The sequence below is a fragment of the Brassica napus genome, chromosome C2 (genome assembly GCF_020379485.1).
Source record: "Brassica napus cultivar Da-Ae chromosome C2, Da-Ae, whole genome shotgun sequence".
Classification (NCBI taxonomy): domain Eukaryota; kingdom Viridiplantae; phylum Streptophyta; class Magnoliopsida; order Brassicales; family Brassicaceae; genus Brassica; species Brassica napus.
The window spans coordinates 41,995,619-42,067,707 of NC_063445.1; the positions used below are offsets into that span (position 1 = coordinate 41,995,619).

Below are 72,089 nucleotides of genomic sequence, written 5' to 3' on the forward strand. Positions count from 1 at the left end.
TATATCTTAGGTTGGTTCAATAAGTTTAATGGTGATTAACTAGTTAATATTATATACTTCTTCAAACCTTTGATCCATATATACTATTTATAGTTTTCCAATTCTAGTCATTCCATCCCCCTAGTTGAATGGTGGTTAACCAGTTAATAAGTGCTTTTTGTTGACGTGTCGCTCATAGGAGAGCTTTCTAATTAATTGTTATAATTTTATTGGTTGATGGTTTTTAATTTTTTAATTTATTTAATTAAAGTTTTTAAAAGGAAACTAATCCTAGAATTACCTAATCTAATATATATTTCCAAACATACAATTAAACATCTTAAATATAGATGAATTAATATAATTTATTTATACAAACAATTTAGTATCATAAATTAAATTATATAAATTGATAATATACATTTTAATACATATGATACTACAGAAACAATTATAAAAACGGTTTTTAATATATTTATATTAGTAGTGAATACAATAAATCATAGATTCCAGAAAACTAATAAATGTAAACTTAATAATATTAATTAAACTCACTTATTCACTCTCTCTCTCTATGTATATATATATTCTAAAATGTTTCAAATGAATGCAAAATAGTCAAATATATAATTAAAAAAAATTCTCATCATTTTTCAATGACAATATGATATCATAGAGTTATCACTTTTAGAAATGATTAAAATATTTTTATATTTCAAAACATAAAAATTATATGGTAAGTCATCTAAAATTATATTAATCAAGAAATATTATTTAATTCATCTATTAGTATAAAAAGATGAATTAAATTATTATATGGTAAGTCACTTAAAATTATAATATATGGTAATTCATTTAAAATTATTATATAGTAAGTCATTTAAAATTAAATTAATCAAAATATTATTCACATGCTTTTCCTAGAGTTAATAAAATTAGCATGTTTGTTTTGAATAGTAAAAAAATAAAGGAGACATTAATAAAAAACCAGAGGGGAGAATAATAAAATATGTTTGTTACGTTCTTGGTTGTTTTATATTCTTATATATTTTATTTTATTTTTTTGTCGAGATGCATGTATTTTTTGTGTTACTATAAATATGAACTAATTAGTTTTATGTGTTTTTAAAACATTGTGATAAATTGAGTAAGAAAGATCAATAAAAATGACATGTTCTACAATTGTTAAAGTCGAAGATAGAAAATATAATCTAAATTGCACGTCGGATAAATTATTTAAAAGTAATGAGATGTATATTTTACGGTATAATAAATTTTAAAAATGTACGATAATAAAATTTTAACAAACACGCACACAAATAAAAATATTTTATTTTGATATAATATAGGATCTCACATTAATATTAAGTATATATGCCTAAAATAACAACATTTGTTATTTAAAAATTTAAACTTTATATTTTATTAATTAATCAGATTTAATTAAAATGGGTATGTTTTAAAGGAATGAATTGTTTGTTTAACCAATTTAAGTTTTATGTTAAACACTAAATAAAAATGAGTAAGAAAGTGTGATTTTTGATTTGACAAAATTATGAGAGAAATTACTTAGACTACCATTTTCCTAATACATGTTTTCATGTTTACATTAACCAAATTTATCTCTTATTTATCCATGGTTTTAAAGAGATAAATTATACTATATATAAATTGAGAAGTCACTTTAGTGATTTTTTTCTTATGTATTGTTAATAGGTTAAGTTTTAGAAAATGGTTATAATTTGATTGGTTTTTGACGTTTATTAGTTATTTATTTCAATCAGATCCAAAAATAAAAGGTAACTATAGAACTAATTAATATAAATTACCAAATAACACATGTAATATTACAAATAATAGTTTATGATAACCAATTGTAGAATCGGAAAAATAATATATATGTTTTATCAATTTATTTTTCTTTATCAATTATTTATATATAATTAAATAAAATACTTTAATTTTTTTATTGAAAAAAATTAATGGTTATATATTCTTTTATAAAAGAAAGAGCTTTTTATGTTTTCTAAATATCTTCATGATAAAAGCATCCGATCATTGTATTGGTCCTACATAAAAAACACTATTTTTTTATTTCTTGAAAGCTAGAATATTCCCGATTTTTTCATGTGTTAAAATAAAATAAAAAGTAATTTTACTTCCAATTATCTGAATTAATTATAACATTACTTTTCTGTAAGATAAATATTTGTAATGACTAAGGTTTACGTTCTTGAACTAAAATCTCACTGATCTTCTAATAATATATACTGAAATTTTTGATCATCCAACTATTTGAAATTAAAAATTAAAATTTTAAAATTTTAATTATTTTTCAAAAATTATAACAATATAAACATAATATATATTTCTTCATATAATATAATTACCCGCAAAATTGCGGGCAAACACCTAGTCTATATTATTAAAAGAGAAGTACTCATTTGAAAATGTTCTTACTTCATTAATTAAACTTCCTATTTTTTTGCTTGTCTTTTTCAGTTGCATTTATGAAATATCCTAAAACGAAAAAAACTACCTAATTTATTACTTATCTTTTCAGTTAAATTAATGAAATATGCTTAAATGAATTTAAACTTCCTATTTTATTGTTTGTCTTTTTCACTTACCTTAATGAAATATCCTTAAATAAATTTGGACATAATGTCATTTAATCAAGCAAGAAAACTCATGAGTTATCCTTACGTGCATAATTTTAATAATAGAGATTTTAAAAAACGTGCATCATTAAAATGTTACCTAAAACATGCAGCACTAATATATAACATGCAACAATAAAAGTAGAATTTGACTCATACAATTGTACGGATATTATTTTCAGTTGATTAAATTTAAAAATAATTATTTATTCAAAAAATATTCAAGAATGGCTATGCTTTTAAAAATTATATGGTATTATTTGCTCATAACTCATTTGTCATTTGCTAAATTGTTAGAAAGAAAATTTTAGCATAATATAACTCAGTTGTCATTTGCTAAATTTATGGTTTTTATTTATATTTTTTATTAATTAATTATAATATTTTCATTTTATATTTGAAAGATAAATGAATTTTCTTTCAAAAAATATTTTTGTAAATGTATTTTCTTAAAAATAATCAATTTAAATTGTTATTATCATTGAATATAATTATTTTTGACATAATTTGAGTTTTTGTTTACATCAAAACTTATCATATTTTATGATAATTTTAATTTAAAATGTAATTTTCGTATTTTTCAAAAAAATTCTAAAAACATTTTTCAAATATTTTGTTATAATTTTTATAAAAATATTGAGTTGCATTTCAAATAAAAAGGTAAAGATATTAAAAATATTCTAATTAAAATATGTAAAATTTAATATAGTTTTAAGGAAATGGTCAAAATAAAAAAAAGTTACACATATAAAAATCATGGTTTTTGTTAACTGGGCGGATCATTATTTATATGAAATCACACACAAATTTTTTTTTCTGTTTTTACAATTATCTAATTAAATCTATATACTCATTTTTTTATATTTTTATATGATATCACACATTCGTAAAAAAAATAGATAGTTTAAGATGCAAAAAAATATTTACTTAATGAATATAATATGAACGAATATTACGAATACCTCATTTAATAAAATAAATAATTAAAAACTGAAAATTCATATCCGCGCTGGCGCGCGGATCAGAGTCTAGTATATACTAATAGAGAAACATTTAAAAAAATATAACTTTAAGTTTGTAATAATTACAAAAGGATTTTGCTGAGTTGTCAATTAGTTAAGATGACAATTTACCTTATGCGGCAATTTTACAATCAATCGAAAAAAGCTCGGTGCAAAATCGAGTATGGAATCGCTAGGGACATTATATAAATAAACTATAATTATAAGAACCATATATAATAACACGAGCATAAGAAGAATGTATACTCGATATGGTTTATGTTAAATTAACTAAACACGAGCAGAAGAGGCTTGTATACTCGATATGGATTATTGTTATTGTTATCTGAACTATACTTAGAAGAACCGTATGAAATAACAGGTTCGTTCTTCCATTTGTTTAGACTTTTGAAGATTACGAGAAAAAATTTTAAAGTAGAATTTTTGTGTAAGGGACAATCATATGTTAAGAACTATATAGGATTGTCTATGATCACATTGTGAGAAGTTGTATGTTTATGTAACGCGGACGTTGTGGAAATATTGTTTATTGCATAATGTTTGTTTATTGCATATGTTTAGGCTTAATTCTCTACTAAAGTTGCAACAAAACCATCGGAAGCCATAATATATAGGGGATACACTTTTGTCTATTTTGTTTTCGAAAACAGAAGAAGGTGCCCCGGTTTGTGTATTGTTGATGTTGGTTTGATGTAGAAATTGTTTTTTAATTGAACCGAATGAAATCAAAACAAAAATGTGGTCGGAATAAAATATATTAATGAACAATATCGAGTTGGAAGATTGCCTTACTCTTGCGTTTGTTATGTTTTCCTTATTAAAAGAATCAATTAAAGATTATTAACTTAAAACTCTTATGATTAAATATCAAATATAATTGCCTTGATATACAATTCGGTAATATGAAATTAAGGAAAATCCCTATTTAAAATGCAAAAACTTTGTCACCAAGACAGGAATTGATAATATTTATTTGGGAATTAAGAAAAATTATAATAAGTGCAATTCGTAGTAGTTTATAGGGGATATAAACAACCTTAACCTAATATCGAAATCTTTATAAACGATTTTTATCACTACTACGATTTAGTATATTGTTAATCTTTTTTCTTTTCATCTTATGAATCTATAATAACTAATTTATTTAACAATTATTTTAATAGTTAAATATAATAGAAAAAACATTATATTTAAAAGTTCGACTAGTATTTAATAAATTTGATTCAATATCATACAAAATTAAGTTGACAGAATATTATAAAAGATAAATATAGTTTAAGTTTGTTTAGTATAAAATTGAATAAATAAAAAACCAACAGTATAAAACCGAACCAAACCAAAATAAATATGATTTTAATATGGTATCTAATATTTGTAAACGAAAATATTGAACAACCAAACCGATACCAGATCAAAATTCGGATTGAACAACCCTACTCTGAATATATTATTTTTATGCATGTCTTTCTCCACGTAGAGCGTGGATCTCATCCTAGTTAATAATGGCCCTATTCGTTTACCTATCGCGCGATCAGCGCGGGTTGTTGTTCGTTTTGCGATTGGTCTCAAGTCGCAGGTTGTTGTTGTTCGTTTCGATTTCGCGCGACTGATCGCGCGACAAGTCGCAGGTTCCGATTCAAGTCGCCAAAAAAATATCAACGAAAAGTTAAAAAAATTTTGATCGCGCGACTGATCGCATATCGCAGATCGCAGGTCGCACGACACATAACCGAACAGTCACAGGTGGCAGGTGCGACGAAGAACATGACCAATATTACGTTTGAGGTAAATCATCATTTTTAGATAGATTTGAATTGTTGACTTAGAGTACTCAGTGGTATTTATTATTAAGATTGTGAATTTGACAGTGATACATTATTGCTGGTCGTGTTAAGAAAAGATAATAAAAGAAAGAAAAAAAACACTGTTTGGAGAGGGGATAATAGTGGGACTGAGAACGACGTCGTGCAAATGTCTCTCGTTGAACTTACCGACAAAGAACTGCTCGCCTCTCATGACAAAGAAGAAAAACAAAACCATCTTCTCCACATATCACACCAGTTTCTTGATTTTTTTATTTTTTGCTTTTAAAAATATCATCTCAAGCATATAACGGAACAAATATTTCAATCATGTAATATAAATTAATATATTGTCCTATATAACACCATTATTGCTCTCTATTGGCGACTGTGATGGCAATTTTGAGATCCGTATGATCTCACTGTCGTTCCGACTCACCCTGATCTGCGACGGCTGTATATCAGGCACAAGGGAGACTACCGCACACTCCTTGTCTCTCGCTCCCTCCTGCAGAACCGGCGACGTAGTTTGGGTGGCTTGTTCCTCACGAATCTTCACATACCAACGGCGATCGTCTCTGTTTTTGGTTTCTGTGGATCTTACCGACGATCTTGGTTGGATCAATATCATACACTCCTCGGTGTTTTAGAGCTACCTTATACGGCTCGATCAGGTTATCACCATACACTCATCGGTGTGTGTACCTATCCTCGACGGTTTGAACCTTTGCTCAGTCTTCTCTGATCTCATCTCATTGGATGGGATCGTTAACCCATAATCGATCGGCTCACTACACGGATATGAAAGGGAAGGGAATCCTTTATGAGGACGACGATGAACCGATCAAGCTTGTGGATCGCGAGAGCTCTTTCGTCATCAAGGAGTTTCACATGACTCTAATAGGCAAGATCCTTAATCCGAAGAAACAGAATGTGGAGAAGCTGCTACAAAAGATGCCGTCCCAATGGGGACTGTCTGAGCGAATTACAGCAAATGATATTGGAAATGAAAAGTTCTTGTTCAACTTTATGAATGAGGAAGACCTGAACTTTGTCCTTAGACAAGTTCCTTTCCATTTTAACTTATGTATGTTTGTATTGGTTCGTTGGGAACCGATAGTACATGATGATTACCCATGGATTGTGCCTTTTTGGGTTCTGCTCGTTGGCTTCCCATTACATCTATGGACTGATGGCAATCTCCGAAACATTGGAGGACGAATTGGGCACGTTGATACGTTGGAGCTAGCTGAGGGTCGTATGCTCATTGATATTGACTCTCGCAAGCCTCTGAAGTTCTCAAGGAAGGTGGAATACAAAGGAGACGAAGTGACTCTCGAGATCAAATATGATAAGTTGTTTAAACACAGTACAACTTGCGGTATGCTTTCTCATGAGAAGGACTACTGCCCAACTACTGATGTTAGATCACGGATTCAGCCTATGAAACGGCGTGATGTCTTCTCGCGAGTGCAGGCGCCCCAGGAACAAATGGCTTGTCACCATCTGGGCCGTCATGCGCAGGCAACAAGTCATCACTCTTCGCATAATTCGATGGAGAGGGATCGATCTCTTGCTCACAACTCTAACAATCAGACACCGAGGTATAATGATCGTTACCATAATAACGGAAATAATGCGGATGATAGTAGTAATCAACGCGAGTCACGTGGGCTGCAATCACGTACTGATAATCGTTGGCACGGAAACAATGGAAGGAGTGGTCATGCAGACCGAATCATCCGACGCAGGGATGAGCTCTCGAAAGGCTCTCGCTATGGAGGGTCTCGGAGTGGTTTGGGTCCTTATGACCGTCCACCGGCCACAAGATGGAGAGCAAAACCCAGGCCAACGGACAAGGATAAAGGTTGGACTGATAAGGGCAAGGATGATGAAGCTGCTCGGGCGAATGTTTCTTATGGACAATCGTCTCGGGGATTGGCTCTTGTAATACACAATCCCGAGAACAAGGAAAGTAGTGGGCCTCAAGGTACAAAGAAGATAGCAAGTGCTATTGTTACACCCTCGCGACTGGACCGTCCTATGGAGGACAATGTGACTGTCAGGAATAAAGGTGAAACTAGGGCTTTAGCTCTCTCTCCATCAGGTGGACAGGATCCTACTACTGCTGATGATCAGATCATTGGGGCATTAAGTGATATGGAATTGGTGGAACAATCAAATGACGGCATGGAAGAGGAAACAGAAGGAGATGACCTCTTAGGTGTCGAGCTCATGGAAATGGAATGCAATAATTTTCATGATGATACCGCGGCCAAGGGAGCTAGAGAAGACATGAGGGCCACGAGGGCCAAGAAACATGGAAGCAAACGTAATGCCCCTTTGGGCATTAAGAATAGGAAGTTTGAGATCCTTCGTAGGGGGTCTCCAAGTAAGCGCTCGACGTCTTCTCGATCACACGTCGAGGGGGGTGATAAGCAACAAAGTAGACATGCAACAACAGTGGTACCGGCGACTAAACACGATGGTTTGATGAGTTCCAAAAACTCATCCAAACATTATTAATGAGGACAATCAGTTGGAACTTGTAGAGGGATAGGGAATGACCTCACAGTTCGACGCCTTATGGAGATGTGTCAGAAACATCGCCCAGGACTTGTGTTCCTTTCTGAGACGAAGAACAGAAGGCCACTGTTGCAAAACATTCAGGCCGACTTAGGATTTGATCATGTGTTTACTGTTGATCCACTTGGACTCAGCGGAGGTTTAGCTTTATTTTTTATGGATGAATTTCAAGTTAATGTTTTATTTTCAAACAACAGAATGATTGACATTGAGGCAGTCATTGATGGAATAAAAGTGTTTATGACGTTTGTTTATGGTGACCCTGTTTTGGAACGAAGAGATCAAGTTTGGGAACGTCTTACGCGTTTCTCAACAACTAGAACTGGACCTTGGCTCATGATAGGAGATTTTAATGAGATTTTGGGTCATAATGAAAAGGAAGGAGGGAGACAACGTTCTGATAGCTCTTTCCTACCTTTTAAGCAAATGCTTAAAGATTGTGGGATGCTGGAGTTTCCTTTTATAGGGAAGATGCTTTCATGGGTAGGGAAGAGAGCAGGACATGTAACTGTTCGATGTCGTCTAGACAGAGCAGTAGGAAATGCTGATTGGCATGAGAAGTTCCCACATTCTAATGTGAAGTACATGAGACTATGGGGATCAGACCATCGGTCGATTCTCGCAGATATACTCACAAAGCCAACGAGGAGATCAAAAAAATTTAAATTCGACAGAAGATGGCTAGACAATGAAGAATTAAGGCAAGTCATTCTGGAGGGATGGAAATTTCCTGATCTTCCCCCCGATGCGACTATAATGGAACATATCTCCAGCTGCCGAAAAGCCTTAAGTGAGTGGAGGAAGCAACATAATATTAACTCGGTGAATCTAGTGGAGGAGTTAAAGGAGAAAGTTGAGGGCTTATACGCAGACGATGGTGCGACGACTGAGGAAATTGCTGCAGCGCTGAAGGAACTCTCTGATGCTCTTAAAGCATAAGAAATGTTCTGGAAACAGAAGAGTAGAGTGTTTTGGCTAAGAGAGGGTGATAAAAACACAAAATTCTTCCATTCCTTAACGAAGCAAAGAAGAGCAAGGAACAAAATCACGCAGCTTATGGATGTAAATGGTAACATAGTTGAGGATGAGGAAGGACTGGTAGCCATTGCTACCAACTACTTTCAGCAAATCTTCGAGTCTTCTATTCCAGAAGACATTGAAGAGGCGCTATCTGAAGTTCCAGCGACGATCACAGGATCAATGAATGATAGCCTCACAACTCATGTTTCTGAATGGGAGGTTAAATTAGCTCTCTTTGCCATGCATCCAGATAAGGCGCCGGGACCGGATGGGATGACTGCACTTTTTTACCAACAGTTTTGGGATATAGTCAAGGAGGATTTAACTCTTATGGTGAATAAATTCCTTCTTGATGGACATATAGCCAATGGTCTGAATGATACAAACATATGCCTTATCCCAAAAACAACTAAGCCTAATAATATGGCTCAGTTCAGACTCATAAGTTTGTGTAATGTTAGCTACAAGATCGTCTCTAAGGTCTTATGCGAGAGACTAAAGAAAGTCTTGCCAGGATTGATATCAGAAACTCAGTCAGCCTTTGTTGCTGGAAGACAGATTTCAGATAATATCATGATAGCTCAAGAAATGTTTCATGCCCTAAGAACCAAACCAAGTGGACGTAATAAGAGGATGGCCATCAAGACAGATATGAGTAAGGCATATGATAGGATGGAATGGTCGTTTATCGAAGCTATGATGCGAAAGATGGGATTCTCTGAAACATGGATCACTTGGATTATGAGGTGCATTACGTCGGTTAAATATAAAGTTCTTATGAACGGGCAGCCAAGAGGGAATATTCTCCCAGGTAGAGGTTTGCGTCAAGGAGATCCTTTGTCTCCTTTCATTTTTATTCTGTGCACGGAAGCGCTCGTTAGCCTTCTCAATCATGCAGAGAACCAAGGGAAGATAACGGGGATGCGCGTTACACGCGCATGTCCTTCGGTATCCCATCTTCTCTTTGCTGATGATAGCTTTTTCTTCTGTAAGGCGGAACCCCGTGAATGTGAAGAAGTAATGAAAGTAGTCAGGACATATGGTAAAACATCTGGACAGTGCATAAACTTTGACAAGTCTTCTTTACTCTTTGGTAAGAGGATTAATGCAGCCACCCGGCAAGAGATTAAAGACACACTTGGCATACACAATGATGGAGGGATGGGAAAGTACTTGGAAATCCCAGAGGATATTAGTGGCTCTAAATGTAAACTTTTTGCATTTCTAAAGGATTATCTGATGCATCGAGTCAATGGTTGGACTGGTAGATGACTCTCTAAAGGGGGAAAGGAAGTAATGATCAAATCCATTTTACTCGCTCATCCGACATACGTTATGTCGATGTTTCTGCTCCCATTGGAGATCTGTGAAAACCTCGCTAGTGCCATTGCACAATTTTGGTGGAGCTCGAATCCACCAAAAAGAGGAATACACTGGGCGAAATGGGAAAATGTTTGTTTACCAAAAGAAGAGGGCGGGATAGGATTCTGATTGATTCATGAGTTCAATCTAGCACTACTAGCGAAGCAACTATGGAGACTGGTTCAATACCCTGATTCACTGGTTGCCCGGGTCTTAAGGGGGAGATATTATAGGACGACCTCGCCATTAAGAGCGACCTCTAGTAGCAGCCCATCATATGTGTGGACAAGCATCTCCGCCGCAAGGAAGCTTCTACTGCTAGGGATCAGACATAAGATTCATTCTGGTTATGACGTCAGGGTGTGGGAGGATATGTGGATTCCAACGACACCTGCTAGACCAGCTAGACCTGTAGCGCCTGTAATGCACTTAAATATGAGAGTCAGTGACATCATTAACCAGGAATCAAAGGAATGGGATGCAGGATTACTAGATAATTATGTCCATCCTGAGGATATACCACTCATTCGCAGTATGGCCATAAGCTCTACTCATCGCCGTGATACTTTCTGTTGGAACTACACAAGGAATGGCCAATACACAGTCAAATCTGGATATTGGGTTGCTCAAAATCTATTGAAGCAAGAAGAGGAAAAAGAAATATTGGAGCCAAGTATCACTAAACTCCAGGACTTTGCTTGGAAGTTGCAAGCGCCAAGGAAGATGTGCCATCTTGTATGGCAATTGATAACGGGTCAGGTAGCAGTAACGAGGAATCTAGCAAGGCGTAATATGAGGTGCGATAATTATTGCCCAAGGTGTGGGGAAATAGAGGAATCTGTAACCCATGCAATATTTGAATGCCCTCCAGCATTGCAAGTATGGTCTTTATCGGCAACTCTACAAGTCCAGTTATATTCCCAGTGGTAAGCGTCTACACAAACAAGGACTATCTTTTCTGGAGGAAAAATAATATCATTGCACCAGATCGAGACAGGGATCCTTATCCCTGGATAATATGGTATATTTGGAAGGCTCGTAATGATAAGCTTTTCAGGGGTATAAACAGAGATCCTTTGGAACTCGTTCGATCTGCAGAGAGTGAATGCCAAGCCTGGTTTAATGCCAATGAGATGATACCGCCACAAGTACAGGCCAGTAATAATGAGGAAAACCAAGTCTTAAGCTTGGGTAATATCTGTCTACTAGACGGATCCTGGAAAGCTTCTGAACGCTTTAGTGGATGTGGATGGGTCTGGATTGATAGTAGGGAGAACATACAACTTATGGGAACACGGAACTTCACTCGATGTGATACAGCGTTGCATTCGGAGGTAGAAGCGCTGCGATGGGCGATGGAGAATATGCTTCAACACTCGCCGTGCCAGAGCTTTGGAACAGACTGCAAGGAGTTGATTGCAATGCTAAATGACCCCCAGGAGTGGCCAAGCTTTGCGATAGAACTGGAGAAGATAGAGACGTTGAAGATTTGTTTTCCGGACTTCAAAATCAACCATGTGCCAAGAGTGCGCAATCAGCTATCTGATTTTTTAGCTAAGACTGCTAGAAACTTTCGTAGGGAGTTACTTTTCATTGGTTGTTCTATTCCGGTCTGGTTACCCAGACCACCTCAAGCTTGAGTAATAGAATGGCCGTTTTACGTTAAAAAAAAAAATATATATATATATATAACACGATTATTATTTTCTAAAAGAAACAATTCTTACAAGTTTAAGCTGCCGTTAAAAAGCCCTTTTCTAAAAAAGGAAAAAAAATTTACGCTGCCGTCTTACTTTTAAAAGAAAAGATGGTATCTTATATGTAATTTAGGACTTTATTTTAAACATTGAAAAACATATTTTGAAATTTCTCTTCGTGTTGTATAATGCTTATTGAAACAATTATTGTACTTAAAGGGATAATCATAATGTTATATTTCTTATATCGTGGGGATTTATGTTAATCCCGTATTTCCAATTCCTAGATAGCATATGACATTCTTTTTGTATATAAACCCTTTATGGGATGATGAATAAACGATACGTTCTATTCATAAAAAATATTTTATGGTATCAGAGGTAAGATCTCTAAAGCCTAAATTTTCTAAAACCTAATTACTTGTTCTAATATTGATCTTCTACACATACTACTTTAACCATTTCAAACGATGGCTGATAAACATTATACTTCTACATCATCCACTACTACTACACCTACGACCCAAGCAAACACCATGGATGCATCACCTTACTACCTCGCCCCGTCCGATAACCCTGGAGCATTGATCACATCGGTTCTGCTCATTCATGAAAACTACACCGAATGGTCTACGAAACTCCGGAATTCACTACAAGCAAAGAGAAAGACCGGGTTCATAGATGGGACGATCGTCAAACCAGAAACAGAACCAGATCTATTTAGATGGATTGCAGCAAACTCCAAGATTGTCGGGTGGATTCGTACATCGATTGACTCGAAAGTACGATCAACTGTTACTCATGTCCCTGAGGCGAAAAAGCTTTGGGAGATGTTACGCTTCCGCTTCTCCGTCAAGAACGGTACTCGCTTGCATCAACTACAAGATGAGATTACGCACTGTAAGCAAGACGGAAATCAGTTCTTGATTGCGTCTCACGAAGCTGTGGGATGAGTTGCAAAACATGAAAACAGCTAGTCCCTGCACTTGTGATGCCGCCGCAGATATAGAAAAAGAAAGAGAGGATGCAAAGGTTCATAAATTTCTTTCGGACTCGATGACTCGCGCTTTGCTTCGATCTGATCGCGTATTACAGATGAGGAACCATTACCTGACCTCAACATTATTTACTCTAGAGTTATTCGTGAAGAGCAAAACATGGTATCCTCACGTTCCAAGGAACAGCGTACAGATGCGCTCGGGTTCTCAGTCAAAACAGAACAGCTCAAAGAAACTACTACTGTTGAAGTTATGCCTCCATGCTCTAAGGATCTGGCACGTACATGCACTCATTATGGAAGGACATGACATGATATCATAGAATGTTTCCTTGTCCATGGTTATCCAGAATTGTTTCTTGAGCAGCAACGACAACATAATCCATCGTCAGGGTATCGAGGAGGGCGTGGGGGTCGCTCTAGCAACAATCGCAGCCGTGGACGAGGCCGAGCCAATGCTACTCAGAGCTCGCAAACAATCAACTCCGACCAGATAGCTTTGCTGATCTCACTTCTCCAAAATCAACAAAGCAACCTCTCATCGGAACGTTTGTCGGATAAAACTACACTTACTGATGTTATTATTGACACATGAGCGTCACATCATATGTCGAGCGATCTTGCATTATTACATGATGTCTATGACATTGCTTCCTCATCAATAACATTCCCTGATGGGCGTGATTCCCATGCAACAAAACGAGGGTCTTTGCGTATCAGCAAGGATTACGTTCTACATGAAGTTTTATTTGTTCCAGACTTCAATTGCACGCTTATTTCAGTTTCAAAATTATTGAAACAAACTGGATGCATTGTAATATTTACTGATACACTTTATGTTTTACAAGACCGTTTTTCGAGGACTCTGATTGGAGCAGGTGAAGAACGTTAGGGGGTCTATTACTTTACTGGTGTCAAATTCGCGAGAGTTCATGGGGCTTCAAAGTCAAAAAATTCTACTTCTACTCTATGGCATCAAAGACTTGAACATCCATCCTACAAAGCTTTATCTACTCTACCTGTGTTTAAAGATTTTAAGATAGATTTTTCAGATTCTAGTCAATGCGATATTTGTTTTAGAGCGAAACAGACACACAAGGTGTTTCCAGACAGTCTTAATAAAGCTATTATTCCTTTTGCTTCGATTCATTGTGACGTTTGGGGACCTTATCACACACCAGCTTCTTGTGGGGCAATTTATTTTTTGACTATTGTTGATGATTACTCGAGAGCGGTTTGGACATATCTACTGCTTGAAAATTCTGAAGTTGCTTCTCTCCTACGAAACTTCGGTGCAATGGCTAATAGACAGTTTGGGAAAAAGGTCACTGCACATATGATTAATCGAACTCCTACGCAAGTTCTTGATGGAAAAACTCCATATGAAGTTCTTCATGGAACTCCTCCTATATACGACCAATTATGTGTGTTTGGCTGCCTTTGTTACACCCACACATGACCAAGAGACAGAGACAAGTTCAGTCCACGAAGTCGCAAGTGTCTCTTTGTGGGATACCCCTTCGGTAAGAAAGCATGGCGCCTATATGATCTCGAGTCTAATGAGTTTTTCACAAGTCGGAATGTGGCTTTCTTGGAGGATCAGTTTCTGGGGATCGAAAATTCTGTCTATGTTACTCCACCGGTAATGGAAACTAATCTTCCAATCGATGATTGGCTCCTTAAACCGGAACCACCAACGATCCAACCTGTCAGCTCCAATGAATCAAGTGCGCCAATAAGCATTACGTTCCCGTCTGTAATAGTGCCAAAAGTATCTCCCAGTGGAAAAACTGACAGTTCGAAACAAGTTTCCCTTGCGTCTCTGTCTACAACATCGCCTACAAGCTCAGTGTCTCCTCCATCATCGCCATCTCAGTCGCATGATCGGACTGAAACGATACCATAACCAGGACTTCTAGAAGTTCTTGGCAGAGGTCAACGAACAAAGAAACCGTATGTTCTTCTGAAGAACTATCTGATTAACTCAGCTACTACTTTGACACCCCCTCACGGCTCTCACACTACAACTGCACACGATCAGAGTTCTCCAACTACGGGTCCAGGTAAGACGTTGTATCCTATCTCTGATTATTCTTCTATGACTGCTTTTACTGCAAAGCATCAGGCATTCTTGGCGAAAATTACAACAAATTATGTCCCCAAAACATACAAAGAAGCAATCAAAGACCCAAGGTTTAATAGCGCAATGAAATCTGAGGTCACTGCATTGGAGGATAATCATACATGGGATGTAACTCACTTACCACTAGGAAAAAGGGTTATAAGTTGTAGATGGCTCTACTCAAATAAATACAGAGCTGATGGTACATTGGGGAGACCTAAAGCTCGTCTAGTGGCCTGTGGAAATCATCAAAAAGAAGGCCTCGATTACAAAGATACGTTTGCACCGGTGGCTAAGATGAACACTGTTTGGTTTATTCTCAAAGTGGCAGCAACTAAGAGATGGTAAGTTCATCAGATGGACGTATACAATGCGTTTTTACATGGGGATCTTGAGGATAAAATATATATGCAATTGCCTCCTGGTTTTAAAACAGATGACGCGACATAGGTTTGCAGACTTAGGAAATCACTGTATATGCCTTCATATCTTGGTATATGTAGATGACTTTATAATCGTTGGAAATGATGTCTCTACAATCCAGCGCTTCAAGAACTATCTGAAAACTTGTTTTAAGATGAAATACTTGGGTAAACTAAAATATTTCCTTGGTTTAGAGATTGCAAGGGGACTTGACGGTATCTTCATATCTCAGAGGAAATATGCGCTAGATATAATTGCTGAGTGTGGTATGTTGGGAGATAAACCGGCTCCGGTGCCTACGGAACTTAATCATAAGCTGGCTCTCGTCAAGGGCCGCCCGCTACTGGATCCAAGCAAGTACCGACGGCTTGTTGGTCGACTCATTTACCTCACCTTTACTTGCCCTGAACTAGGCTATATTGTCCACATACTTTCCCAATTTATGCAGAAACCACAAGAGGATCATTGGATAGCAGTTTTGCGCGTGGTCCGCTACTTGAAAGGTTGTCCGGATTAGGGAATTACGCTCACGTCCAACAGCGATTTTGAGGTTGACGGCGTACTCTAATTCTGATTGGTCTGCATTCCCGATCACCAGGTGTTCTCTGAGTGCTTATGTGGTTATGCTTGGTTATTCATTTCAGTAAATACAAATATGACACTTGTTTGTCGAAAGATATACTAATTCATGTGTTTACTGAAATGAATAAAATATTTGTATTTATTGATTGAAAACTAATACTAGTAAATAATGAGATAAATGTTCCCTCCAAAAAGTGTAGTCGAAATGATAGCAAGTTCAACAATTTTTACTGACGAACAAATCAGGTTTGAAACCGATCATTTTAGAAACGTTCTTTAATAAGTTTTTGTTTTCCTCATCCCTGATCTAATTTTTTAACCTATTTTTTAATGATTTGTTTTCCAAAGATGTAACAAATGAAGTTCTCTTTCGGGAAAAATTGCTCCGCTTTTATAATACGCAGATAAATTTAATAAAATCTAAGCTGCATAATTTTTTTACCAATTTACCAATGAAGCATAATTATTCAGAGAACAAGATAAATAAAAATTGGAAAATAATCATTGTCCTCTCAACTCAAAAGTTGCTTTGAGTTTGAATTATTTTTATATAGTCTGGCATCTAATATTTTTAGTATCATAATTTAAAAAGCAATCACAAAATTTAGAAAAAATAGTATCTAGAAAAAAATTAGTATGAGTATGTCAAAATAGACGCATGGGCGGTATTGCCTGGTACAATGTATTTGAAACTTGGATCGGAAATGGACATTTCCAGATTTCATCTGACATGTTTTCATTACATATTTGATATTAGAAGTGCATATTCGGTATAGGAATGTACTAACTTGTTGAACACATCAAGCCTACATTTTTGTTTTCGGGAATAATTTATATATATTGCATCTCCCAGTGCTTTTAAAATGCCGGACCATCCTTAATAAGTACAGCTACGAAATTGTTAATTTTCAGTATCAAGTTTCTAATTTGCAGAAACAAAAAGAAGATAAAACAAAATAAAACAAGAAAGAACAATGCGACCACTAGATTTGCTGAAGGTGCGACCACTATATCTTCTGAAGTAAACAAAAGAATTATTTTACGAAAGGTAAATAAATAAGGATTAAATTAAATTAAAGAAAAATATATATAAAACGAGACATGTTTTTAAGAATCTATTCTTTATAAATTCGTTGGAGAATCTTCTTGAAAAGAAGGTAGCTATGTTACATGAAAACGAAAGTGGGTATGCAGAAGAGAACCATATGAAAGCATAGAAATCACTTTAAAAAAAAAGAAAGCGGATATGTGTTGGAAGCGTATATCTCCATATATATATTAAAACATAAGAAAATTTCATAAAATTATATTAGTAAGTTTAAAATAAAGCATTTATTCATTTAATGATCTCATATTAAAACTGAAAATACACATAAATTAAGTTTATAAGAAATTATTATAATAATTAATTTTAACATTTTATAAATAATTGACACAATAAATTTGAATATATATGATATATCTCTAATAAAAGCTTCAATGCATAAAGATATAGTATTGGTTTTAATATTTGTATATTTATTCTCTCTATTTCATTATTATTAAATTTTATATTTTTTTATTTATTTGTGACATTGTATGCTTTTTGAAAAACCGAAGCGTGATTCCAAAACGGAATCGTAAGCTTCCAAAACATTTTATATATGATATTTTAGAAGAATTCTGGAATCGAAATTCTATAAGCTTCAACAATGTTCTGATTTTGGTTCTGAAGAGGGAAGCGGAAATCCGATGAAGCTTACCAGCAACCTAGGAAAGGAGTCAAACTTCTTTTCTTTATGCCAAATTATTAATTGTTTTCTCGGCGGAGGTTGTACTAAACTATGACCAATTTTTCTGTACTTTTCTGTGTGCCGCATAGCCCTTCGTTTTCTGATTGTAGTCCTTCCGGTGGCTGGCACTCCTTGCCCGTGTAGGAGGACTCCTAGTTTCTTTCATCCTACTTATAGATTCTCTAAGTGCTTTTTTTGTCGTCGAAACTTGGATCTCCCCGGGAAGTTACAAGTTTCAGTTATGTCATGTTAGTCTGGTCACGACAAGCAGCTCCGTTGATGCTGGCCAGTCAAATCTAGTGGTGATTCTTGTTGTTGATCGCGAGGAAATCCGTTTGCACGTGGTCCAGCAGTGCTTTTCATGTTACCAGGAGGACCTTCAAATGGTTGAATTTTGTATGGAACTAGAGTTTTTGTGTGTTTCTAAGCGGGTTTTAGCCTTTTTCTTTATGTTCTTGTTGGTTTTCTTGTTGGTGTGCTCCTTATCGTGGTGTTAGGTTGGCAGGGGGGGTTTTATTTCCAGTATCATAGTTGTTTCAGTTCTGGTTTAGAGAGTTGGGCCGGTTGTGCGTCTACAGCCAAATTTGAGATCGTGGATCTTTTCACGGTGTGTGTAGCTGCTTAGTGCAATATAGTGATTTATGGCCTTAGTTGCAGCAACGGTGAAGACATTCACTTGGATTTTCTTGTCGTGGTTACTTCCTTCTAGTTTTGGAATTTTCTTTTCTATGCAAATGTCATCATTAGGAAGGGTGTCGTTCTTCTGTTCAGAAAAGGTGTTTTTGTTTTGGCTCTTCTCTGCTGTCGTGGACTTTTTACCATATATCTGTTGATTATTACTGCTTGTTCAAGATTTGTTATAGTCTGGTTTTTATTGCGTTGATGTTTCCGGAGATATATAGTTGTTCCACTGGCTCAGTTTCCGGACTATACAGTAATTCCGCCGACCTTGTTTCCTACTTTTGGGCTTTATAAATCTTTGACTATCCCCTGTATATTAATTTTTAGCATTACAACATATTTATGTAGACACGTGTTGACTCTTAGAATCCTAAAAAAAATAAGTTAGTTTATATAAATATATATTATATTTTTTATTAAACTAACTATTAAATTGATTAGTAGTGTACAAAATAATATTTTTTATTTCCTTCAATAAAAGCTACGAAATTACATAATATGACAATTAATGATTATAAATAATACATATTTAATAAAAATTTGTATCCTCTCTATTTTGTGTTTAATTTTATATTATCAAAAAATTAAACAATCAAATTAAACATATAATAAAAAAATAGATTTTTTCTTATATGTTATATTTTAATTATTTCTTTAAAACGACTATAAATTACTTAAAATGGTAAAAGTCTCACATTAAAAAATTTGTAATCAATGATTTAACTTTTTTTTGTTAAAACACGATACAAATGATCATAAATTTGTATGAATATGAAATCTCATTAATATATATTCATATTTTATACATATATATTAATATCATTAAAATTAAATTATATAATATATAAAAATATATAAATATGCTAATTTCAAAATATTCAGTGAAAAATTATTGAGATCTTGATATTTTAATTTTGAAATTTTTATTGAGAAATATCACATTAAAAAATTTGTGATTAACAGTTTAAATTTTTGTTACAGGAAATATACAAATGTTAATAAAATCATATGAGTATGAAGTGTCAATAATAAATATTTATATTAAAGTATATTATATATATCTTTATTCAATATCATTAAAGTTTAATTATATACCATATAAAGTAGATAAAATGATTGTTTTGATTTATTTACCAAAAATGTGACTGTAAATTAACAAAAGGTGTTGGTTTTGATTTATGTGTTGGTTTTGATTTATGTGCTTACTCTAATGTATATACTTTTATGTATACAAATTATTTTTTAAGTAGGTAGTTTCTAATATTTTATTTGATCCTAACAATCCAAGAAATATGATTTTTAATATTAAAAGTACTATATATATTATTTCATTCAGATTAAATAATTTAGTCTTTATTTTTATTTCTAAAAAGTTTTTAACGAAATATCGTGTCAAGATTTCAATCAACATCTTTTGAGTTTGTTCAAAGAATGAGAGATCTGATCGTTCGTCTAATATTTGTTTCTCCGTAATATCCTATCTAGCTATTATAATTGTAAGAATGAGAGATTTGAACTATTTATTATAAGTTTTTTGGTTTTTAATTTAATAAATCAATCAGTTCCTAGTTTATACATAGTTTACATATATTAGAATGCTAAAGTATTATATATTTTTTTATTCTTATACTTCTTAAATAACTAAACCTCAAAAGCATAGGTTAATAAAAAAAGTAAATTGTTTTGTTGTTCTTGAATTAGATGATATTTAGACCAAACTGGTGAATATATACTAGACAAAAATTTATATTTCGAGTTTTCACTTATATTCTATAGCAGCTTGATATATTAGATTTGAACACTAACCTGTGAATAGAGTTTGCCGATGATTTTTTTTCAAAATTTTGATTCTTAGATATTGTAATTCACTGAATTTATATAATAAGTTAAAAAAAATCTAGTATCATATCAATAAAATAGAAACAAGAACAAAAGCACAATTATATAGAGATAAAAAATGAAATCACTTTTGGATAGTCAATAGTAAACAAATCAAGAGCAGAAAACTTAATCCCCTTTCGTCATTTTACAATCGGTGTTTTCTATATGATTTTCGTGATTTGTGTCAGCCGCAAAACTTAATTTCTTTTTGTGCATATGCAGTCTTAAAAATAATTAAAAATGAATTGTAATACGTTAACTGTTCAAAAGCAATGATACATTTAAGCGACTGACATTTGTATTCGTCATTTTATAATCGATACAAATTATAGTGTTGCAAAATGTTAGTATAAAAATGCACCCCGCGCGATGCGCAGGTTATCATTCAGTATGGCTGGTATAATTCTAGATAAGAAAAATTGTACTAAATTATGAATCGACAAATTGTGTTGTGATTGCTTTTTTATTATTTTATGGGATCCCATTAGATTTATCAAAAGAATCACAATCGTCTTCATATTATCGACCGCTACAGCAAAGATCCGAACTATAAATCATATTTTTTTTGTTAAATAGGGTTGGTAATCCAATGTGAACTATGAACTTAGATATTAGTTGAATCACATAAGAAAATATCTTTTAAAAGAGTATTAGGATTTTGATATGCGTTGTGCATATAAGTTTTTTTAAATGTAATTAACAAATTTATAAGTTTTATTTTGAAAATATTAAATTTTATATTTGAAATAATTACATTATATAAATGTTTATAAGTTATCAAATTGGACTATACTCAACTGAATATTTTTACATGTTGTGTAAATATTGGATTTTAAATGTTAATGAGAGTTAAAGAAGTTTTACTATGTATATAAACCATGATGTTTTATATCATTATGCAGATTTTCTGTAAGAATATGGCTATTTGTCAAATGTTTATATATTAAAAAATTATACTAGTCAATAGTTTATGTTGTAAATAATTTGTTTCATATAATAAGTGTTGATTGTTTAGTTTAATTTTTTCAAATATAAGATAATGATTCAAATCACAAACTAAAAACAATATTAATTTGGTATTCGTTTTTTAATACTGTTCACATTTAAAAGATTGATACGTATGATTAATTGATTAGAGTGAAAGACTTGTGTGGGTATATATAGTACTAGTGTATATAAGTTTTAGGGTATCTCTTCCTTTAAAAAAATCGCAGAAAATGTCTAAATTTTTTTTAGATGCACTATATTTACATTTTCGAAAAAAATATATTTTTAGATGAGGATATTATTGATCTTAAAAATATTTATCAAATCCTTTGTTTGTTTCTAACATTACAAATCATTAGTTGTGTGGTTAGGTTTAATACATAAACGTTCTTTCTTTTTCGTAGCAATAAACTTTTAAGTCAGCTTGATAATTTATGCGATGTAGACTTATGTGATTCTTTTGTGATAATGTGTTAAAAACTCAGAATTTGCTTCATCAACATTACTATTCAATTCATTAAACGTCCGCTTATCTCCGTTCGCTATAAATCCGCAAAAGAAAACACTCGGTTATCTTTTTACAAAAAAAACACTCGGTTATCAGTTTATATAAAACAGAATTATATTTAATCAACTAATGTCCCCAGTAAGGGAATAAACAAACATATGGATGCTTGACCCAACTTCTCCGCTGAGCTTGAAATCATTCAAACTCTTTGGTTGTATTTTTTAAATTTCAGGATCAACTACTTCCCAAGGACACAAAATGCGATTGCAGATTCGTTAGCTAGAAATACACGTTCTTTTCATAGACCTTTATGTTATATTGGTTGTTCTATTCCGGTCTGGTTATCCAGACGACCTCAAGTTTGAGTAATAGAATAACCGTTTGTTGTAAAAAAAAAAAAAACATATGCATGCTTAAAGCATCTGCAACTCTATTTTTATCTCTAAAAAGTAATAAAATAGAATACGGAATAAAAATATTTTAATTCTACTCCATTTCTTATTCTATAATAAAATATTAAACAAAAGTTCGCGAATTAAAATTCTGTAAGGACTTCAGTATAGTTATCTTTCGATTTTCCAAAAACACATGTACGACGATTTATACATTTCTGTGAAAATGTCATTCAAGATAATGATAACATACTTAATTAATAGACGCGGAGTTATCCGTTTGATTCGTAGAATTATGATGGAAGTAAAACTAAATGCCAAAAATGTTACAATTCATGTCGCTCACTATTATGCATCAGAGTAATTGATTTGACGGGTTACTTATTAAGACGTTCTAACTTATTTGGACTCCATAATTGTCATCATTATTACATCATTGTGTTGGGAGAAAAAATATATGTTTGCTTTTTTGTAAACAAAAATTCTATTATATGTTTGCTGCTCTATCATTTTCCATTATATGCTTTCGGGTCAAGAGAAAGTTGCTCTACTTCTCAAAAAGTTTTGATAGACTTGTTTAAGCATTTAAATGATGTTACATGCATGCAGACTACTTTTGATGCTGCGTGTTGTCAACGAAAATCTTTCAACAGTAACTATAAATTCTTCTGTAAATAATCGATTAACCATTTATATTATCTACAGATAATTTTTCTTCGATCTCGTTGATCAATTGAAGTGTTTCATATGAACGTTAAAGTCCAGTAAGTGCATGTATCCTCCGTCCAAAATCGTTGATTATCTCTTGTTAATTAAATTATTGGTATTAACACTTTTTTTTTATAAATGTGGCTGAGTAAAGGGCTTCAATTATTACAATGATCTATACATGTAATTTGTTTTTCTTTCTGACACTTTTGTGAAACATTTTTTAAGCTGTTATGACTCAATGGCTGCTTCCTCTCTTTTACTCTGGTCTGACTTGGTCTTATTTTCTGAATATGTCTATCAACCAATTTCAATAGTACAAGTAAAAATTGTTAATGGATATTAGCCAGAAATATTTTAACTGTATAATAATGGAAGTCATAAAGTTTTCACCAACGGTTTTTTTTCTCTCTAGTATGTTTGTTACTTACATCGTGATACAGTATATCTAAAATTAATGGTGTCATTTTCTTAATACAATGGAGGATGTATACATTGTATCATTTTCATGGTATGTAGTAAACAAATTCTTTACCCCATAAGACTATTTCTATAACATTAATTTTTGTACGCGCACGTCTATTGAAGATTCTATACAAAATTAAAAAAAAATATCAGTTCAATAACAATTTGGCTGGGTTCACTACAAGAAAACGTCTCCATAACAACGGAGATTTACGACGAAAATATTTTCTCGTAAATTTACATGGTGTTTACAACGCAGTTACGAGGACACCAAATTTCGTCGTAAACTCCATGTAAATTTACGAGGAAATATTTTCGTCGTAAAGTCTATGTAAGTTTACGACGAAGGTACGTGGAATGAGAAATACGTCGTAATCGTTACATCAGCATTACAACGAAACATGTTACCGTTATATTTAGGTGAAAACGTGTATTCAATGTGCTTTAACTTACCTAATTTCGTCATAAAGTCGTTGTAAAGATTATGTTAAAACCATGTAAAATCCATGTAAAATATTCCTTGTAAAATCGTTGTTATATTTCAACTACCCAACTCGAAATTTCTCTATATATATGTCATTTCCCACAACTCTCTTCCTCACAACACACAAACGGAAAAAAAAAAATCAGAAAAAAAAAATTTCAAAAAAAAATCTAAAAAAAAAATGGCCGGTGGCGGTAGTATTTACGAGTTACGGAGTTGGATGTATTTCACAAAGATTCCGACGGGAGGGTGACGAACGCATTTCTGAGCGGGCTAGAGACATTCATGCACCAGGCGGGCTGTACACCGATCACGCAGGAAAGCGGTAAGATGTTATACCCCTGTCGGAAATGCAAGAATTCAATATTTGCACGTAGTGAAACTGTATGGAAGCATTTAGTAAACAGAGGATTTACACCACAGTACTACATTTGGTATCAACATGGAGAGGGTTATGGGGGAAATGAAGCTAGTAGTAGTAATAATAATTTTGAGGATGCTCATCATAGTGAAGAACCGAATCATTTGCATAATGAATATAATTATCATCAAGAGGAGCACATGGTAGATCATGATAGGGTTCAAGATATGATTAGTGATGCATTTTTAGAAACAACTACAACAATAGCTAATGGAACTGGAAATGTAGAAGAACCTAATTTAGATGCAAAAAGGTTTTATGAAATGCTAGATGCTGCAAATCAACCAATCTACACTGGTTGTAGAGAAGGTCTCTCTAAATTGTCTCTAGCAGCTAGGATGATGAATATTAAAACGGATCATAATTTACCTGAGAATTGCATGGATGCATGGGCGGAGTTGTTTAAAGAGTATTTGCCAAAAGACAACGTATCTGCTGAATCTTATTATGAGATTCAGAAATTAGTTTATAGTCTTGGGTTGCCTTCGGAGATGATTGATGTTTGCATCGACAACAACATGATCTACTGGAAAGAAGATGACAAGTTAGAAGAGTGTCGATTCTGCAAAAAATCACGATTCAAACTGCAAGGCCGAGGGAGGAATAGGGTACCGTACCAAAGGATGTGGTACCTACCAATTACAGACAGATTGAAAAGATTATATTAATCAGAGAGGACTGCTGCGTCGATGAGGTGGCATGCGGAACATGTCCAGAGAGATGGTGAGGTTGCACATCCATCAGACGCAAGAGCGTGGAAATATTTCAACAAGGTACACACAGATTTTGCTACAAATATTCGGAATGTCTATCTTGGGTTATGCACCAATGGATTTAGTCCATTTGGAATGTCTGGTAGACAATATTCTTTGTGGCCAGTCATTCTTACGCCGTACAATTTACCGCCAGATATGTGCATATTAATCCTTGGGCCGAAGCATCCAAAATGGTCTGTTGATGTTTTTCTTCAACCGTTGATAGAAGAGCTAAAGCAACTGTGGTCAGAAGGGGTGAGGACGTACGACTGTTCCTTGAAAAACAATTTTACGACGCTAGCAGTTCTGTTGTGGACGATAAGTGATTTTCGTGCTTATGGGATGTTGTCTGGCTGGACAACACATGGAAGATTATCTTGTCCATATTGTCTTGGATCGACGGATGCTTTTCAACTGAAGAATGGTTGGAAGAGTTGTTGGTTTGATTGTCATCGTCGCTTTCTTCCACTTGCCCATCCGTACAAAAGAAATAAGACATTGTTTTGGCACAAAAAAAATTGTCAGAGACAGTCCTCCTCCATATCTCACCGGCCAGCAGATCGAAGCAGGCATTGATTATTACGGAGCTCAGGAAACAGTTAAGGTTGGAGGAAATTGGCATGTTCCTGGAAATATGTCTGATGGGTATGGTGTCTCTCACAATTGGCATAAGAAGAGTATATTTTGGGAGCTACCCTATTGGAAGGATCTTCTCTTACGCCACAATCTGGATGTCATGCATATTGAGAAGAACTTTTTTGAGAACATCATGAGTACATTACTTAACGTCCCTGAGAAGACTAAAGATAACAAAAAGTCAAGGATGGACTTACCTGATATTTGCTCAAGAAGTGAGTTACATATCAAGAGCAATGGAAATGTTCATGTTCCCATCTTCCGGTTGTCATCAGAAGCCAAAACAAACTTGTTTGACTGGGTTGCATCAGAAGTTAAGTTTCCTGATGGTTATGTTTCAAATCTGTCAAGATGTGTTGAACGAGGTCAAAAGTTCTCTGGAATGAAGAGTCATGATTGTCATGTGTTTATGCAACGACTACTTCCATTTGCTTTTGCCGAGCTCCTTCCAGCTAATGTCCATGAAGCACTTGCAGGTAATTATAATTTTATAATATATATACATATGTTATGAAATGTTATCAATTTGATTACTTTTGCAATATACAGCCATCAGAGCATTTTTCAGAGATCTTAGCACACGTACGTTCAAGGAAGAAGTCATCGAACAACTTCATCAGAACATTCCGATCATATTGTGCAACCTGGAGAAGATATTTCCTCCTTCATATTTTGACGTCATGGAGCATCTAGTTGTCCACCTACCGTATGAAGCATTGCTTTGTGGACCTGTTCACAACGGATGGATGTATCCGTATGAGCGACAGATGAAACATTTGAAGGGGAAAGCAAGAAATCTTGCAAAGGTGGAAGGTTCAATAGTTGCGGGGAGTTTGACAGCCGAAACATCTAACTTCACATCATACTACTTTGCTCCAACTGTTCGTACGAGAAAAAGAGTTCCTAGAAGATATGATGATGGTGGAGTACCGACATCATATCCAATTGATGGTGTTGCTGACATTTTCTGCGAAATTGCACGGTTTGGTGGTAAAACGAAAGAAGTATGGTGGTCATGTGAAGAGGATAAACATAGTGCCCACACTTATATTCTGCTCAACTGCGAGGATGCAGTGACCCGTTACTTTGAAAGGTAAATATTTTTGTGAATGTTAATTATATGAATTGAAGTTAATTATGTATGACTTGATTATTTGTTTAATTTGCAGCATGTTTGTATCTCAAGTTGAAGAAGCAATACCAGGAATATCTGCAACTGATGTGGACACACGTAAAGATGAGCACTTTGTCAAGTGGTTAAAATCACAAGTACGTAATATATCTCATACATTGATTAATTAAGTAAGTGTTTTGATACTTTAATATTAATTAAGAATATCTGCTTTTTGCAGGTTGATTATGACGATCCTTATTATCCCGTATGGTTTCACGAATTGGTTCAAGGTCCAGTTGCAAAGGTCACCACATCACCTATGTATTTCACACGAGGATTTACCTTTCACACATACGAGTATGGGAGACATCGGGCAACGAGTACCAACGGAATATGTGTGAAAGGTGAAACAGACTTTTACAGGATCTTGCAGGAGATTATTGAAGTGGAATTTCTGGGGTTATTGAAGCTAAAATGCGTCCTCTTCAAATGTGAATGGTTCGATCCTGTTGTGAACCGAGGGATTCGGTATAACAAATTTGGTGTTGTGGATGTCAATTTTGGGAGAAGATACAACAAATTTGAGCCTTTCATTTTAGCTTCACAAGCCGAGCAAGTTAGCTTCCTTCCTTGTCCTCGGCTTTGAACTTCCGGGATAAACTGGTTAGCTGCTATCAAAATTACACCTCGTGGATGCATTGTCGCTGGAGAAGAACCACCCTTGCAAGAAGAAGACGCTATCAATGAAGTTGAGGTACCAGAACAACCAACTGATGAAATCCTTTGGATCGACCCGCAAAAATTTCAATATGAAGATACTTCCGAAGATGCGACAGATGAAGCACGTGAAGACGAGTTCGAGAGAAGCGACGATGATGATTGTAATGATAGTGATGAGAACGAAAACGATTTAGAGTGATGTAATATTGATGAGAATGAAAACGATTTAGAGTGATGTAATATATGTAACAAATGTTGTATTTCTCTATTGTAACGTTTGTTTAAAGAAATATTGTTTTTTTACCATCTTAATATATGTGTAACAAATGTTGTTTTATATAATATGTACTAGGCGGTGTCCGCGCTACGCGCGGGATTTGATGGCGAGACGGGCCGTTTTTAATAATTTTGTTTTTGGAAAATCTTTTAAGAATCTTTTGGAAAATCTTTTAAGAATTTTTGTATATGGTTGGTGATAGATCTGCATGGTTCGGAAGGTGTTGTATGTGTTTTGCAGTCATCATAAGTAGTCCACTTGACCTGGAAAGTGTATGTTTTCCCTTCCATGCTTTTGGTTTATGTTCAAAACACATGCTGATCTCTCTTCCGACAAATTTGATTTGATACTAACGTATTTAATAATTTATTTGTTCCAAATTTATTTAAATTAGGATAATATTTAATTTTACTTAGTAGGTTTAGTAATTATTTGTTTTCCCTAATTTCTTTATGGGCTCGGGTAGGAGGTGGTCAAATTCATATTATTACGCATAAGCATAATACAAAACACCTGTAAAATAAATCGAAAGACCGATCTGTGTTGTCTACTGTTTTTTGTTGCGAATGTAGTCAACAAATTCTTTCATCTTCTTAAAGTAATAACAATCCTTGCATGCGCTATCCATCGCATGAGTGTTGCAATCTGCTAAGGGTTCCATTGTGTCTGTATTTGCTACATATTTTGCCTTCACACTGACCCTGATTGCTTTAAGGGATTGCTTAAGCATTGTCAAGCATTGGGTAGTTCTGTCTTGATTTGTTTTCCAGGATAACATATCGAGGTAATATTGTCCCTCAGCAAAGTTGCCTCTGCACAACATTAAAATACCATAAATATAGGTACCGTTATCATAGTTTCCATCTGCGGATTGACGAAGATGGTCAAGTCCTTTGATAGATTTACGGCACTGAAAGTATTGAAGCAACCCCTCTATGTAGTGAGCCCTTGGATTGCCAGCAACTAAACATTCATTCTTCAAATCACTGAAGTTGTATAGCATACGGAGTGGTTCTGCTACAAAGTAACTGAGGGTTTGATTCTTGAAAAAGATGGTTGGGGGTATGTTATAGGAGTTTTCTTCAGAACTACCAATGCTCTCGTCCAAGTCATAATTGTGTTCTGAAATGTCAGATACCATTTGTAGTGTTTTTTTTTCCACCTGATAATTTTAGGAATAACAGGTTTTATATGTATGTTTCCACGGGTTGGATGTTTAAATAGAGTGTTTGTAGATGGGGTTTTAATGAAGCAGTTTCGTGTAATTGTTGTTACATCGGAGACTTTGGTTTAGAAGAATGGTTCAGTTACAATGAGATATCAGGTAACAAAAATTTAATGTGTGACGCAACTATTTTTGCAATGTTGAATTTTCGGTCAAAGGCTAATTAATTATGCTGGTATTGTTTTACTTGGTACAATGACATTTTTTTGGTAGTCAAAAGTGTTGTGTTGCGTTAAACGAATATATATTGTAGTTGGCTTATAGTGTATGTATCTAATCTCTAACGGAATTGTGGTTTTCAAAATATTATGTATATGTTAATAATTTTTTAAGATAGTTTTCTTAGTTTTTGTTACAAAATAATTTTTAATGACAAAAATGACCAAAAATATGTATTAAAGGGTAAAAGTATATTTTAACTATATGATCACCAAGATTTGAGCATGTAATAAGAGATAGTAAGCTATATGATCACCAAAATTTGTTTTCTATTGTATAAGGTCATAATCTATAAGTAAAAGGAAAAAAAGATACGGAATATTGCCAAGGCATAATAGATTTAGTTCGACCTATAAGGTAACAGATAGTAGAAAATATGAAATATGTTAATACGAAATGCATACTTGTGTATATAGGAAACACTCGAATGGCAAAAAAGATAAACACAAAAGTATAAAAACGAAATGCATACTTGGTTTAAAAAGAAAAAACAACTTCATTATTATTTAGAATGTATTATGCGGTTCCACGCATGCAACTTGGCAGATTCTACACATCGTTGTTGTCGTCTCCATTGTCATCAGCAGCACCCTATCGAATGGAAAAGTTATATGCAGGTAAAAAAACAGACGCTAGGGCAAATATAAGGATCTCACATCATCAACGAACGCAAGTTGTGGCTCAGGGTCACCCTCACAGAGAATGCGTGCAATGGTGAAGCTGTGATTATTTGCCGTGAAATTGTATGGCCCCACCTTAACCTGAAACGTGTATGTATTTCCCTCCATGTCTAGAACAAACTGAGGGGCATCAGATTCTTCGGGGTTGACATCATTACCAGGCTGCATGTACAATGATACGATTGTTTGAGTATATATTCAGCTGACAAATAAATCACAGAATTGAAGAACGTACCAAGAGGTTGACAGCTTCATGGGCCCTCATGTTATGGAGTTTCACCATAACTCCATCAAACGCACCAAACAAACCCTCACCAGTCTCGTCTGCAATTGACATCTCCACACGGTACCTAGCGCGTAGAATAAATGTATCAAATAACACATCAAGTTTAACGTACATGTTTAACTTGATCAGAGTCAGTACATACCGAAGGATACCAACTGCATCGGTTTTGTTGCAAGATAGACACGTGAGCGATGAGACAGACCGGTGGAGTTTCTTGAAGCATTTTGCACAGGAGACATAGCACCACCCCTTGTCTAACTTGATTCCAGTAACTTTCCCCGTACAAATGAAATCAATGTTCTGCATGGTTGTAAAGTTAGGATACGACCATGATAATTTACATTCCATATAGAGTATCACAACTATGATAGTCAACCTGAGACGAAGCATTGAGGACAAAATCGTTCAGCTCAGCTATGCTCAGTGTCTCCACCTTAGCAAAACTCCTTAGCAGCCGTCCTACTGGCGCAAGCCCAGTGTCTTGTTCAAGCAAACCGCTTACGAAGATAACAATGTCATTAGGCACATCCATGAACAAATAGAGAATTTTATAGTCACGGTATGTTTACAAGTAATGTCTCGGAAAATGCTACCTGGAAAACAAACTTTCCCCGGCAATTGTTTCCTCGTCGAAATGGATGTGTGTGCCGGCTGTGCCATTAAAAAACAGACGCCCTGCATTATGAGTAGAATATGTATGAACTCGACATCATTACAGAGGCAGCCATTTTTGTGTTAAACTGGTTGCTTACCTCCCACCATTCTCGGATACACACTGGTTGCAACGCAAATTCGTGGATCTACCGCCATCTGAGCGAGCTGGTTATGGATCTTCACAGCTTGAGCGTCAAAGAGTGTCAAAGTCACAGATGTGTCACTGCATTGTGGGAAGGCATAACAGTGAGAATATTGTAGTTACAATTTCCAAAATGATTGTTAAGACATCATAATTCATAAAAACTTACTTGTCCATCTTGATGGTTGCACTAACACGGTTCTTGTCCAGAGGAGGGTCAGTGATCGTACTCTTGACAGAAGTTATCTTACCAATAAGATCTGTGAAAAGACTATCAAAAACTTAAATATGTAGTCGGAGGAGATGATAAGAGGATCATTACCTGGAAGTTGGTTGTTGGAGTTAGCAAGACGGAGCATCTCACTGTAGTTACGGAACCGGAATGATTCAAGAGGTATCGGAACAGCCGGGTCAGTGATCTTCTCGAAAGTGGTGGAGTCAGTAAACCGGATTAGTAGAGAAGAGTCCGAGAGGCGGTAATCCTGGTTACACCTTGTTACTTCAAACCCGGTCAGGGAGTAAACCGTACCTGCTTCAAGATTAGTCTGGTGCGCTGCGAGACAGTTAACGTTCACAGAAGCCGGCACCATGGTCGCCTGAAAATGAAACAAACACAAATACAATTAACAAAAACAGATAGAATAAACGAAAGTGCCACAGAATTGATTAAATATATAATTATCTATCAATCTATCAATTCTTACGTGAGGATATATAACAAATGTCATACAACTATCTAACAAATCTTATTCAAATAAATCCAACAAATCTGATGTAAATCAATCTAACAAATTTGATGTAAATATGTAAATAAATCTAACAAATACGTATGAAGATGTAAATATGTAAATAAATCTTATTGGATATTTTTTATATTATATATTTTAATCAGGAAGTTCAAAAAAATGATCGTCGGGTAGATATATAATATTTGAATATTTGTTTTCAATCGGGAAATCGTTAAACAAACGGCGGATGTAAAACATAACCTGAGAGTCAAGCAAGAGCATCTCGACGCTCATTCGTTCTCCACCACGGCGTAGGTTTCTGGCATCCCAAGAGCGGAGCAAGCGGACTTCGACGGTGGAGAATGAGTGACCGGCCTGGAGATCGGAGAGGAAAACTAAATCGTCAGCCATAGTACTGTATTTTTTTTATTAGTTTAAAACGAAAGAGACGTAGTTTATGAGAAGAACCAAGCATACCTTCTTATAGTCGACTCTAACGCCTTGCACATCGCATTGAATCGAGATCGTGGATGATAGATTAATGAGAGGGGGGGTGATTAAAGATGATTGATTGGTCGGTTTATGAGTTCGAGCGATGAAGGAGACCGAGGGTCAGATGCGCAAGGTGAATCGACTTTCGAGCTAGAGACGCGAGGAAATCCCAGCGTAACCTAATCCAAAACGTTGCGTATACATTATGTTTTTAAATCCGTCTCATTATGGGCGGCATGTTGATAAGGCCCCAATGACGTTTTTTTTTACGCGAAATTTGGAAGTGGAGTAACGCCGTGTTCTAATAGGCTGCACTTTATGTTATTAGATTTATATTTAGTATTTCTAGATTATTATCATCTAATTTTTTGTTTTTTGTTTTTTTTGGGGTAGACTTATTTAGTGTTCGACTGTATCGTGTATTCAGAAGTATATGTAAGCTGTTCTAAGATCAGTGCCTTTCTAGAGTTTGATAAGTGTTGCTAAGAGTTCAGATGCAGTTTGAGTCATTTTAGTAATGTATACAATTTTGTAAGTACGGGGAGGTTTTGATGAACCTGTAAATTTTTATTTAATTTCAAGTTCGGTCTGATTTGTTATTTTGGTTCATTTGATTGTAAAACTTAATGTTAAGGAATTAGTGAAATAGAAGTATCACGAAACTAATATACATACTTAAAGACAATAACATGTCCGGTTAAGTTTGCCAACTAAACCGGATTGATAATAGAATGCTATTGTAATGACTGAAAATAAAAGTGGAAAATCTAAAAGGTAAATAACAAACATGATGCATTGCGTGCTTCAGATCATAAACTTCTATTTTTTTGATCAAACACTATTTACCAATTTATACAGCCTGGTTAATAGGTGTAGAGTATTCATGAGGATGGTAAAGAATATTTTATTCGAGCGCATCCAGTCGAGAATACATTGGTGATAGAATACATTGTTGCATGCCATGACTTGTTAACGTTTTTCTTCTGGGTTCCATATGTTGTTGAGTGATATGTTTTTAATATGTTGTTTGCAAACTGTGAATAATAGAGTACCAACCAAAGAGGATAATATTAAATGGAGTTGTAATAATGAAATTGTAAGGACTGGGTAAATGAGTGGAAAAATTCAAAAAGTTTGATAACAGATAGGATGAATTGCGTGTGTCAGAAGAAACACTATGTTCACAGTCACGCCAATGTCTTTTACAGAATATGAAGTTATAATACTTGACGCTTGATCCAATCACTGCGATGAAAGTGTTCTCACCATTTGATCCATGAGGGTTGCACACTGAAAATAACAGAGAAAATGAGAAGGATATATGATTGAAGGATATATGATTGATTAGAACAGAACTGCATAAGGTGGAATAAAACTGCAGTATAAGTACATGATTTTTGGATGTTCAAGTCCACAGTGCCTTCTTTCCCTGCAAGCATTTTGATTTGGTTATTAGTCGAAACAATCCGTATGAGACTGACATATAGAAAATCACTTGAATGTAAACCTTTCTGTCATAGAGGCCCTGGAAGATCTCTTTGTACACAATATTTCTTACTCCGTCCGTACCGTCCGAATCAGAAGAATCGTCAAATATCTTAAGCCCCTCTGGTGATGTCACTCTAGATAAAGCTACGCACAACTGGCCATGAGTGAAGACCGATCTAGGGAGGTACAAAGCAGCTTGTTTGAGACTTTGTCCCTGACTTTTATTGATTGTCAGTACGTAGCATAAGCGCAGAGGATACTGACGGCGGCAAAACGTGAATGGATGCACGGTGTCAAGAGGAGAAAGCTGTATTCGAGGGATCAACACTGTTTCGCCTACTTGTGTGCCAGTCATGATCTCAACTTCTACTATCCTGTCACCTACACGACTGACTATCATCCGTGTCCCAATGCATAACCCATACGCTTGCTTAAGATTACGCAGCATCATCACCGGGGACCCCACCTTCAGGCATAGTCTGTGGTTAGGCAGTCCAGAGAACTCAAGAGAATTAAGATACTCTTGAGTATAGTGGCTACTCCAATCATCTTTTGGTGTGGCCTCCAGCTCAACGGAATCGGAGCTCAAATACTCTTTAGCTTGTGAGGGAACTTGGGACAGCATGTATGCATTTAGCTCATGAACAGTACTATTTGTAGGTGTCAGCACCGCTCTCTCTGTCAAGTACTTCTTGTTCCGATAATTATGAAGGAAGTCAGGATATGCCGCAGCTGGTAGTGCTTCGTGTGGTTTATCTGTAGAAGGGATCATGAATCTTTGGTCCACAACAATTTGTTCACCCTCTTCATTGCTGCTCGTATGAGAGAGGATGGTATCAGCTGTTCCATCACCAACCTCAAGGATCCATTTAGCAAATTCCCTTTCTTCTTTTTCCAATCGCATGTTCATGGAAAGAGTATAAACTTCTGCCTTTTTCCATAGATAAGATTTGCTGATTGATGCAAGGACTGTGTCTGGACGTCTTCCTTGAGGCACAACTGGTAATATTTGCCTGAAATCACCTCCCAAGAGAACAGTCTTACCACCAAATGGTTTGTCGGAAGCCGTTGGATCTGAAGGACTCAACAAATCCCGGAGTGAACGGTCAAGTGTCTCAAATGCTTGGCGATGGGCCATCGGAGCTTCGTCCCAGATTATTAAATCCGACTTTGCTATCAATGAAGCCAACATAGAACACTTGGGAATATTACACATTGACACATCGCTCAGTGTAAGCGGCAGTTTGAACCGAGAATGGGCTGTTCTTCTGTGACAGGACACGTCACTAACGGTTTTAACGGCTTTATCGTTATGTTTTATCATTATCAAGTTCTTATTTATGATTTCTATTAGGATAAGGATTAGTTCTAGCCTTATCTATATTTTGGTTTTACTATATATGTAACTCCTACGATAGCTAAAAGAATACAATCAATAAACTATTCTTCCTAACTTCCTTATCTCTCAAGTTATCTTGCCAAGCTCTTACAAAGCTACGCTTACGAACACATTCATCTAAGAAGATCTCTCTACCTTAACGATCTTCTTCTACGCTTGTGTATCCCCATTCTTCGAATCCTCAAGAAGGGTTTCTAGTTCGGGAATTATCCGTTACGGTTCCCGTCTCAGTGGTATCAGAGCATTTAAATACCTTAGGACCAAACTATGGACACAAGGCAAACCACCGCGCTGGCCGAGATGAACAAAAACCTTGACGACTTGCGTTTATCACAAACTCAACAATCAGAGGAAATACGCAAGGATCTTGGAGGAGAAATCGCCGAGCTTAAAGCTATGATGGAAAAATTCCTTAATAGCAATTCGCAGTCAACACAACAAGAGGGAAGTTCCGGCCTCACAGCTGCTGACAAATCCCAGAAACCAGACCCACCAGATCGCTTCACAGGAGAACAGAGTACAGCAAAAACAACACCAATGAACTCCGACCAAAACGCTACTCCACAGCTCCCCAATACACTCTCGTCACGGTTAACAAAAATAGGGTTCCCGATGTTTGATGGAACAGCACTTCGTGAATGGATTTACCGTTGCGAACAATTCTTTTCGATCGATAGTACTCCACCAGAATTGAAGGTTCGTCTCGCCTCCCTTCATATGACCGGCAAGGCTCTTCAATGGCATCACGCCTACATAGCCAACCGCTACAACATATTTCCACTATGGCCCGACTATGTCTCTGCTGTATCGGAACGCTTCAGCGAACTTTTCGATGATCCTCTCTCTGAATTAGTCAGTCTAAAACAAGCAAACGACTCCATCGACATCTATCTGGAAAAGTTTGATTGTGCTATGACAAGGATTACTTTGGCTCCTGCTCACGCCTTAAGTATCTTCCTCACAAACATGAATCAGCATCTAGCCTTTCATGTCCGCCAGTTCAAAGCTTCCACAGTACCAGAGGCAGCACGAATCGCGAAACTCCACGAGCTATCCCTACTCCATGCTCCGACAAAGACATCACGGCCAACCTTCAACACGTCTCAGAGATCAAACTTTCAACAAAACAAGAATCAATACAGCACAACAACACCAACATCGTCCAACACCAGCGACAATCAAAACAACAAACCGTTAATACCTAATGCACCTCAGAAACGGTTTTCTTTCGACGAGATGCAGGAACGAAAACGTAAAGGTTTGTGTATGTATTGCGAGGAACCTTTCACACCTGGCCATCAACTGAAACATCGACGTTCAGAGCTTTTACTTCTTGAAGCCGACCAAACAGAATTCGACGAAGAAATAGCTTTCGACGAACAGATACGCGAAACAACAATTGCAGATGATGATAAGGTCCCTACGATCTCGGTACACGCATTAAACGGTTGTCCGACGTTCAACTGTATGCGCCTAATGGGTCAATACGGAAAAAGAAAACTGCATATTCTGATCGATCCCGGCAGCACACATAACTTCTCAACAGCCTATCATCCTCAATCCGACGGTCAGACAGAGGTTACAAACAAGACTTTGGAAACATACTTACGATGTATGGTCTCTGACTCGCCTCGTTCTTGGAGCTCTTGGCTTCCTCTCGCGGAATGGTGGTATAACACAACCTATCACTCGGCTATTCACAGTACACCGTTCGAGATCGTCTACGGTCAGCCTCCGCCAATACACATGCCTTACTTGCCTGGAGAAAGTTCATCACAAGCTATTGACCGAACGCTTCAGAAACGGGAAGCACTCATTGATATGATGAAGTTCCACCTCTTGCGGGCTCAAAATCGAATGAAACAGTACGCTGATTCTCATCGTTCTGATCGTGAGTTCTCTTTTGGTGACTATGTGTACTTGAAACTTCAACCATATCGTCAACATTCGCTGAAGGGTCGTAACTTGCCTCACAAGCTTTCACCACGTTACTACGGTCCGTTTCGCGTACAAGACAGAGTTGGTTCGCGGGCTTACAAGCTTGAACTACCACCAGCTACTTCCATACATAATGTATTCCATGTGAGTCAACTGAAACTGTGTCCCAACCCGCCAGCTTCAACTTCAATGCCTCCTCTGCCACAATACCTCAACGACATTGGTTCAAGTAGAGAACCTGAACTCATATTGGAAAAGAAAATGGTCAATCGGCAAAATAAACCAGTGACCAAGATTCTCGTCCAGTGGAAAGGTTCTACTCCTCAACAGGCGACTTGGGAGTTCTACCAAGACTTCATTGCGCAATATCCTGAGTTTCAGCCTTGAGGCCAAGTCTGTTCTGAAGGAGGGAGTATTGTGACAGGACACGTCACTAACGGTTTTAACGGCTTTATCGTTATGTTTTATCATTATCAAGTTCTTATTTATGATTTCTATTAGGATAAGGATTAGTTCTAGCCTTATCTATATTTTGGTTTTACTATATATGTAACTCCTACGATAGCTAAAAGAATACAATCAATAAACTATTCTTCCTAACTTCCTTATCTCTCAAGTTATCTTGCCAAGCTCTTACAAAGCTACGCTTACAAACACATTCATCTAAGAAGATCTCTCTACCTTAACGATCTTCTTCTACGCTTGTGTATCCCCATTCTTCGAATCCTCAAGAAGGGTTTCTAGTTCGGGAATTATCCGTTACGGTTCCCGTCTCATCTTCCTCCTGGGAGCAATAGCGCAGCAACACCAGATGATGCGACTGGGATAACAACTTTATTAGTTGATCTAAGCTTTGCGATGATGGTCCTGTATAGGTATGTTTTACCAGTACCTCCTGCCGCATTAACAAAAAACAACTGCCCAGATTGCTTATCAACAGATTGAAGCACTGCATGATATACCATTTTCTGATCTTGATTCATTGATGCAAACAACTCTGTATGTGTCTCATTCTCCTGCTGAGTGTCATAACTCAACTCCTGCATCAGCACTGTGTTTGAAATCTGAGTCAAAATAGAATCATCAGGCAATGAAATGTCAGGGTAGTCCGCAAGTGACTGATCATTCTCCTTCAAGAGTTGCTCGAGCTCGATGAGAGTATATTGCTTCAGCTGGTCGTCGTTGAGCTCAAGACCTGGGAATCTGAATTCTTTGCGTTTCATGTAGAGGATGTCTTCTGCCAGGAACTTCCAGGTATGTTCCCAAAGCTTCAGTGGATTTACAACTCGACAAAACAGTAAGATAATCATAAACAACCGTCTGAGCTGGCGACCAGTAGCCCAATATGATGGCTCCTCTATAGCATCATGCCACTCCCTGTCGTCGTCAAGCAAACGGCGTGCGTAAAATGATTCTCTATACTTTTTAAACACCACACCACCAACTGTTCTTAAGTCCTCGTAACACCTTGGGCCTCTAACAACATTTACCAAAATCCGCAAGAAATAGTTATCACCGGCCGCTGGACTGACGTAAACCACCCTGCCTATTGCTCCACCCGTTTTCCTGGGGGTCCATAGTTTCCCTGATGTGTGATAATCGAACCTAGTAGGGAGCTCAACGTACGTCAGGTCTCGTGCTTCTTCATACGTTTCACATGCTACAAACCATGCAGTTAACATCGTTTTCTCGATGTCTTCTTTTGAAATAAATTCTTCTAAGTTAGAAGACTCATCGTAGACAGTATAGTGCTGACCTGGTAGATGTACATGCAGCTTAACAACATTAGGTTGATTGTGATGTATGTGAAAGGCAAATAATCTCCATGAGGCCTCACATGCAGAGATGTATCGACATTCCATATATCTATCTATCTCATTGACCACATCCACCCCTTTCTTTCTTTTTCTCCTTCCCATCGCCTCTTTTTTCCACCTCCTTTAAAAGAACAGTTGCTCGATCAACACCTTTTGTAATGTATTTAAAAAGATATTTGATTGCACTGGTTCTGCAGCACCATTCAACATTGATATGGGCCTGATATTTTTTAAGGAGACTGAGGTTGTGAGGGACAACGTACTGATTCCCTATCTCAATATTGCTTTTCAAGACTAAATGCTTGGGATTTGATCGCCTTCTGTATCTGACAAACCCAGACTTGTCAATGTGTGAATGATCTGATAACGGCTTAGGGTAAGCCTTGGTGCACTCTCCCTTGTCCATGCAAGGTGATGTTGGTCGACGTTTTCCGCATGGCCCATGAATCATATGGCGGTCGACCAATGCAAAACCTTCAGGATCTACATCTCTGTCTGGCAATTCAGCTGATATATATTGATCAATCATTGAGGTGGTTGCTTCTTTCTTAATGCCTTCTAACCATAATAAAATATGGGCATGAGGCAGTCCTCGTTTCGGGAATTCAATGGTGTATACAACTAAATTTTCCAAAAAAAAAAAAAACAATCAAGTTAATAACACAATTTGAGTATGTAACATAGATAAATTAATATGCTAATATAACGATAAAGAGTGTGTACCTGCAGAAGTTTTGGGAAAGAATTCTCCTTTCTTGAAATCAGAAACCATCTCCTCCAGTTTGAGTTTGAACAGTCTACATTCAAGGTCGGGTCGGCTATTAGCAGATTCACCACCGTATGCGTCCAGATGATGCTTTAACTCCACCCAGTTTGGATTTGCTGTGACTGTGATGAACAGATGAGGATTGCCATACCACCGACATATAGCCATTGCGTCTTGATACTTCTCAGCCATGTACCTAGGACCACCAGTGAATGAAGAAGGTAGAATGATCTTCCTGCCAAGCTGTGTTGCATCTGAATCTCCGCTCTCCACAGCATCACACAAGTTGCTATACAAATCTGCTCGGAGTTTCTTTTGGTTCAACAGAATAAACCTTAATCTCTCTTGCTCGGTTGCAGTGTATGCATCTACAATATACTGGTGCAGCAATCTCCCACCTTTTATGATTGTCATTCCCTCAGTTGGCCGAGTCTGAAACTGATAAGCGTAAAACTCACGCATTGTCATATATTCTCTTCTTATTTTAGACATCTCAGGACCTTCATATGGCAGTCTCTGGTTATATCCAGTCTCCCCGTACGGAAACAACAATGGATATTGGAGGCTCGTCATCAGGGGGTGTTGATCATTTATTCGCTGCAAAGCAGATGATTTAAGCTCAACAACAATATCTCTACCAACAGACGTCGCAGATAGGTCCCCAACAATCAATCCACCAATCTCGCTCGCACTTGGTAGATCATACTGACGTCCAAGGTTAGTTTGACTGACCAGAGTGATACTGTACTCAATGGTACCAGTCTCTTTAAATCTATCACGGGCGTGACGAAACGTCTTTGCAAGGTGGTTATGTTTGTCCATCATCTCAATTAACTGAACAATAATACTGTCAGGGATAGCCAAAGAGGAGGAACCTTGAGTGAACGCTCTTTTTCTGTTTTCTAGCTCATTATCGGTGTCAAAAATATATAGCTGTAAATATTCTGGCAGAGCACCATCGTCAGGTAGTAGAGACCCGATCCTGTGTATAACATGTCCATTGACCCGGTATGTAAATGGCCCTGAAGTACCAGTTACACTGTGATCCACATTAGCACCCATTGATGTGAATGCCAGCAGACTGTTAGCTACTCTGATGTTGGGGCGGAATTTATTACTTTGAAGAAGTTCTTTGAGGGGTGACGGTGCTTCTCGCACGGGTGGTAGCCTGACTCTGCCCTGTTGACAACAAATGCTGAACTGTCCTTCCCCACGGTTGATATCACCACCAACAGCTTCACCAGCCCACAGTAAAGCGTGGCATGATGGACATGATACTATCTCGTACCTGGCATCACTTTTTTTTTCCTTTTTCCTGATCACAACATATTATGGGCCAGAGTATTAGATTGTGTGTTGACCGAATATGTTTTACTACAGTTCTGTCTTTATAATTTATACGAATAGTTGAGCACAACACTGACCTTTATTATCGCTTGATTGTGTGAATTGCAATTCCTTTTTACGTACACATAGTGCCTTCCTAAGAAATCTTGTTTTTTTAGCAGAACCTGCAACGTGGTCGTGATTAGAAAACAGAAAGTTCGGTAAACCAGCAATTATTTGTTCAACATAATTCTTGTGTACCTGATGGTATGCTGCTCGCTTGATTATTGTTCTGCGATGACTCAGGTACTCTGTATATTTCATTTAGCCACGGCCGATGAAGCACGTCAGTATCTCCATTCGAGGAAGAGCATTGACCTGGACAAAAAGAAATATGTTGTTTATTTAGACACTGTATATTCACTTCTCTGTATTTTTCTTTATAAAACTGTGTGTGTTGTACTTTGATGTTTAAGCGGCGGTCTCCCTCTTCTTCGTTTATTGGGTTGCTCAGTCGGAGCTAAGAAGTAAATTTTAAAAACTTGTAGTCTGTGTTAGTACATGCGGACCCAACTCTCAGTTAATATGTTCCAAAACAAAATAAATGCATAACCTCTCGTCGATGGCTGTCTTCTCTTAGATGCTCGAATGACAGCCCTCGCATGTCGCGCTGCACCTGGACCATATGAGAATGTGGTTGAAAATTTAGTTTTTTTGTTCAAAGGGTCGAGCCGGAACTTTAATATGTCAGTAAAAGTATAAAAAATTCGCCGACTGATATGGATAAGTAAATAATACAAACATGTAATCGAGGTAGTAGCAATGTTAGAAGCGTCTGAGGATTGGGCAGTTGAATTCTTCACCATAACCTCACCATAAAGAACTCCTCGAGTATGGTTTTTCTCAGTTGTTTAGTGGATCTTAAGGGTACATGAGAGTCGTGTATGTATTGCTGATGATCTAGCGTCCCACATATACAGCCTTCTGCGAGGCATTTAATTGGCAGTTACAAAGTGACTGATGCGTATGTGAAGAGTTGCATCATGAATTGTGTTCATAGTGACGGTAGTAAACATGCCAGAGAGAATTTATAACCTTTTAAACATTTATCAGTTTGAATATTAATAGGTGTAATCGATAAATATTCCAAAGCTATGTAGTGATTGTCAATAATATATTTTTTAGTACCTAGCTATTTAGGTGTATTTTTTTTTAATATTTTTAAATGATCTAAACTAATATCTTATAACATAAAAGATATAAGATATTAAATTCAATACTGAACAAATTTATAAATTGTATACTAACTGATCATTTTTTTTTAAACCATTGATGGAATGATAATTGTGACATTTACATAATAATACTGTATAAATGGTCGACGTTAACAGTTCTGCTAAAATAATTAGATGTTTTATAAACATAGTTAAAACCGTAAGATAGCACATAACATAAAAAAAGAAACAACTCAAATGTCAATAAAGAGAGAATAAACAATATATATTGACAGGAGCGCTTGTATTTTATGAAAGCAGTAACGCAAAGAGACCACCGCCAAAACAATGATCTATTTGTTTGATTTTTTATAGGAACATGCTAATCAACATGAAGGTTGTAAGTGGACAAATATACTAAATCCACATAATGGAAACAAATAAACAACTAAAAAATTTTTATGGTAAATTGATGTTATGTAATGCTAGCTGGTTTATTCCCAAGGAAAATAAACAATATCATTTTTGCAAAATAATTCGGTCTTTAATAATGGTAGATAAAATTATAAGCTATCACGAAACATGGAATAATAAATAGGGAAATACCAAATGCATACTTGTTCATAAAGAAAACGCAATTGTCAACAGAGATAAAAACACCAAAGGAGAAATACCAAATGCATAATTGTCTATTGAAAAAAAAAAGCAAAAACTTTATTATTATTGAGAAGGGGTATCTGCCTTCCCACTTATGCCTTCCGTGCCTTCTTAGACTTAGCAGATGGTCCTGCGGACTTGCTACATCCACCATCCTTCATCTTACGTCTCACCAAGCCAGCACCGTCGTTGTCATCTCCATTGTCATCTCCATTGTCATCGTCACCACCCTATAGAATGAAAACGTTAAATTTATTCAAAGCAGAAACGGTAGTGGAGGATATAAGAGTATTACATCTTCAACAAACTCAGGCTGTGGCGCACGTTCACCCTCCCCGAGAATACGTGAGATGGTGAAGCTTTGATGATTTGCTGTGAAATTGTATGGGCCCACCTTCACCTGGAACGTGTATGACTTTCCCTCCATGCCTCGAACAAACGGAGGAGCATCAGTTTTTTCGGGGTTGACATCATCACCGGCCTGCATTTACAATGGTACGGTTCACTAAGTATATATTCAACCGACAATTAAAGCACCATATAAAATAACGTACCAAGAGGTTGGCAGCTTCATGGGCCCTCATGTTATGGAGCTTCGCAATAACTCCATCAAACGCAACAAACAAACCCTCACCAGTCTCGTCTGCGATTGACATCTCCACACGGTATCTAGTGCATATAAAATTTTCAAATCACACAGTTAGTTCAGCGTAGATGATTAAGCCGCTTAGGGTCAGTACATACCGAAGAACACCAACTGCACTGGTGTTGTTGCAAGACAGACACGTGAGAGATGAGACAGACCGTTGGAGTTTCTTGAAACATTTTGAACAGGAAACATAGCACCACCCCTTGTCCAATTTCACTCCAGTCACCTTTCCGGCGCAAATGAAATCAATTTCCTGCATTGTTATAAAGTCAGATTAAGAATTCTAAATCACATTCGATATGGGTCATGACAATCATGCTAACGAACCTGAGACGTAGCAGTGACGACAAAATCATTGAGCTCAGATATACTCAGCTTCTCCATCTTAGCATAACTCTTTAGCAGCGGAGCTACTGGCGGGAGTCCAGTGTCTCGCTCAACCAACCTGTTTACGAAGATAACAATGTCCTTAGGCACTCCCATGCACAGTTCAGAAAATACTACAATCAAGATGTTTGAAAGCAATGGCACGCAAACTGATACCTGTAAAACAATCGTTCCCCTGCATCTGTTTGCTTGTCGAAATAGATGTGTGTGCCGGATATGGCGTTCAAAAACAGACGCCCTACATTATAAGTCGAGTATGAATAATATCAACATCATTTCAGGGCTAGACATGTTTGTATCACACTGGTTGCTTACCTCCCACAATCTTCGGGTTCACACTGGTTGCAACAACAACCCTTGGATCCACTCCTATCTGTTCTAGCTGATCATGAATCTTAACAGCCTGAGCGTCAAAGAGGCTCATAGTCACAGACGTGTCACTGCAATTTTGGAAACAGAACAGTAAGATGACAAAACAACTGTGAAGATACTGAAGCTCATAAAAACTTACTTGTCCATCTTAATGGTCGCCATGACACGATTCTTGTCCTGAGGAGGGTCAGTTACCGTACTCTTGACAGCAGTAATCTCGCCAATAAGATCTGTGAGCAAAAGACTATCAGATATATATATATATATATATGTAATCAGAAGAGGTAATAAGAGGAGCATTACCCGGTAATTGATTGTTGGAATTAGCAAGACCAAGCATTTCACTGTAGTTACGGAACCGGAATGATTCAAGAGGTATTGGAACGGCTGGTTCGGTGACCTTCTTGAAAGAGGTGGAGTCGGTAAACCGGATTAGTAGAGAAGAGTCTGACAGGCGATAATTCTGGTTACAACGTGTGACTTCAAAACCGGTAAGAGAGTAGACTGAACCCTCTTCAAGATTAGTCAGGTGTGTTGCGAGACGGTTAACATTAACTGTAGCCGGTATCATGGTTGACTGAAAATGAAACAAAACACAACTATGATTAACAAAAAAAAAAAAAAAAACGGTGAGCAGAACGGAAGCGCCACCAAAAAGAAAGCATATAAATATCTATCAATTCCGACGCGAGGACATCTAACAAATGGCATATAATTATCTGAACAAATCTTATACAAAACTCTGAATAAACCGACAAACCTCATATAATTTTCTAAATCTAACAAATGTAAACTCAAGGCAATGAAGTTGTGAACATAGTAACCACATATTTAGATCATAATGAGCGAGAACTAAATATTATTATCCAACAAATTTTTTAAAATCTTAAATAACATAATTATAAACTGACAAACCTCATATAATTATCTCGCAAATCTTACATCAATGAATCCAACAAATGTAAACTCAAGGCAAATCATAATAAGCTAGATCTAAAAATTATTATATACAAATCTTATAAAATTATCAACAAAAGCCGACGTGAAGAAACTGACAAACCTTATATAATTATCTACGAAATCTTCCATCAATAATTCCGACAAATGTAAACTCAAGGAAGTGAAGTTGTGAACCAATTAATTAAATATATTATGAGCATAATCAGCAAGAACTAAAGATTTGATCGGCGTGCTTTTAATATGGATTCAAGACGGCGGCTACGCGTACAGATTCAATCGGAAAACCAAAACCAATGGCGGATGTAAAACCTAACCTGCGAGTCGAGTAAGAGCATGTCGACGCCCATGAGTTCTCCACTACGGCGGACGTTTCTGGCCTCCCAGAAGCGGAGCAAGCGGACTTCGACGGCGGAGGAAGAGCGACCGGACTGGAGATCGGATAGGAGAACCAAAACGTTAGCCATAGCACTTTTTTTCCGAGAAGAATGTAGAACGAAAGTGATGTAGTATCTGAGAAGAACGAAAGATACCTTCTTATAGTCGTCTCAAACGCATCGCACATCAAAATATCGCATTGAATCCAGATCATGGGTGATAGATTAATGACGGGATTAAAGACGCTCGTTCAGTTTCTGAGGTCTTGCGATGGAGGAGATGGAAGGTCAGATGCGCAAGGAGTGAAACGATCTAAGCTGGAGACGCAACAAAACAACCACCGTAAACCTAACTCAAAGCGCTGTGTTTTGTACAATCTTATATTGCATGGGCTAAATCGCAAGGCCCAACAAACAACGCGTCTACAACCCACGGACTAAACAACGCGATGCGTTTAGATGCTTCAACACGTGGCAGCTTCTTCGACACGTGGCAGCCTTGTCCTTTATGTTATAAGATTTCTTTAGTTTTTAAAAATTTATTTGGAGTTTTAGGGTTTTAAAGTTTAAGTTGGAGAAAGAACAAGAAGTAGTAGAGGGGAAGATATGATGTTAGATGATATGTGACTTTGGGGTTTTGGGATTTCATTCTCGGTGTTTAGGGTTAAGCATTGTAAAATCGTAGTAAAAATAACACGGGCATGGTAACTTCGTCGTAAATGGTTATTCCACGTAATTTCGTCGTAAATGGAAAAAGACGAGCCTGGTAACTTCGTCTTAAACAGAAAAGCCGGGTAAATCGATTCGACTTAATTTCTTCGTAAATGGAAAAAAACAGGCCTGGTAACTTCGTCGTAAACGGAAAAGCCTGGTCAATCGATTCGACGTTGATTTCGTCGTAAACAGACGCGGGCCCGGTAACTTCGTCGTAAAAGGAAAAACGCGGGCCTGGTAACTTCGTCGTAATATTACGTCGCGTTTACGACGAAACGTTTTCTATATATTGAGACGCCGAAAGCGAGGCTGCCTCGTTCATTCCTCCCAAATTCCTTTTCTCTCCCTCTAAGGTACACTCCCTTTCCTCTTCTGTTTTTTTTTAAAGTTAGTTTAGGTGATTAATTAGTTAGGTAATTAGTTTAGATGATTTGTTAGGTAATTAGTTTAGGTGATTAGTTAGGTGACAGAATACTATAGTTTAGGTGATTAGTTAGGTAACAGGATAATTTTTTAATTATGTCGTAATTGATTAAATTTATTTTAATTTTTTTAGATGACTCCTAGGAGGAAACCAGCAGCACCTACTTATGCCCAGTTGTTTGGCGATGGTTCTGGTACATCTTCTTCCGGTCCATCGTCTTCCTATGCAGTTCCAGACTCTCAGACTTCTCAGAGAGTTTCTTCGAGTCCTCCTCTTCCACCGCAGATGCCTCCACCTCCTCCTCTAGCGGCTGCACCTCAGCCTGTCCCAGAAGGTGCAGTTCATCCGGATTAGCATGTGCCTTCATATGCTCCATTCGCGAGATATACGGTGGAAGATTTGCTTGCCCAGCCTGGACGGGAGGGTTTGGATGTTCTAGACCCTGATAGACCCCGATGAACTTATTGGTAAGTTATTAATTTTTATTACATTAAAATTTAAATTATTTTTATTTTTTAACGGTTAAATTTTTTTTTTACAGGTTTGGGGCTAACAACCGTGTTAGCCGGATGTTTCGGCGACGATTAAAGGTTACTACGACGGGGCATATCCGAACTGGAGCAAGACACCAAATCACGTTAAGATCAATTGGTTTAAATGTTTTGCGGTAAGATTTTTGAATTTAATTAAATTTTCACTTTTAAATATATATATATATATTTAAATATTTATTATTAATTGTAATTTTTTCAAAAAATTTGTGCTTCAGCAAAAGTGGCATTGGTCTTTCGGAATCACCGAGAGGGTGAAGGCGGAATTCGTTGCAAAGGCAAAGATCCGCCTCTGCAACACAGTCTCCGATTAGAAGGACAAGTGGGAGATCTACGGGTATGAGGGAAAGCCCACTGAGCTCACGAAGGATGTGTGGGATGGCCTCATCGCCTATTGGGAGCACCCCTGTTCGACCAAAAAGGTCAATTCGTGCTCGGCTTCTCCAAGGACGAAGGATAAAGATGGTCATTTTCCCATGCTTCACAGAACCGGACAAAAACCTCATGCAGGAGTCCGTCTAGAAGCTGCAAGTTTTGTTTTTAATATTTATTTTAAAATTTTCAATTAATTTAAATTTTAATATTTAATTTAATATTTTTTTTGTAGTTAGAGAGGGCAGAAGTCTTACCATCTTTGTCTGAGCTATTCAAGATGACTCACGCCACATCCGACGGAGTTTTTGTGGATCCTGCATCTGTGAAACCCTTCCATGCAGTGGCTACTCGGATTGAAGAACGGGAGACGCAACTAACCCGATGGATTACCCGTCACATTGACCACCGAAGAGGCCGACAGAATCTTCGAAGAGGTACAACTTAAAATTTTTGTTTACATTATTTTTAATATTTTAACATAATTAACTATATTAATATATGTTTTAATTTTATAGGTGGCTCCTAAAAAGAGGGGACGGACAGTCGGCATAGGCTCTGTTAACGAAGTTGCAAGAGCATCTTCGTCATACATTTCGAGACGGGATGAAGAGACTTCCCAGATGAAAGCTCGAATGGATAGCATGCAGGTTCGTTTAGACTTTCTTGAGGATCTGCTAGACGTGATGGCGGTGGAAAACCCGACTATGCAGAAAATGTTGAGTGAGAGACGAGCCGCTATTGGGTTGCCAGTACGAGATCCCGAATAGTCCGATCCAAACCGTCAACAGCCGAGCAACCCCACCAACTACTTCGAGGAAATGTAGTTTTTTTTTATATTTCTGTTTGTATTATGAATTTAATTATTATTGTATGACTTTTAAATGCCTTTTTAAAATATGTTTTTCAATTTCATATTTCATTTTAAAATTTAAAATATTTTAAATTCTGAATATTAAATATAAATTAAAATTTATTATATACTAATTAATAATAATATAATATGAATCGATGTAAACTCCTCGTAAACATTACGTTGAGTTTACATCGAATGTTTACGAGTGATTAACATCGAAAGAGTTACGAGGGTTTTACATCGAAATGTTTACGAGTGATTTACAACAAAAGTATTTACGTGTGCTTTACATCGAAATCATTACGTGGGCTTTACCACGAAATCTTACGTGTCATTTACGACGAATTCTTTCCTTGCGCTTTACGATGAATATATTTCGTAGTAAACGTAACGAGTCGTTTACGACGAAACTTCCGTTAGGACGGACGTTTAACAACGAAAGACGTTTAACAACGAAATGTCTTTCGAGGTTAATTCGTCGTAACACCCCTTTTACGACGAATTTACAACGAATACTGCTCTAGTAAAAAATATGTTTTCTTGTAGTGGTTGAAGTCCACCTAACTATCTATATAATTATATATATACCATTGATTTTTGTAGTTACACTTCTGTGTATATATTATAATAGAATTGCAATCTTCTGATTTAAGTCAACCTTTTTGATAGAATTAAATTACATATTCCAATAGTAATTAATCGGACATGTAGATTGAATGAGATTTGCAGAAAATTAAAAGAGATTAGAGGAACATTATCCAAATGTGGCTCACGAGAAGGTCAATTTCTACGCCCCCACTTGTTTCGACGTCTTGTCTCCATCATCTTTCGTCTCTTTGTTTTGTATAAATCTGCTCATATAATTTCAATTCTTATTTTATATTTTAGGTTCAGTTTTACAATAATACGACTTCTCTTTTTAGTCACACCATTATTGTTTATGAAAATAAATATTTTTACTTTCATATTGTTGAATATATATATTAACATTTCACATATGAAAACGAAAAAAATGTCGTTTGGTGATGAAGAGTGAGAATGACCTGACTTTTTCACATATTAAAATTCACAAATAATTGGCGTCCACAAAACAATAAAATAATAATTACTAAAGTAGAGGAAAATATAGCAAAATCAAAATGTAGCCAACCCCGTTGCACTGTATTATTCATTTTCAAATAAATATATACACTGATGTAAAATGGAATTTTATAACAAAAAATATGTGGTTGAGATCCACAAAATGTAATTGTAAAACTATGTACATAAATTATATATACTCGTTCGTTTGACCAAAAAAAAAAAATTATATATACTCGTTCTTATATATGTGTGAGTTGCTTATGTAAACCAACCATTTAATTATTATAATTATTATTTTATATAAAGAATGGCCATTAAGACAAATACGAGTAAAGCGTATGATAGAATGAAGTGGTCGTTCATTGAAGCAGTTATGCGAAAGATGAGTTTTTCAGAAATTTAGATTACTTGGATAATGCGATGTATTACTTCGGTTAGATACAAAGTGCTCATGAATGGGCAACCAAGGGGGAAATATTGTTCGGGAGAGAGGTCTACGTCAAGGAGATCCTTTGTCTCCTTTCATCTTTATTCTGTGCACGGAAGCGCTCGTTAGCCTTCTTAATCATGCAGAGAACCAATGGAAGATAACGGGGATGCGCGTTACACGCGTGTGTCCCTCGGTATCTCACCTTCTCTTTGCTGATGATAGCATTTTCTTCTGTAAGGCGGAGCCCTCGTGAATGTGAAGAAGTGATGAAAGTAGTCAGAAAATACGGACAAGCATCACGCCAATGTATTAAATTTGAGAAATCTTCTTACTTTTTGGTAAGAGGATCAACGCAAATGTGAGACAAGAGATAAAAGATACACTTGGAATCCAGAATGAATGAGGAATGGGACATACTTAGGAATTCCAGAAGATATTAGCCGATCCATTTGCAAACTCTTTGCATTTCTTAAAGACCAACTAATGCATAGAGTGAATGGATGGAGTGGTAGATGACTTTCAAAAGGAGGAAATGAAGTTTTGATTAAATCTATCTTGCTAGCTCTTCCGAGTTATGTCTAGCTTCCTGCTCACATTGGAGATATGTGAGAACCTCGCAAGTGCCATTACACAATTGTGGTGGAGTTCAAATCCCCCAAAAAGAGGAATTTACTGGGCAAAATGGAAGAAGCTCTGTCTACCAAGAGAGGAGGGCGGGATTGGATTCCGAATGATCCATGAGTTCAACCTGGCTTTATTAGCAAAACAACTGTGGAGGCTAGTTCAATACTCTGATTCGATAGTGGCTCGAGTTTCAAAGGAATATACTACATAATGTGTTCACCTTTACGAGTAAGCTCTATAAGCAGTCCATCTTATGTGTGGACTAGTATTTCAGTGGCACGAAAGCTACTGCTATTGGGAATCAGACAGAAGATACATTCTGGATATGGGGTTAAGGTGTGGGAGGATCCTTGGATTTCTACAACACTAGTTAGGCTCGCTCGTCCTTTAGCCCCAGTTTTGCACCCGAACATGAGAGTCAGCGACCTTATTAATCAAGAATCGAAGTAATGGAATGTTGGATTACTGGATGATTATGTTAGCCATGCTGATATACCTTTCATAAGGAGTTTGGCCATAAGCCCAACTCATCGCCGTGATACATTATGTTGGACCTACACTAGGAATGACTAGTACACTGTTAAATCTGGATATTGGATAGCTCGGTACTTATTAAAGACTGAGGAAGAAAAGGAGGTGTTGGAGCCAAGTATCACTAAGCTTCAAGTCTTTGCTTGGACAATAAAAGCGCCTCAAAAAATATGTCGTCTTATATGGCAATTGATCACATGTCATGTTGCAGTAATGAGGAATTTAATACGGCGTAATATGAGGTGCGATAACTAATGTTTACAATGTGGAGAACCAGAAGAATTTGTCACTTATGCCATATTCGAATGCCCACCAGCTTTACAAGCTTGGTCCCTATCAGCAACGCCAGCTTTACAAGCTTGGTCCCTATCAGCGACTCCAACAAGTCCATATATCTTTCTGGTACCGAGTATTTACGCTAATATGGATTATCTCTTCTGGAGAAAGAACATTATTCTCGAGCTAGAATTAGACAAAGATCTTTTTCCCTAGATAATCTGGTATATTTGGAAGGTCCGAAATGACAAACTCTTTGGAGGGATAGACAGGGATCCATTAAAATTAGTTCGCTATGAAGACAGTGAATGTCAAGCCTGGTTTAATGCAAAAGAGATGGTGCCACCAATTCTACAAGATCACAGTATTGAGGAACCCCAAGCCTTAAGCTTGGGTAACATATGCATGTTAGATGGGTCATGGACATCCACAGCACAGTTCAGCGGGTGTGGATGGACAGCTTTGGGAAGGTTCAACTTATGGGGACACGAAATTACATTTGACGCGAGTCTGCCTTGCACTCAGAAGTAGAAGCACTGCGATGGACGATCAAAAATATGCTTCAACATTCGACATGCCAGAGCTTTGGACCATATTGTAAGGAACTGATCGCCATGATTAAGGAGCTTCATGCTTGGCTTAGCTTTGCAACAGAATTGAAGAGGATAGAAACTCTGCAGATATGCTTTCCGGACTTCAAGATCACTCATATTCCACCACCGCAAAATCAAATTTCTGACTCTTTAGCTAGGACTGCGAGGTCTTTCCATAGAGAGCTTTGTTTTATTGGTTGTTATATTCTGGTCACCCAAACCACCTCAAGTTTGAGTAATAAAATAGCCGTTCATTGTAAAAAAAAAATAAAAAATAAATAGATCTGACTAAGGGTTCATTAATGCTTTTACACTAGCAGGTCCAAGTTTCAATTCCCGGAGAAAGCGATTTATTAAACAATTATGCAGGCTACGAAGGAAAGGCTTATAAGAGATATTCAACATGGTGCAAGTAAACTCGGCCAGACGTGATCTTCGTAGGACGGCTCAGGTGATGCAGTTAGGCGTATATTTTTATAAGGCATGTAATATTGTCGGTTGTTGGATCGTCTATGTAATATTTCTCATAATTGTAATATCATAATAAATCAGCGTTAAAAAAATAGATCTGAACCATGTAATAGTAATAAATAACCCTATTTTTTTTAAAGACATTCACAAGTACTCCCGTAATAATTGGCATATTTTCGTATTTGTTGGCATCTACCATCTAGTAGTAACTATGGTAAGTTAAGGCTTTGAATGTAGAGTCAATGCCACAAAATACATCATTCACGCGTTAATGACAGTACAAATTAACAGCAGGAATGGTAAAAATAACGCAAGTGGCATCATTATGGCCGTTACATTACAAAATTAAACTTTTAAAAAGCCATTAAACGTTAACTTATTGCAGTTACACACACGCATGACATGTTTAATATTTTACACAAAAGCCATCAAAATAGGTTAATTTTTCTATTTATTTTTTTGTCGTTAAATTTCATAAAAACTTCCACAGCCTTTTACCAAAAGGCTGTGATGAAACAGAGTATTGAAGACAATATATGAGAAAGAAATTGCATCCAGTAGGCGCCAAACGATAAACCCAAACAGTCGGGTAAACATGAAAAATAAATCTTCTGTTCTTAGCTAGCACATCAGCCTTGAGAACCACGACAGCTAGCAGCTAACAGCTAACAGAGCCGAGGTCTCCCATTGTATCCCTATGGATTTGGGAGTTCAACCAGCAAGGACCGCTTCGTGCGAGGTAAGATTGATGATGACGTTGTTGCAGAGAACTTCCAGCAATACAATCCGCTATTGTGTTACTTCCTTGGTGGACCAATGCCAAGTGAACTTCCTCAAAACACTCCAAAGCTCGTAGGACCCTTCTCGAGAGGTGGTGAAGGTTCCATGGAATGGAAGTCATAGACATAATAGCTGGAAGCCGAGAAGAAGAGATTTCAATACTGACCTTTTTAATTTTGAGATCGAACAATGCTTCAGTAGACCAAACAAGAGCTAGCATATCAGCTAATATTAAACAAATATAAAATAATAAAATTAATAAGATAAATATAAAAGTTAATCTAGCTACTTGAAATGAGAAATTGGAGAAGTGGGTCGTGGCCGAGTTATCAAATTGGCCTTTGGGTCGCTTCAAGTTTTTATTTGCGGACTGGGCCGCGACACTTTTTGACACTGCACAAATCTTCCAGAAATTACGTAAGACACCGTTATCGACCAAAATAATAACGATAATGCCACTCATTCCTCGCACATGAGAGCCTTCACTCTTCCCTAGCTAGACGACCCAATAACTTTCCGACCCTCACCATTTACCGAAAAACCACCGGCAACATTCATTATTCTTATTTCTCGGTCTGTAAACCCAGAAATCAAAAAGAAAGTCGAAATGTCCCACACGCAGTCGAAAAGTCCTGCACAATCTAGTCGAAAAGTCCTGCAGAACCAGCAGTTGTTTTCTCCTCTTTCCTCCAAATCAGAGATTATGGTATCGAAATCGAATAACACAATACCGATTGTCCGGCGGAACACTAGATCTCCCACCAATATCGCTAAACAGTCGCCACGTCGGAAATCTCCGCGGTATCCCGGTTCACTATTCCGTCCACTATTCTAAACATCAGAATTTGCTTCCACTCTTCCCTGCATGTGTACATCGATATTCGATTTCTTAACTCATGCCCTCTTCTGTTTGTATTGTTTTTCACGATTGATGACGCTCCTTTATTGTTCCTATTCTCTACTCCTGTTCTCCTCTTATTAATTCCCCTTCTGTTTATTTTTTAGTTTCTGATTCCAGCGAGGAGGGGACGAGATCATCGATACACTAGACCGTACCGAGACCAATGTCGGCTCTGGTTATTGGTCAGCTTGAGGAGTCCGAATCTTCCTATAAATTGCCTCCGAAGCTTTTGGCTTGTGGTTGTTACCCAACCAAATTGCGTCTCAATATTTACTCTAAGGCTCACGTCATCAGAACTATTGCGTCTTGTCTCCAGGGTTCGTTAGACATGGAGACTATAATGGGGTCTCGATTTGCCAGGCTATTTGAGTTGTCTGTTGCTCGTTGCCACAACTCTGCGAAGCTAATAAACAGCTTCCTCTATCGTCAGCTTCTTACCGTTCGCAAGTATGAGTTTTGGTTCCACTTTGCGACTCATACTCTTCGCTTCTCACTGGATGAGTTTCAACAAGTAACTGGGTTGAACTGCGGAGCATTTGATGCTGCCGATTCTGAAGCAGAGGACGATCCAGGTTCAACTATGTGGCATGAGCTTTTTGATACAGCGCTTGGTGACATTACGGTGCTAGACGTCCTTAAGATGCTTCACAATCCATTTCTAGCACCCTGGAAACGTGTTCATTTGGCTCTCATTGCGCTGGTTGGCGGTGTTATATGTTGCAGTAACAAATGGCTCAAGCTAACCCCGAAGTATGTCGAGATGCTTTGGGACATAGAGTACTTCTTGGAGTATCCTTGGGGTAGAGAGTCGTTCTTGAAGACTTTACCGCGTTTGTTGCCGCCTTATATTCATGAAGACCCACTGGGAGAAATGCGGCACCGGTTATCTCAACAGACCTCAGCTGCCTATGGATTCCCTTTGGCTCTTCAGTTGTTCGCTTTTGAAGCGGTGCCTTTGCTGTTGGCAAAGATTCCCATCGCACAGTCCACCGATAATTTCTTAGTTTACCCTCTCTCTTGCAAGAACATTGTGACCATTCTCAGTGTCAATGACATTGTTGAAGTCGAAGAAGATCCAACTGTAAGTTTGCAGTTCTCTCTTTGATATTTCAATAATGTTTTTTAATAAATTTTTAAGTATCTCAAACATATATTAATATCTCCAATTTTGGTTATTCTTCACTAGTTAACCGTTCAATTCATGCCTATTCCAAAAGCTGAACGATACTTGTGGTTGGACGAGGTTAAAGAAGATCGTGTGACGCATTTGGTTGAGCTGATGCTTAGTGGGCATCATTTTCAAAAATCAAATTTCCCGGGTGGAGACACTTCATTTTCCCCTGTTGGAGAGGAAAAAAAAACGCGGGCAAAGGTGTGCGTAAGGTGGACCAACCTAATGATCAACCTGTCCACCGCCGCAATCTACGCCCTCGTAAACCTGCTACAGTTATAATCGAGGACATCTCTTCATCCGAAGACAGGGAACCAGAGGCTCCTCCTTAACCAGTTAGGTGTACGCATAAAGATTTGAAGCCGTGGATAGAGCAGCAGTTCAAACAGCTGGCTAGTACCTTCCGGAAACAGATAGGAGAGTTGGGGAGAAACTTGTATTGCTGTTGCTGTGGTTTGCCTGAAGGTATCATCGACCAGACCCGCAAAAGGAAGGCAAACAATGATAATCATGGAATGTCCGGGTCTCCTAAGAGTGATGGTCCCCAAACTGAGCACACCAACCGGAAAGCAAAAAACAAAATCAGTAGTTAATACACCTGGTTTGAGAAAACATTTGTATTCTCTTAGGTTAGGCTACGTCATGGACGTTTCTGAAGAGGTACACCCTTGTGTTGATGTCTTGATTCAAAAATCTTATGTTATTTTCTATGTTGTGAGGCGGTTGGCATTTTCAGGTAAACAAGGTTCCCACCCCCTCCTACGCTGACATTGATATACGCGACGTTACTGAGGATGCCAATGTTGTGAGTCCACGATTGTATAGAACAGACGCCATTGAGGTGATGTAACCGATTTTTGTATCATTTTTACGTAAGTGTGAAGTTGGTGTACGATTATAAATATATGGTGTAACGTTTAGATGCAGAGAATTTTCGCATCAATCCCAAGAAACGATGCAAACTCTCCTAGAAAACCCTACAATGCGGTCATTGTGTATGTGGAACCTGTATTTGTTCTTCCACAGAGAAATGTGTCACCACAAAAAAAAGGGTTTCTTGTCTTTGTTTAAATTTTCATGTCCTTAGCTATTTTAATGATCAGTATGGAAGTTTTAACAACATTCATGTTGACACTGTTTGCAGAGCACTTTTAAGGAACAAACGCCTATACCTGATGCTCCCTTACCGAAGCTTTCAAAGATGACGAACATGTTAATGTCACGTGGGGTGAATAAAACCCTCACCTGTACAACTCAAGAATAAAAGCTACTGCCACAGATCCTGCAACCTCAGGCGCCAATCCGGATTGTGAAGTCCCTGTTGCATCCACCACAGATGAAGAAGGTGAGGAAGCTGTTAACCCAAACGTGAGTAATCCAAAACCTCTGTCACCAATCATTGAGCAATCAGAGTGTGGAACCCCTGCTGTGGGTAATGTCCAACCACTCTCACCCAGTGTGGAGAAAAACATGGTTGAAACCTCTAGTTTGGAGGATCCAAATCCAAGCATTGTGGTAGAGAAAGTCAGTGTCCCCTGAAAGGCTGTAGAGGCCGTTGAACATTCATCTGCCTCCCTGTTCTAGATATCGGTGGACGCGACTTCCCGATGGTGGATGATCCAAAGATAACAGTTACAGTTCCGGGTAGGTCTCCCGTCCCAACTGGAAGCCCAATCCATGTTCAAATTGATACCTCTTTGTAAAAGGAAGAAACCCGAGGGAAACCAGCCCATCCTGTGTGTGAGATGAACAACGAGGAGAATTATGTTCAGAGTGGTGGTAAACGTGTGCGCAAAATCTCCCAGAAAATAGGAGGCGTGTACACCCCAGACGCAAGGTTGAAAGGGTTGTTCAAGAGTGACAAGAAGCCAGAGTATAAGCCCTTGACGAAGCCGTCGCGAGGAGTGTTCAAGAAATTTTGTGCTATTTTGAGTGAAAACATTTCACAGTAAGTTGCATGTTATGCTATTTTCAGTGAAAACTGGATGTTACTATTTATAACTATTGTTAAAAAAAACTCGTGTTTCGTTTTAAACATGCAGGACATACCAGATCATAATCTCCAACGTTGTGACAAATTCTTTCTTCCTTCACATAGCTGAACCTCAGAAGTGGTTGTCTGACGAGGTACTTTCTTTGTACACCAAGTGTTTAATAGGAAATTTTAAGTAGATCGTTTGTAATTAAATTTTATCAATATAGTAATGGTACACAGCACATGGAAGTGATAATGAAAATGTTGTCGAGGCGTCTTGGGAATGATCTGCAAAAAAAAAAACGGATGTTAATGGCTGGCCCCTACTTTACAAAGCCCATTAAGTCAGGTTACCCTGCTTTCTTGCAAGAGGAAGATAAGTTGCATTTCAATTGTGGCATAAACATAACAAGTTATGTAACAAGAAAGAGTAGGGGAGAACTCTTAAGTTGGAATTTGGTCAGGATGTTGACATAGTGTACGCTCCAGTGAACTGGGGTTCAGACCATTGGGTGGATCTTTGTATTAACGTGGCGGTTTCACAGGTGATGATCCTTGACTCTTACCCCACACACAGTCCAACCGAATAAGAAGTCGAAGTACATATGGCTCCGGTTCTTGAATCCTTACCTTATATTCTAGAACAGTATACAGGGTTTACGAAGTACCTCAGTAATGAATCGAAATCTCGATATTACTAATGGAGCTGGTTGTTAGGTATCTATGAGAACAAAAGGACTGGCGACCGTGGACCATGTGCAGCTAAGTTCATGGAGATTCACGCTAATGGTGGTCGGAAGGAGGAGATGAGTAAGATTGATGACAGTTTGGTGGACCGGTTTCGAGAGCAGTATCAGTATGTAATGAACTGCTATGAAAAAATTGTTGGTAATGTCATAGTTGTGAACCAGGTGTGAACGAAGCAGAAGTATGTTTTTCTTAGTGGTTGTGTATGGATTCTCCCAATTTCCTTCTATATTTATTTGTTGTTTTTACCTAATTTTGGTACTCTTTGTTGTATAATTATGGTTTGCGAACTTACGTGCTATGTTTGTCTATGGTTGGTTATTTTCTTAAAGGAAAACATTGTCCATTACGTACTGTGAAGCTGAAATGTTGTGAAAATGACATAGTTATTTTCATTCACATATTGTCATACCTGAAATATTGTGAATACCAACCTCCAAACAGGTACATTTAAGGGCTCCCTACCAAATCAGAACAACATTCACTTATTGTCGCCAACCTCTTTCCTCTCTTTTGAATTTTTTTTAATTCAAACTACTTTATTTAAATTTCAAAATGAGTTAATGGATTGAAACGGTGATCTAGGCATCGGGAGATAGAACAGACAACATCTTTAATGGGTAGTGCATTATCAAAATTGGTTATCTATTAAACTTTTCCTAAAAAAAATTGAAATTTTTAAATTTACGTATTTTGACCAACAAAATGAATTTCAATATATATATAATTTGGAAAATGTGTTCAATTGGTCTCTTTATTCGGTTCGTTTATTTAATCCCAAAAAATTAAAAGAAGATCTAAATCAATTAAAAGGGGATCTAGGGTTCGGGAGATAGAAAAATCAAAAGTGAAAATGTCAAAGAGTGACAATTTCTAGGCTGTGAATTCCGACAGTATCATCTCGTCATCCTCAACCGAACAAGCGGTAAAATGCACCTGTAACCTTACGACGCATCCTGTGAGGGCCTGATCTCACTCACATTACCCTAAGAAGTGAATTACTCTTTCAAATAAGAGGTTCAGTTGTAGTATTTAGGGATCAAATTCACATGGAGCTAGGGAACCTAATAAAACTAATCAGAGTGATTAAGCTAGGTTGATTATGATGTAAATAGCATGTTTGTGAGCAAGGCAGTTGCTCGATTGATTTGATTGGGTTTTTGGTACTTATATGAAATAGCTAGACTTAGGGTTTCTATTCAGGAAATCAGGATTATAATCCTACAGATGTCTAACAAGTTGTATGCATGATATTATAGAGCTCAAACACTTATAAACAAACCGATCGGTGTTTTCTTTCTTGGTTTTTCTATTGGCCAGATATAAGTGTCGATCGATGATTTTAGAGGAATATCGATCATACACATGATCGTCGATCGATTATTCTATAGGAATATTGATCGATGTTCTTAGTCAAGCTTTACGCATGGGTAGAATTATGCTCACTAGGATTCCTAGATCAGCTTTCGCCTTACTCTAGCAATCCTAGCTCAATTAGGATGGATTCAGGGTGAGATGCAAGTGATGACTTGAGTCTTCAACTCCTAGATCAAGTTCTAGCTAGCTAAACTAGAAACACGCATTAAGGACAATCCTAATGATGAATATCACAACTTAGAAATCTGTAGTTGGGGCAAATCCCTCATAACCTATTTGAACCTTAAACCTAACAATAGAACTACTCAGACATATCTAAGTAATTCATAACAACAATTTGGTATAAAAACTGCGTAGATAAATATATAGATATTAATGGAGTACCAATCACAAATCTCTTTGGATCTTCTCTCCAAATCAGCTAAAATCCTAGAAAGCCTTTGCTCTAAAAATAAGAAAACAAGAAAGCACACTTTGCCTCTAACATGTCGGCAAGCCATAAATTTAAGGATAAAACTCGTCAGTGGTAATCTTGTAATTTGGTGAAGTCTTGGGCTCTAAGTCGTCTGGAACCAAACGGGCTTCTGCGCGCTTCGCTGTCAATCGATGTCACAGGATGTGCATCGATCGATTGTTGTTTCTAAATGTCGACCAATGGTCTTGCTCGATGGTCAGCTCGGATGTTTTCTCCAAATATCTCTAAAATGCTCCAAAATTATCACTTTCTTCCAAATCACTCTTGATCCTATAAATATACTAAATAGACTCTAAAACATAATAATTAGTTATTAAAACACTTGTAAACCATGGATAAAAGTGGGTAAAATCCATGGCCTATCAACTCCCCATGACTTACCATTTTGCCTGTCCTCAAGCAAATGACAAGCAAAATATACAGGCAGTCTCTCTGAAAGAGGTTTGAAAACAACATGGACTCACAGATTTAAAACTCAGAATTATCACCTTAGAAAATTCTAATATCAGAAGCACATTATACCATATCCTAGTCTAGCAACCAAGTACATCTAGTCAATAGCTTAGCAAATCCTCTCTGACAATCCTCTTTACCAACCTCAATTCTTGCATAAATAAAAGTGTAGGATTTACCTTGGAAGTATCGATCACAGGATGCAAGGATTCTCAAACAAGTATCTAGACCTGCAGGTAAATAAAAGTTATTTTTCTCTCTCTCTACTAATTTTTCTCTCAGTCAAAGTCTACTTATATTACAAGATCTTTGACCAAGATTGGACAGGCTTCCATGAATCAAACTTTAATGGTTTTAGGGTTTACTTTTTTGGATTGCACATCAGGGTTTATCTTGTAGGGTTTACTTTTACAGTTGCCTTTTCGGGGTTTACTTTTACGGTTAAATTTTCGGGGTTTAGGGTTTAGGGTTTAGGGTTTAGGGTTTGGGATTTAGGGCTAACGCTGAGTTGTTGCGGTTAATGGTTCAACAAAGTTTATGGACACGTCGACATTTACACTCTACTGTAATGATTTATTTAAAAAAAAAATGGTTTAGGGTGTAAACACAAGTTAAGGGTGTATAGCCTTTAATTTTAAAAGGACAACCAGAGATATCCTAAAAACTTTATTGCAGGACAAAAAAAAACATACATATAAAAATACCATAAATCCATAGTTATCAAAATACCACAAATCCATATTTAGGTGTACATATATACATAGAGGTGTACAGCCTTTAAGTTCAAAATAACAACCATCATTCCAAAAATGGCTACTTCGTTGCCCGAATAAGTTTCGTATAGATATCATGGCATGAGTTGCTTGCATGTAGTCTTCTTGTGACCTTCCATGAAACACCTGAAACACTTGTTCGCCTTCTTTTTCTTCGGCCCCTCCTACAAAGAAAATAAGTCAATATCATTGAATGTTCTATATTGCGTTTTGTCAAATATTATTTTATGGTGTACAGGGCGAGTTTTACCGGAAACTCTCCGGCTGACAGTTTCCCTTTAACACCTGGCCTTCCCTTTGATCTTTTGGTAGTTGGTGGATAAAGCTCTACCTTCAACACTTCTGGGGGAACATCAACATCCTTTGGATCTGGAACCGGTAGTATGATACCCTTTATAGTTTCAGCCCATGTTTTTTTCACATGGTAGTCTGAAACAAACATGTTGTACTCCATGTTATGATAAGAAGCAGCCGCTAAGGAGTGTCAGAATGGTAACCCAAGCATCTGGAACTCAAGGCACCAGCAAGTTCGTTTTTCCAGGTAAACAGTGCAACTGTATCCACTTGGTTTATGTGTAACTTCGAACTCCTAAGTTGAACATGGCAAAACCAGATAGCCAGTTGACAACACTAATTGTTCAACAAGTACCTTTTCGATTTCCTTTGGAATGATCCCCTTCATTTTTGTGATGTCGCACCGTCTGCTCTCAAACTATCTGGTCAACATCCGGCGGATAAACTCTAGCACGGCCATTATAGGACTATCACGCGCGGGAGAAGCACATAATTCAAAGATTCAGCAATGTTTGAAGTCATCATGTTATATCTCTCTCCGTCAAAATGTGAACGTGTCCATAATTTGCGGTCGATTTTCTCGAAATAATTCCAACATCTCCAATCCGTAAGCTTTATAAGGTCATACACCTTCTGAAATTCTGAAACTTTGAATTCTTCGCCTGCCCAGCCAACCATTGCTTTCTGCGAAAGCCCTTTGTACTTTTCCGCAACGTTTCTCTGAAGGTGTACACGGCAAATGCCATGGTGTGCACATGGGTACCATTTTTCTTTAGCTGCAAATATGGCGGCACATCTATCCAAAAGTAAGTCTAATTCACTACTATCTTCAATAATAGTGGACAACCTCTCGAAAAACCACTTACAAGAATCTGAGTTCTCGCTTTCCACTACTGCGAAAGCAATCGGGAATACGCGGGTGTCTGCGTCTTGTCCGCTGGCACTTAGTAAACACCCTTTGTATTTCCCAAACATATGTGTGTCGTCCACCACACTGGCCTTCCTCAAATGCTTCCACCCATCGATGCATGCCTTTAGTGACATGAATGCATACTTAAACCTTGTCTTTCCTTCCTTATCTACTTCGGTTTTAATATTGGTGATAGTTCCAAGATTTGCTAATTTAAGTACGTGAAAGTACTATGGTAGCATCTTGTAAAACATCTCTTATGTTCCTTGAGCAAACGCAATTGCGAGTTCTTTCACTTTCCATGCTTTCCAGTACGAGCAAGGATAGTTGAAGTCCGTACGCAGTACTTCCGGAAGTTCAAATGCACGAGGTCCACGGTGGAGTCTTTCGTATTTTGAGTGCCAAAGTGCTGCAAGTACTTTTGATATTCAATGTTTTTTGTACTGCCCTCGAACATCAGACGGGCATACACGGTCCAAAATTGCCTTCTTCACCACATACGTAGGAGAATCACCGAGTTGCTTACTCACTACCCTCCAACCACACTCTTTATCAACGGATTTCGCCGTAATGAAGCGTTTGCAATGCCTAAACTTGAGCCTGCACACCTTTGCTATTGCATATATGTGCATCGTTAGCCTGAATTGCGCTTTGTCCTTAAACATCCTTCAAACATATATATCTGAGTTCTCCCTTGCTATAGTCGACATCCTGCGGGTGGAAACTGTTTACTCCCATATCATTAAACACATGAACCACATCATTATATCCATACATTTCTGAAACTTGAATCCCTTTCATGAATTCTTCTCCACCCTGAAATTGGCCAGCTTGGGTGACAGGAGGATCAAAAAAATCATCATCATTGTACCCACTGCTAACAGTTCCACAGGTTGATATAAATTCATTTCCTTTTGTTAATCTTTCTCTACTCTGTACTTCGGGCACTTGGGTGACACGAAAATGAACAAAAGCTTCATCATTTTCCATCGCACGGTTGTGTTTGGGGGTTTTGTTTTGGTGGATTTACAAGAACAACATCAACATCTCCACCCTCAGATTCGTTAACTTCGCTGATAGATTGACGAACAAAATCAACATCATCTTCCAGACCACGGTTGTCTTTGTTGATAGTTTTTGCTGGAGTTACAAGAACAACATCGACACAATCGACGATTTCTGTAGCGTCATTGTGTGGACAACTAACGGGTGGAGAGGTAGATATATTACCTCTTCCTTTGGGGAATGTTTGTCCACAACAATCTTCGGCACCTAGGGCGATAGGAGATTGATCAAAATCATCATCATAATCTTCCATCGCAGGGGTGTGTTTGTGGTTTTGTTTAGGTGGAGTAACAAGTACAACATCAACACTTTCACCGGTAAGTCTTTCTTCGGTGTAGGCACAGCTAACCCTTGAGGAGTTCAATATATTACCTCTTCCTTTGCTGAAAGTTGGAGAGCTAGATATATTATCAACATCAACACTTTCACCGGTATCGCTTTCTTCGGTGACGCAGAGCTAACGGTTCGAGAGGTACATAAATAGTCTGTTGCATCATCTGTGTCTTCTTCACAACATCTACTCTTAAAATGCGGTGTCCTTGTTTTAGATCCACCTGTACAATTTGATCCTCGGCCTCTACGAGCCCCCGGTTTGCGAGATCATTGGCCTCTATGACCCCTCATTCCAGAACGGTGATGCCCATTGAGAGCAGACCGTCCACCACTACCGCCTACAACTGGACCTCCATCATCATCTTTATCATCATCTGTCACACAATCATTTCGAACATAATCATGCCACCAATTGAAGTCATATTCGAAATCATCATCTTCATCTTCTCAAATGTCATCTCCCTTACCTTTTTCCTTGTCAACTTCCATTACTCCAAACCCCGCTTCAGTCACATATCCCTTGCTTTTTCGGCGGTCCACTACGATTTCTTGACAAGTTTCTTCAATGTCAACTTCCTTGGAATTTCCCTTCTCCTCTACCACACCTACAGAAGTAATGCATGTGTTATCCTCCGTACTTTTTCCCATGTCCACTACCATATCATCTCAAAAACTCATCCCCTTTTCTCGTTCATTACAGGTTTGATAAGGAAGACTATCTGAACCGGGAATAATGACACTACCTACTTAAACAGATTCTCCGCTTTTTTATTATCCGTGGATTTCTCATACACCGGCTTGGTCGTCCATGAGTTACCTCCGTAAGCTGCTTCAAGTGCTCCTACGTGCCTCAAAAAAACTAAGTCTTCATCCACAATCCCGACGGATCCAGTCACTTGCGATGCAATTACTCGTTCAGACCTTAGAAATATTCTTTCTCCTCCAACAAACTCTCTAAATGTAACGAATACATTAACAGATTTGTCGGCCCTCTGAAGAGCTTTAAAGATTTTGTAATCAGTGTATGTTAATATATGAACGGGTGCAGCCCCTTTACCAACCATATCACTCTCGTCATCATTAAGCCAATACCTCATTTCAGCAAATATTTCCCTTTCCAAAAGACCATATTCTCTAAGAATCCGATCTTTCAATCTGTCAGCGCCTCTGATTCCCGAGCTATCAACTGCTCTACCCATTCTATCATTATTTATCTTGAAATCCCAAGAACCAGTATCATACATTATCCACCGCCCAGCCATAACGACAATGTACGAATTGGCGACACCTACACACGAATTACAAGTAATCGTTTAATTTATAATCACAAAAAATGCAGAAAATCAACTAACAGTCGTGTAGATTAGGATTATAACGCGTTACTCTCGCTGCTATTATTACCGATTTCCTTCCCTTTACCACTATAGCTTGTGCCACGGCTACAGCTTCCGTTTTCAGTTTCCATCAATTTCAGCTCTGGTGAATGCATCTCTGCGAAATCAGACTCACAACACTTCCTCTTCTATTAGAGTACTGATATATTATCCACCAAACTTATATGAAGTCTCAAAAATCAGAGTTAAACAAAATCACATCTTAATTTATTAATTAAATGGACAAAAGTACATTATACAATTTGACGGGAAAGTAATGTTACCGATAACAAAGGTCACCGGAATTGCAGATAGCTGGTTACTCTCGCACATGTGGGGAAGCCAATAAACATGGGTCGCAACAAGTTATGGGGTCGCTTTCTCAAGGTTTCTACATAAGTTTTTTGGGTCAAAATTCGCTAAGTTTATGGGTCAAAAGGCCAAAAATGTCATAGATTATTTCTCTTTCCACTAGGTATGCAACCCGAAATTAAAACTTGTTGCCACCAAGCCCACAATTAAAAACTTCACGCGACCCAATCAAAAAACGGACTCTACTTGAAATCGATAAAACTATTGGGACTGAAAATTATGAAACCTCAATAATTTTTTGAAAACTTAAATCTTAAATATAAAGATTATCTATCTATACAAGTAGAATCCCTAATAGAATGTAGTCATTTATTTACCAACTTATTTACAATGGCATGCCACTCATTTATTTTAGTTTTCAACTATTAATTAAAATCATTTTCTATATTTTCTACTTTTTAATACAAAAATATCAAACAAGATTTACCTACAATCACTCCGCTATGTAAGTTCATTTTCATTAATAGTAGTCATTTAAAGTTAGCAATAATTGATACGCATAAATGTACCAAATTTAACTTTTCTTTTTGTTTAATTCCTCAAATATCTAAAATGTCAAGAAGACTCAATCCCTATGGGATGTTCTTTTATTTTAGTGTTTATTGGTAAAACCAATTTAAGTAATAAGTTAGGTAAACTTGCGTAGTTATTGTTCAATTGATAACATATGTATAAAATAATTAAAATATTTTAAGAACACGTTTCATTTATCGTTTCTTTATCAAAATCTAAGGTATGATGTTCAATATAAAGTTCTGACTTTTACAGATTTTCATCTTTATTAGAAATTTCCTAATCTAAAATATATTCAATATCAAATATTAATATTTATTAACATCTTTTGAAAATCTAAAAAAAATTGAGAATAAAACTCATTATGCTCATTGTATACTTATCTAAAACTATTAAATGAAATAAATAAAATTTCAGAAATCAAATGAAATCTATAAATTTCAGATTTCAAATAAAATCTATAAAATTTTAGAAATTGCTGGAGCCGAAAATATATAGTTTATGTTAAATACAATTTATTAAGAAACAAAAAAAAATTAGCTTGCGGATCAGATTGAAAAATTTTATGTTAGAAAAAAAAATCATGCACTATGAAAATTTATATATTGAAATTATGTGCATGATTATTCATATATTGTATACCCCAGTAGCAAAAATTATACACTTTAAAAATAAAATATATAAAGTATGTACAAATTTTGATTTTTATTTACATTTTTTGATAAAAAAAATAATTAATCCCGCACTTTCAAAATCTAGTTTGAAACTTTAATCTTTAAGGTTTTGAGATTGGTTTTGGAGTAGATAAAACCTAATATATGAAGAAAACAAATCTCACTATGTAGTAATAACTAATAATTATATTCATGCATACCAAATTTATCATGCATTTTTATTACAATTGTGAAAGCTAAGACAATACCTAATTTAAAGTTACAGGTTGTGGCAAGAAACATAATTTGACTAAATATCAAGGATAGAGTTTTGTTATGATTTGAAAAGAAAACATTGACTAAAACAAAAATGGGTGTTGGGCCTGATTTAGCATATCTCTCGACATAAATCGCGAATGATGGAGATCGACCTAAGAGCGATTTCAAGAGCAAATACCTGTCCCATAAATGTTTGACAAAGGAAGACAGGCCCAATATCAAAGTAAGAATCGAGCTGGACTTAGTCAAGAAGATCCTTCGCGATCTAAGGGAACGGTTAGACGACCGACGGCTACATAACGGAGAAAGAGAAAAAGAGAAGGACTACTCGAAACCCTAGACACATACATATTACATACGACCTCGACCTTGACCTCTCACTTTCAATATTTTTGTCTTAGTTCTTAGTCATTGTAATCCCATTTCCCTATAACCACAGTATTCAATCAATATATGTCAAAAGTCCATTTTGTCAACCAGAATCTGATTACATTGTTGTGTTCTGAGGATATCATTGCCATCATTAATTTTTTTTTCCTAATCATTTACAAACAATCACTACCAAATACCTAGTGTGTTTTTTAGGATCCACATTTTGCCACCGTCTGTGGAGAATACAAACGAATAACATCTTTGCTAAGGATCTGATATAAGGTTCCTAAGTGATATACCATGGATTTGATCAATTTTCATCCATGGTATATAAGTGTTTTACTATCTATATATTATATATTATATCCTATTAGGTACGTTTTCGGGTTCAGGAGTATCGTGGAGTAAAGTGATGATTATGGAGCATTTAGGAGCTTAAAAGAGATTTCATCCGAACTGACCATTAGAGGTCGATACGAAGAAGAAGCAATCGTTCAATGCACATCCAGTGCCGTCGATCGATACAGAAGAGAAGCCTTGACGATTCAAGATTATGATCGATCGATGTACATCTTGTACCATCGATCGATGTCGAGACGCGAGATGTGCGACTTGGTTCCAGCCGACTTTAAACCCAAGGCTTCACCAAATTACAAGATTACCCCTGACGAGTTTTTAACCTAATAGTTATATACTTGCCTAAGTGTTAGGAGGCAAGAGAGCTTTTGGCCACTATTGTATTCTTATTTTCAGCACAGAGTTTTAGGAGAGAAAATCATAGAGAGTATTGTGATTGGAACTCCATTTATTCATCTATTCTACTCTATGCAGTTTTTATCTATATTTTGTGTCATGATTTGCTTAGCTATGTCTGAGTAGTTCACTTGTTAGATTCAGGGTTCAAATAGGTTAGATGGATTAGCCCCAACTATAGATTTGCTAAGTTGTGATATTCATTGATTGATTGTTCATTAATGCTTGTTTTAGCCTTGCTAACTAGAACATGAACCTAGGAATTAGCATGAGTCAAGCATTCTTGACCATCATGTCCTGAATCTAATCTGTCATGCTAGAACTGCTAGAGAGATGCTAACCGATGATCTAGGAGACTAGTGAGCATTATCAAGCTGCGCCAAGGGCTTAGCTAGAAGCATCGAACAATATTGTCTTGTGACAATCGATCGATATTGCGAAAGGTGTATCGATCGATATCCCTATAGGATCATCGATCGACACTTTCTTGTGATCAAAAGACGACAGTTGAGATCCAAGATCTTGTTAGTTAACCAGTGAAACATTGCCATCGCTGATCACTGTGATTAAGGAGTTGAGCTCTAATATATCATGCATGCAACTGTTAGGCATCTATAGGATTATAATCTCCAACACCTGAATAGAAACCCTGCATCTAATATCTTCCAATAAGTTACACCCCCAATCATCTTGTTAGTCGAGCAATAGACTTTCTCAATTAGGATTGCTATTTACTTTTAACCATAAAACAACACACTTAGAATTAATAATTTGACTAGATTTAATAGGTTCCCTAGCTCCTTGTGGATTTGATCCCTAAGTACTGCAACTGAACCCCTTATTTGGGAGAGTAATTCACTCCTTAGGGTAATTTGAGTGGTATCAAATTTGGCGCCGTTGCCGGGGAGCTTTGATCGCCATTAGATTTAGTGTTATTAATTCTTATTCTTTTCCCTACCCCCCATTCTGACACAAATTTTTTTTTTGTCTTTTCAGGTGCATGCCCAGCTGTACCTGAAGCAACAAGGACAAACACCTGCTATTCTCAGAAGATCCTGCTCACTTGGAACGAACGATCCACAAAGACCAACGTTCCACATCGCTCGACGCAGTAACTTTCACGTCGACCGATTCTCACACCCAACCGTCGACCGACACCCGACCTTCATCGTCAACCGATCGACATCGTTCGACATCGATCGATACTACACCGCGTACATCGATCGATCATCAGTCGCGAAACATGGTTACGATTGTTATTCTCAGACATGACAAGAATGGAAACCTATATGACCAGGATGGTCATCTACGTAATGCAACATGTCAGAAATTAGACGCTCAGGGGAATGTAATCCCCGATACTGATGCTACAGGAGCTGCTCAAGCTGTAGAAGAGGCTGCTCGACCAAGGGCACTAGCTGACTACAATCGTCCAGATGAGTACTACGCCAACAGATCAGCTATTCGACTTCCAGAGATTCAGATGCAGAATTTCGAGCTGAAGCCTCAGTACTACACATTCGTGTCGCAGATACCCTACTCTGGGTTACCGCACGAGCATCCTATGGACCATCTAGAGAGGTTCGAGGATCTTATCGCTGCTATTCGTATGGATGGAGTCCCCGAGGACTACCTATTGTGCAAGCCCTTCAAGTATTCTCTGACTGGAGAAGCGATGCACTGGCTTAAGCAGCTACCCACAGGATCTCTAACATCCTGGGCCGACATCAAGACTGCTTTCTTACGAAACTTCTTCGATGAGGCCCGCGCTGAAGACTTGAGGAGCAAAATTGCTACATTCGCGCAGGAGACTGGAGAGTCTATCAAAGATGCGTGGATCAGATTCAAGTTTTTCCAGCGAGACTGTCCACACCATGGATTCAACGAAATGCAACTGCTGAGCACTTTCTTCAGAGGTATCGCCTTGAGGTATCAGATGGCTCTTGATACAGCTAGCGAGGAAAACTTCAACACCAGGAATCCAGTGGAAGCTTTGAGACTGATAGAAAATCTAGCAAACAGCAGCAGCACCAAGAACAGTGACTTTGAGAGGAAGAAGTCTGTTGCATCCCTTGGGAAAGAGCAGATGGACGAAGTTAGAGCAAAGTTAGATGTGGTTCATGAGCTTCTTAGGAAGCAGGTTTGCTCAGCTGAAGGAGAAGTAGCTGTAGACATGGAAGGAGAAGAAGATGTGAACTACATTGGAGGTATTGGATTTCAGAGGTCTGGAAACCAGGGTGGAAACAGAAACTACTATGGCAATGGTCAGAAGAGTAACCAGAGTTCACGGTTTCAGAAACCTTTCAGCAACAACAGCAGAGGCTATCGAAACTCATTTTACCAGAATCCACCACCACAGACTCAGGAAAGCAAGATTGAAGCAATGCTTGACAGAGTTCTGGAAGGACAACAACAACTCACTGTGAACTTCAATGGGAAGATAGATTCCGCCAACAACAGTCTAAACACAAGAATTGAGACCTTAGGGACCCAGGTGAGGAAGCTTGAAATGCAAGTGGTTCAGACTGGAGACATTGTAAAGAGGCAACAAGCCTTGGCTAGAGAGGCAGGAGTTGAGAAAGCAAAACACCACGTAAATGCCATCATAGATGATGATTTCTGGCAAGTGGTGAAGCATGAGAAGCTTGGAAAAGGAGACTTCGAAGTTGAAAGCTCCATGAGTTTCGGCGGATCACAATGGTGTCGACCTATGTCAATGGATGCACATCGCTCGACAGACCCTGACGAAGATCGATCGACGGATTACTCTAACCATCAATCGACGTCATTTGCTAAATCGACTGCGGAGTGTAGTGCAGTTTGGATCATGGCTCGTGAGGAATTCGCAGAAAAACATCCTCACCCACCCTCCCCTTTCTACGTCAAAATCGATCGACGGCATGAGCCAGCAGTCGACCGACAGAGAGAGACTGATATCGATCGACCCCCTCACCTCCCATCGATCGACGGAAACCTCTCCCCTACCGAGTGCGATTACCATCTATTGATACTGACCGAATCAACGCACTCAGACCACCACCTAAATCTTTAGCAAACCCATCAGAACCTACAACCAACCCTTCAGACACTATACCAGAGCCTATGAAAGTTGATGAGGCAACTGAAGGAAGAAGGTTAAGGAAAAGAAAGGAGAAGATTCCTAAGAACCTTAAGAGGGAAGCTAATGAAAAGGAGATGGATGGTTTCACTAAGAGAGTCCTCAGAATCCCAGTGGAGAAACCTTTTGATGAAGTTTATTACACACACCGGTTGTGGATGTTCTTCAGAGAGACTAAGGAGACTGAGGAGGACATTAGGAGAATGCTTCATCATGTCAGGGAAATGATGAAACTAAGGATCACATTGAAGAAGAAGAGTGATCCTGGGAAGTTTGCAATACCATGTGTGGTGAAGGGTATTGAATTTCCCCATGCACTTTGTGACACAGGAGCATCAGTCAGCATACTACCTAAGGTTATGGCAGACCAGCTGGGTCTGAAAATAGAGCCTTCATCAGAATCTTTCACCTTCGTGGACCTTTCAGAAAGAAGCTTAGGAGGCATCATAAGAGACCTTGAGGTACAGATTGGTAATGCCCTTGTCCCAGTAGATTTTCACGTCCTGGACATCAAGCTTAACTGGAACTCTTCACTTCTGCTTGGAAGAGCTTTCCTGGCTACAGTAGGAGCTGTATGTGACATGAACACCAACATATTGTGTCTGACACTAATAAATCCAGACGTCCCCTATGACCTAGTTCAAATTGTGA

At 37.3% G+C, this 72,089-nt stretch overlaps 5 protein-coding genes and 1 non-coding gene across 6 annotated transcripts; 1 reads left to right on the forward strand and 5 right to left on the reverse strand.

Annotated features, from left to right (window-relative positions):
• The first annotated feature begins 9,105 nt into the window (after positions 1-9,105).
• On the forward strand, positions 9,106-12,353 carry LOC125582402. The gene is made up of 5 exons (XM_048749084.1): positions 9,106-9,886; positions 10,583-11,228; positions 11,303-11,357; positions 11,466-11,957; positions 12,348-12,353. Exons 1-5 carry the CDS (start codon positions 9,106-9,108, stop codon positions 12,351-12,353), a joined length of 1,980 nt encoding a protein of 659 aa, XP_048605041.1.
• A 17,693-nt stretch (positions 12,354-30,046) lies between these two features.
• LOC106384720 lies at positions 30,047-32,398 on the reverse strand. The gene is made up of 10 exons (XM_013824639.2): positions 32,249-32,398; positions 31,582-31,855; positions 31,429-31,519; positions 31,216-31,340; positions 31,057-31,138; positions 30,840-30,960; positions 30,606-30,763; positions 30,413-30,527; positions 30,154-30,339; positions 30,047-30,088 (listed from the first exon to the last, which is right to left on the reverse strand). Exons 1-10 carry the CDS (start codon positions 32,396-32,398, stop codon positions 30,047-30,049), a joined length of 1,344 nt encoding a protein of 447 aa, XP_013680093.2.
• A 1,486-nt stretch (positions 32,399-33,884) lies between these two features.
• On the reverse strand, positions 33,885-35,105 carry LOC111203195 (ATP-dependent DNA helicase PIF1-like). Its single transcript, XM_022696700.2, has one exon. The coding sequence runs from the start codon at positions 35,103-35,105 to the stop codon at positions 33,885-33,887; it is 1,221 nt and encodes a 406-aa protein (XP_022552421.2).
• A 2,972-nt stretch (positions 35,106-38,077) lies between these two features.
• Positions 38,078-40,949, reverse strand: LOC111203163. The gene is made up of 3 exons (XM_048749086.1): positions 39,845-40,949; positions 39,362-39,742; positions 38,078-39,060 (listed from the first exon to the last, which is right to left on the reverse strand). The coding sequence occupies exons 1-3, from the start codon at positions 40,947-40,949 to the stop codon at positions 38,078-38,080; spliced, it is 2,469 nt and encodes an 822-aa protein (XP_048605043.1).
• A 2,227-nt stretch (positions 40,950-43,176) lies between these two features.
• LOC106386467 lies at positions 43,177-45,916 on the reverse strand. Its single transcript, XM_013826313.3, has 10 exons — positions 45,767-45,916; positions 44,796-45,069; positions 44,632-44,722; positions 44,436-44,560; positions 44,277-44,358; positions 44,061-44,178; positions 43,829-43,986; positions 43,639-43,753; positions 43,380-43,565; positions 43,177-43,314 (listed from the first exon to the last, which is right to left on the reverse strand). The coding sequence occupies exons 1-10, from the start codon at positions 45,914-45,916 to the stop codon at positions 43,177-43,179; spliced, it is 1,437 nt and encodes a 478-aa protein (XP_013681767.3).
• A 24,177-nt stretch (positions 45,917-70,093) lies between these two features.
• On the reverse strand, positions 70,094-70,201 carry LOC125582792. The gene has a single exon (XR_007320244.1). It is a non-coding gene; the product is annotated as a small nucleolar RNA R71 (small nucleolar RNA).
• Between the last annotated feature and the right edge of the window lie 1,888 nt (positions 70,202-72,089).

Coding starts and splice junctions, on each gene's coding strand:
- LOC125582402 (XM_048749084.1), top strand. CDS start 9,106: ATGGATGTAAATGGTAACATAGTTGAGGATGAGGAAGGACTGGTAGCC. Junction 9,887..10,582: donor GAATATTCTCCCAGGTAGAG/GTTTGCGTCAAG, acceptor AGTTCAATCTAG/CACTACTAGCGAAGCAACTA. Junction 11,358..11,465: donor GTCCAGTTATATTCCCAGTG/GTAAGCGTCTAC, acceptor TATATTTGGAAG/GCTCGTAATGATAAGCTTTT.
- LOC111203163 (XM_048749086.1), bottom strand. CDS start 40,949: ATGGGTGCTAATGTGGATCACAGTGTAACTGGTACTTCAGGGCCATTT. Junction 39,743..39,844: donor CTTTCCCAAAACTTCTGCAG/GTACACACTCTT, acceptor TGGAAAATTTAG/TTGTATACACCATTGAATTC. Junction 39,061..39,361: donor CGTTGTCCCTCACAACCTCA/GTCTCCTTAAAA, acceptor TACATCTACCAG/GTCAGCACTATACTGTCTAC.
- LOC106386467 (XM_013826313.3), bottom strand. CDS start 45,916: ATGGCTAACGTTTTGGTTCTCCTATCCGATCTCCAGTCCGGTCGCTCT. Junction 43,987..44,060: donor TCGTCACTGCTACGTCTCAG/GTTCGTTAGCAT, acceptor ATAACAATGCAG/GAAATTGATTTCATTTGCGC. Junction 43,566..43,638: donor ATGAAGCTGCCAACCTCTTG/GTACGTTATTTT, acceptor TTGTAAATGCAG/GCCGGTGATGATGTCAACCC.
- LOC106384720 (XM_013824639.2), bottom strand. CDS start 32,398: ATGGCTGACGATTTAGTTTTCCTCTCCGATCTCCAGGCCGGTCACTCA. Junction 30,764..30,839: donor TCCTCAATGCTTCGTCTCAG/GTTGACTATCAT, acceptor ACAACCATGCAG/AACATTGATTTCATTTGTAC. Junction 30,340..30,412: donor ATGAAGCTGTCAACCTCTTG/GTACGTTCTTCA, acceptor TTGTACATGCAG/CCTGGTAATGATGTCAACCC.
- LOC111203195 (XM_022696700.2), bottom strand. CDS start 35,105: ATGGCCCATCGCCAAGCATTTGAGACACTTGACCGTTCACTCCGGGAT.